General features: G+C 43.9%; 3 protein-coding genes across 3 annotated transcripts in view; 2 read left to right on the top strand and 1 right to left on the bottom strand.

Annotated features, from left to right (window-relative positions):
• FAM111A (FAM111 trypsin like peptidase A) overlaps nt 1-2,327 on the top strand; it is a 5,786-nt gene extending 3,459 nt beyond the window's left edge. Inside the window, exon 2 of the mRNA XM_063094021.1 lies at nt 1-2,327. This exon is cut by the window's left edge and continues 245 nt beyond it. Within this exon, the coding sequence (XP_062950091.1) occupies nt 1-1,516 (1,516 nt within the window). The 3' untranslated portion in view covers nt 1,517-2,327.
• An 18,990-nt stretch (nt 2,328-21,317) lies between these two features.
• Nucleotides 21,318-48,904, top strand: DTX4 (deltex E3 ubiquitin ligase 4). Its single transcript, XM_063094023.1, has 9 exons — nt 21,318-21,528; nt 29,412-30,135; nt 36,232-36,293; nt 36,648-36,809; nt 38,680-38,741; nt 39,753-39,905; nt 43,126-43,287; nt 45,880-45,969; nt 48,671-48,904. Exons 1-9 carry the CDS (start codon nt 21,318-21,320, stop codon nt 48,902-48,904), a joined length of 1,860 nt encoding a protein of 619 aa, XP_062950093.1.
• A 5,595-nt stretch (nt 48,905-54,499) lies between these two features.
• MPEG1 (macrophage expressed 1) lies at nt 54,500-56,623 on the bottom strand. Its single transcript, XM_063092560.1, has one exon. The coding sequence runs from the start codon at nt 56,621-56,623 to the stop codon at nt 54,500-54,502; it is 2,124 nt and encodes a 707-aa protein (XP_062948630.1).
• Between the last annotated feature and the right edge of the window lie 15,308 nt (nt 56,624-71,931).

The raw sequence follows: 71,931 nt of genomic DNA on the forward strand, positions 1-71,931 counted from the left end.
CACTCTTAAGGCTGTAAAAGAAGAGATAAAAACTCAGCAAGGCAAAGAAATGCTGGTGTATGGAGTAGAAGGAATCGAAGGGTATTTAAACCTTGGAATGCCCCTCAGTTGTTTTCCTGAAAGTTGCCACGTGACAGTTACATTTTACCAAAGTAAAGATGAGCAGATAGAAAATAACCAAGTATTTGGCCGGCATGACAAGTCATCTACTGACTGTGTCAAATTTTATATTCACCCAATTGGGAAAAAGAGAAAAAGGATTGTTAAATGTGGAAAACTTCACAAAGAAGGGTACAAACTCTGCGTCTATGCTTTCAAAGGAGAAACCATCAAGGACGCTCTGTGCAAGGATGGCAGATTTCTTTCCTTTCTGGAGAGTGATAACTGGAAACTCATTCACAACCTGATCTCCGTTGTAGAAAGCACCCAGGCAGTGGATGAATTAGAGGGCAAGACCTTTCAGGTTGAAGTTGAGAAAACAATGGGCCCTAGGGCAGTAGCCCCTCAGAATTCAGAGTCAGAGAAAATAAACACCTGTGCGTTGAAAGAACAAATTGTGGACCAGTACCCCCGTTTGCGAATAGAAAGTGAAAAAATCAGAGAAAACTTCAAGAAAGAAATGAAGAAAAGAAAGGGGAATGCATCACTTAAATGTTACGAAACAAAGTTTGGGAAACTGATAAAAAATGCTACTCCAGTTAAAGTCGTAAAACTTCTCTCACATCTCAGTGACTCAGTTGGGTACATATTCTGGGACAACAATGGAGATAGGGGTGCTGCCACCTGCTTTGTTTTTAGAGAATTGTTCATTTTCACTTGTCGGCATGTAATAAGTGACATTGTGGGAAAAGGAATAGAGCCAAGCCAGTGGGCCGGCATAATCGCTCAATGCGTAAGGGTAACATTTAGTTATGAAGAGCTTCCAGAAAAAGAAGAGAATTGCTTTTTCATCGAACCTTGGTTTGAGATATCTGATGTAGATCTTGACTATGCTGTCCTGAAACTGAAGGAAAATGGACAACCAGTACCCATGGGACTATATAATGAAATTACTCCTGCACCATTGAGTGGGTTGATATATATTATTGGCCATCCAGATGGAGAAAGAAAGTCTACTGATCGTTGTGCTATCATCCCTCAGGATGAGCGAGAAAAGAAATGTCTGGAACATGTACAGTCTAGAGAAGCAGAGGGCTTCAGTTTGTCTACGCAATATATACATCTGTACACACATAAAGATTTCCAGAAAAAAATTCACAGCCCTGATGTGATTACCTATGACACCACTTTTTTCTTTGGGGCTTCTGGCTCCCCAGTGTTTGATTCAAGAGGTTTGTTGGTGGCCATGCATACTGCTGGCTGTGCTTATAGGCACCTAGAAGGGATTTCCAGTATCATTGAGTTTGGCTGTACTATGGAATCCATCCTCCTTGATATTAAGGAAAAACATAAAATATGGTATAAAGAGATATGTATATATCAGCAGGATGTAGAAATTGTTAGTGATGAGGATTGAGGACTGGTGAGAATTTAGTCTATTTACTAGCTTTAAGGGAATTGTCTACGGAATTTTTTTTCTATAGGCATTGATGATGGTTTTCTAAATTCCAAAATGGTCAATTTCATCAAAACCCAATAATAATTAATATTATTGACCCACTTCCTATATGCCAGGCATGTTTCTAAGCACAAGAAAAATTAGTTCCAACACCTTGGGAGATGGACCACTACACCTATTTTAAAGTTAGGCAATGATAAGATTAAGTGATAAGTTTTATGACACTAAAAGTCATGTAACTATTGATTTGTTCATCTTCCATGTCATCCCCTAAATTCAGTTGCTTAAGAACAGGACCCTAAACTTGTTCATCCGATTATCTCCAATATCTGACACATGGAAAATGAGTGCTTAGAAAAATGTGTGGTATATACCCAAAGGAATGGAAATCATCATGTTGAAGGGAAACCTGCACTCCCATGTTCATCACAGCTCTATTTACAATAACCAAGAGTTGGAACAACCTAAATCCATCGTTGGATAATGGATAAAGAAAATGTGATATATATATACACAACAGAATACTACTTAGCCATAAAAAATAATGAAATTCTGCCATTTGTAGCAACATGGATGAGGTTGGAGAAAATATGTTTAGTAAAACAAACCAGGCACAGAAAGAGAAATACTGCATGTCTTCACTCAACTCATAAATGGGAACTAAGAAAAGAAGGAAAGAAAGCAGGCAGGCAGGTCACAATAAAATGTTGAACTTTCAGAAGGAGAGAACAGACTTATAGTTATCAGAGGTGAGAAAGCAGGAGGAGGAGGAGGGGGGTTAGGGAGTAACTGGGTAAGGGACACAAAGAGTAATTACGATTTGTAATGATGAACATGCTAATAATATTGATTTGATCATCACATACTGTACGCAAATGCTGATAGTCAACTCTGTACGCTCAAAAGTAAATAAACAACTTTTTTAAAAAAAGAAAAATGTGTGGGTCAATCAGTGGCAAAACGTGGAGCTGCGGATAATGTTAACTGAGGAGCTAAATGCTTTCTTACCAATAATCTCAAACAAAATCTTTTAGAATTTCCAAAATCCTCATATTTCTAAAACTGTCAAAATATATGTGTCCTGAAATTCAGAGGGTAATATCCACTCTTCTCATATTTATATACTATTAGGGATACAAGAGGGATATCTTAAAGGTAATATTACGTTATCCAGATTTTCTTTGTTTTTACCTAAAGTCCTCTTTCTGCTCCAAGATCCCATCCATGTTAGACTTAGTTGTCATGTCTCCTTTGGCTTCTGTTGGCTGTGACAGTTTCTCAGACTTTTCTTGTTTTTGATGACCTCGACAGGAAAAGTACTGCTCAGCTATTTTGTTGCTCTATTGGAATTTGTCTGAGGTTTTTCTCATGGTTAGACTGGGCTATGGGTTTTGGAGAGGAAGATCATAAAAAGTGTTATTTTCACTTTATATCAAGGGTACAACATGATTTATGATATTAGTGTTGACCTTGATCACCTGTCTGAAGTACTGTTTGTCAGGTTTCTCCACTGTAAGGTTACTCCCCCCACTTCCATAGTGTAATCTTGGAGGGAAGTCCTTATGCACAGCCCACATTTAAGGACTGACGGGTTATGTTCTCCGTCCTTATATCTACATAATTTACTTGAAATCATTATGGGATATTTGTCTGTCCTTCCCCATTTATTTATTCAGTAATTTATGAATATCAGTATGGACTCGTGGATACACTTGTACTTTGGGTTATAAATCCACTACTACTTTATTTTCTTGCTCAAAGTGTCCTGGCTTTGGCCACTAGGAGCACTTTAGGTTGGGTCTTGTGTTGCTTTGGCATACCCCCACCAGTGTGTTTTGTTTGTTTTCTGAGCACTTCCTTACGTTCTGCCACTGCAAGATGCTCCAAGCTTCTCACATATTTCCTGATCCAGCTCCAGAATCAGTTATTTTTGCAAGGAGCCCTGGTTACTTTTAATGGAGCATTGATATTAGAAGCCAAGATCTAGGCACTAGGTGTGCTCGTTGCTATTTTTTTATAAATATTTATGTAGGTAGCCATCTGTACCTATAATAAATTAAGGAGTCCTCACTGATGTGTACAACTCCAATCCATTATCACGTGGGTCATTTCAGCCTCCTCCCCTTGCTTCTCTATGAATTCCCACTCCAACAGTGAGAAACATGGCTCCTGTCATCCCCCCGTTCCCCATTTGCTTAATTGTTTAATCCCAGTATGCATGTATAGCAGTCTCAGAATCGTTAACCTGTACCTGGAAGGGAAATAACTTGATCAATTACTGTATAGTGCTTATGTGCAATTTCTTCCGCTTTGAGTTTTACACACTCCATTCATTCCCTAAGTTATTTAGGTCAGCACTTTTTCCCACACCCACTTCAGTGAGGTTGTTTCATACATTTATAATATGGTTATACGTATAATACGGTTAGATTCTCTTGTCACAGTCTGCATTCTTTCCTTTAATCCTTTGATCTCCTAAATGATTTTTTAAATTTGTATACATTACGTTGTAAAGTTCTAAGGGTTTTAACAAGTGCATAATGTCATGTATTTGCCATTACAGTATCATACAGAGCAGTTTTTTTTTTTTTTTTTTAAAGATGACCGGTAAGGGGATCTTAACCCTTGACTTGGTGTTGTCAGCACCACACTCAGCCAGTGAGCGAACCGGCCATCCGTATATGGGATCCGAACCCGGGGCCTTGGTGTTATCAGCACCGCACTCTCCTGAGTGAGCCACAGGCCGGCCCCATACAGAGCACTTTTGTCACCCTAAAAAATCCCTGTGTTTCACCTACTTATCCCTCGCCTCTACCCTGAACCCCTGGAAATCACTGATCTTTTTACTATCTTATGGTTTTGCCTTTTCCAGAATGTCATATAATTGGAGTCATATAGTATGTAGCCTTTTTAGACTGTCTTCTTTCACTTAGAAATATGCAATTAAAGATCTACTGTGTCTTTTTGTGGCTCGATAGCCCTTTTTTTTATTGTTGAATGATATTCCATTGTATGGATATGCCAAAATTTCTTTATTCACTCACCTTTCGAAAGATATCTTAGTTGCTTTCAGGTTTTGGTGATTATGAATAAAACTGCTAAAAACATTTGTGTACAAGATTTTTGTATGAGCATAAGTTTTCAACTCAATTGGGTAGATACCGAAGAGTGCAACTGATAGATTGTATGGTAAGACTGCATGCCACACTGTCTTCCAAAGTGATTGTACCATTTTTCATTCTCACCAGCAGTGAATGAGAGATATCCTATTTCCACCTCCTTACCAGCATTTGGTATTTTCAATTTTTATTTTTATTTTAGGCAAACTAATAGTGTTGGAATGCCAGGAATTCTTGAGGGGATTATGAGATTTATTAATGAAGTTGGGGCTCTCTTGGATGACCTAGGATATGTGTACATAGTTATAGTATCAGCCTGAAATAGGTCAAGAAAATAGACCCACTATCAATATTACAAGAATAAGGTACTTAATCAAGAATTAGGGGTTATATGAATATGTGAGGAACAGGAGAATCTATAAGACTGAAGCTACAGGATGTCAACCTAAAGCATCAGAAGTTTCTGACTGCTGTGGGCATGTCTGAGAAGATGTCATGTCTTGTTAGCATGATAGTGAAAAATTAGTAACTTATAGAGAGGTTGCGAAGTTGCCACATTAGACACAACCTAAAAGTAGGGCTTGTGTAAATATTCCAAACTCCTGTCTGACTGCCATCATCTTCCAAGAAATGACGAATCCCACTTTATTTTCACCTTCCAAGTTTCTTACACATTTTTCTCATAGGCAAATGCTAACCCAGAACATACAGGGGTTCTGGGAAAAACAGTTCTCAGCTTTGTAAGGAAGTGGTGGTGCTGCTAAATTGTCAACATATAACTAGCCTACACACACATACAGCACATGCACACACATGTAATCCTAAATTGTCATTTTTAGATGAGTAATGCTGTGCTTATTGTAATATGAATCTCACAGCATTAACTGGTTACTAATGTCGAGACGTCTGCACATTTGCTATGTCCTACAAATAAATTGTGCTATAAACAAATCCTGTCACCAGATATTTTGGTTCAGCTGAAATAGTCTGCCATGTTTAATATCTGGTGCCATCGTGGAAAAGTATCAAGTAAAAAATCAGGCTAAAATTGGACACATGTATGAATAAAAAAGTTTCTTCCTCTTTCCTTTTGATTTCTCATGCAGCTCACTTATTTTCTTTTCTTTCTTTTTTTTTTTTTTTTTTTGGTATGGGAATTCCAAGTGAGCTCACGAAAGCTTCAGACACAGCCTTTACCTCATTACTCATTTCTACTGTCATTTATTTTTCATAACATTAATTTCTTACTTTATCCCTCTCCATCTTTCACACTGAAACACAAACTCTTGCTTTCTGTCACGCCTCCTTCCTGTTACACACTTTAAGGACAGCCAGAAAGAATTTTGAATTTTAAATTTTTATAACACTATCCCAATACACATCCTGGATATGTCTTCAGCAAATTAATTAAAATACCTAAGACTTGATTTCTTATCTGTAATTTTTAAAAAATCATGGCATGTTTATGGATTAAGTACTGTTTTAAGTACTTTACATATGTTAACTAAGTCTTTACCTCAGCCCTGTAGTAGGTATTTTTATTATCCCCATTTCACTGAAGAGGAAACTGAGGCACAGAGAAGTTAGGGAACCTGACCAAGATTGCACAGCTATTGAGAATAGCCGTATGGAGCTCTGGCAGTCTGGTTTCAGTCTGTGCTCCTAACTCTTCTACACAGCCTCACAAAATGTAAGATGGAAATGATAAAGATTCTTGGAAAGATTAAATAAGGTACTCTCAATTTCTTCTCCCTTTGTCCTTCAGACACTGAAAGTGATGATTTTATGAATTATATTGATTTGAGCTGGATTAGGAGATTTGCTTTAAAGTCTGAGGAAGAACAGATCTCATACTTTTTGAGTCCTGCATGGGGGTGGGAGAAAGGATGAAAAAGAGAAACAGGACGGGAAATTCTAAAGATGGGAAAAAGAACAGTTGCTCTTTGGAACATCTGACCGCTAGTCAAATTCATTGGTCTTTTAGCAACTTTTCTACAGGGCCTCCTTTCTATTTCTTAATTTATATATAGTAAGATGCATTATTTTGGTGTATAGTCCTATAAGTACATGTGCATAGTTTCTTTTTTTGGCATTTATTTATTTATTTATATTGGTTTTGAATTTTCATAAGATACAAAGCTGATTGTCACCCCTCGAGCCCAAGATGTGAAGGCCAGATTCATGCTGGCAGCATGCCCATTACCATAAATTGCGTTTGTACCCCGTGTCCCCCCACCCAATTATCCCCAACCTCCCTCCCCATCCCCCTCTCCTCCAACTCCACTTTGTTTCCCAAAGTATGTTCTCTCCCTCTGCAAGACTGACATACACTAAAATCAACTCAAAATGGATTAAAGACTTAAGTATAAGACCTGAAACTGCAAAATTACTAAGGGAAAATACAGGTGAAACACTTAAGGAACTAGGTCTGGGCACAAACTTTATGAACATGAGCCCAAAAGCAAAAGCAGCAAAAGAAAAAATAAACAAATGGGACTATATCAAACTAAAAAGCTTCTGCACAGCAAAGAAAACAATCAACAGTGAAATGACACCCTACAGAGTGGGAGAAAATTTTTGCTAACTATGCATCCGACAAGGGATTAATATCCACAATATACAAGGAACTCAAGTAATTACACAGTAAAAAAACAAATAACCCAATTAAAAATGGGCAAAGGAGTGAATAGACATTTTTCAAAGGAAGACATAGGTTCTTTTTTATCACCACCACTATCAGGATACAGAACAATTCCTGTGTTACCCCTTTGCAATCTGATCCTTCTCTCTCCCTTAATCCCTGACAACCCCTTGTCCTCTGTCATATAGGTCTTTTCATTCTTAACTTTTTGCAGTATCTTGATTTTCCTTCCAACTCCTAGCTCCTCTTTATTTTGCACCATCCAAATGTCAGAGATCCCTCAGAATCACATCTTCGGTCCTCTTTGCCCCCTTATTCTCCACTTGGCAATTGCAGCCGCTATTTCAGTGGCCCTGTTACCGCTGTCTGGATCATTTCATGATTGCTATTTGTAGCCCTACTCTCTCTCAGGAGCACAAATCTGCAAGCCAAACTGCTGGACACAGTCCCCTCAAAAAAATTTGTTAAAAACCAACTCGTCGTGACCCCCTCCAGTCCCCAACCCAGCTCCACCTCTTTCCTGTTGTCTCTTTTTTTTGTTCACAGCCCTAACATCCAGACTAAAATTCCTGAAAGCATTTTTGATCACTTTCCTAATCTCCCACGTCTACACTGTCAGCAAGTCTTGTGGAATCTGTGGCTTTCCTCAAATGTAACCCCCTTTTCCAGTTTTTTATTTCTTTCCGTTATCTTTCATCTCTTCCATCAGTGATTTTGTCAAGGTAGCTGACATTTACGTAGGCTTGATATTTAGAGTTGTGCTAAAAATATAAACCCAATATTACTCTTGAATTCTGCCATAATCTTAGGAGGTAGACATTGCAGTCATCTCAGTTTTATAGATGGGAAAGTAAGGTATCCTGAGTGTGAGGTCATCTTGAGTGGGCGAGCAGGTTTTGGGTCACAGGTGTCTGGCTTCAAAGCTGGGATGGAGCTACATGGCTCACTCAAGAGCCATTTGGGACCTGGGAAGCTATCCCAGATCATGAGAGACCCTACGCCCAATTCTGTCTTCTGGCTTCCCTGGGACAAAGCATCAGAAGATCCGAAGATCTGAAAAAGCCTGAAATGGGGAAGTTGGTACAGCTGACCAAAGAGTGAAGAGAAAAAAAGACCATCAGTTTCCTTGAAGGCTGGAGCCCATTTCAAAGTTACCACCTTATTTGGATCCTCCACCCTTTTACTCAGCTGGAGCCAACCTTGGCCACTGAGTCACTTTTGCCAGTCCCAAAGAGGTTTCTCTGGAGTTCCAGAGGCCCCTTCATTTCCAAAACCTCTGGCCTCCTGGCTCACTGCAAGAAAAGGTGCAATAATAAGTAAGTGCGGGGGAGGGAGTCTCTGCCACAAGGGATGGGCATTTGAGAGCCCCTGGATTTGAAGTGTCACAAAGGCTGAGCCAGAATGGGGGGAATGTTTCTATTTGGGGGGATATAGGGTAGAATTGGGGGGAGAGAGTTGGACAAAACCTAGTGTAACTCTCAGCAGCCTGTGGCCATCGGGAGCTTGGCTTGCTTGAGGAGGTAGGATATGTGGTCAGAAGCAATCACAGAATCATAATAATAGATCAGGGAGTAAACTGGTACTGAGTGCCAGCCAGAAGATCACAAGCTAAACTGCCATAGAAATTGAGAGAAGTGAAAGCAAGTGGATGAAATGGTGTGGGAAGGCAGAGAGCAGGAGATAGGACTCCCCAGCAACTGCATTGAGGCCTTCACTCCACCAATATTGAGTCAAGTACGGGGCACGTGTTATTGTTGGCAGTAGAGAACAGCTAACATAGTCCCTTGCAATTCCCTTTATTCTGCAGGCATCTACAAGGTTACCATATGACTGGATTTTCTCCCTACACTGTGCATCATTCCCTAAGGAGATGTATTCCTAGACAAAAATTCAAATACATTGTGATCATTGGACTAAGCTATAAAGTATAAAACAGAACAAAATGAATATGATTTCTCAGCCTGAAGATCTTCATTATTTGCAGATTCCATATTTGCAAATTTGCCTAACGCCTAAAATTAATTTGTAATCCCCTCAAATCAATATTTCTTGTGCTTTCTCTCATTTGCAATTATGCACAGAGTAGTTAAAAATTTGAATTGCCTGCTTTACACATTGCCAGTGGAGGTGGAATAAGGCCACACTGTAACTTCATTAGATCTCATCCTGTAAACAACTATCTTTTTCACCATATATTTAGTACCACATTTTTCACATTTTTTTGCTTTTTGGGGGGGGGGTGATTTTGCTGTTCAAATGGCTCCTGTGCATACTGCTGAAGTTCTGTTCAGTGTTCTTAAGCAAAAATACGCTGTGCTGTACCTTACAGAGAAAATATGTGTCAGATAAGCTTTGTTCAGACATGAGGTCTGAACTCACCATTAGCTGTGAGTTCAATTTAATGAATCAACAATGTGTATTAAATAAGGTGCCTTTTAACAGAAACACACATAAAGCAAGGTTATGTATTGACTGGTTGATAACAGAGATCACAAGTGACTTGCATGAGCAATGTGGAGAACAGGTTCCCAAAGACATCCATGTCCTAATTCTTGGAACGTGTGAGTATGTTTGGTTACATGGCAAAGGGGAACTAAGACTCCTAATCAGCTGACTTTAAGATAGGGAGGCTGTTGGGAACTAAGACTCCTAATCAGCTGACTTTAAGATAGGGAGGCTGTTGGGAACTAAGACTCCTAATCAGCTGACTTTAAGATAGGGAGGCTGTTGGGAACTAAGACTCCTAATCAGCTGACTTTAAGATAGGGAGGCTATCCTGGATATCTGAGTGGGCCCAATGTAGTCACAACCACAACAGTCTTTAAAAGTGACAGAAGAGAGAATCAGAGAGAAATTCAGAGGGAGATGTGGCTATGGAAGAAAGGCACAGAGAGATGCAACATTGCTGGATTTAAAGATGGAGGAAGGGGCCACGAACCAAGGATTGAGGGTGGCTTTTAGGAGCTGCGAAAGTTAAGGAAACAGATTCTCTCCAAGAGCCTCCAGGAGAGAGCTCAGGCATGATGATGCTTTGATTTTAGCCCAGTGAAACCTGGGTCAGACTTCTGATCTATATGGGCCTAATCATGGGCCTGGGAAACTAGGGGTGAATGCAGGAGTAGCCCTACTTACCTTCGCTCCCAATGACACACTTAGGGAATTTGTGCTTCCTGTGCTTTCCTCCCATTCCCCTATGTAGGGTTTGGCAGGGTGAGAGGTCTGGATTCTCTATTAAAAAACACTTCCTCCAAGGGACAGAGAAAGAGTCCCACTCACCTCTAAGCTACAACTTCTGCCTGTCACTTCAGGGACTTTGCATCCAGGGACCAGCAGCCAAGACGAGGAGTCACCATCCAGACTCAGGTAATCAACCCTGTTCATCAAGAGGAGGCAGGACTGCTTTGAGGAACGCGTTTGCCATCCAGATCATCCATTTGAGTCCTTCTCGATACCATTGCCCAAATTTGAGAGTCAATAGACAATTGCATCAACCCTAGCCTGAGAAGATCATGGCAGTCAGGGTCTCAGACTTCTCAGAAATGAAGACTTGGATTATGCTACTAGGTAAGAAACCAATAGTAGGAGAAGTGCTAGGTGAGGGTGAGGGAATCTGGAACGGATAGTAGAGGAGGAAGACAAGAGGAATCAGTCGCATCCCCCAAATCAACTGTGGCTGTGAATCATCCCACTAGTTCTCCTCTTATAAGTTTTCTTCAGGAATAGAATACCATTGGAATCTTAGAGGAGCTGTTCTCCAAACATGTATGAAGAAGCGTAGCCAAGTAGCACAAAGGGTGAACTGTGGCGGACATGAGGATATGCTGTACAGATTCTCCCTCAGGAAAGGAACTGTTACCCTACCTGTTGGGAATGCTGACAGCTGTCAGCCCTTTCAGTGATTACCTTAGCTGCTCTAGGTAACACCTGTCCCATGACTGACTGAGGTAGAGGGATAAAGACCACGTTCATTTGATCAAATGTGGGGCATCATTGACTGACCACTTTAGCTCTAGAGTTCCGTGTGAAGGGCAAGGGAGGTGGTCGGCCAAGACTGTGACAGTGTAAAGTTCGGGAGGTTTCCAATGACCACCCTCAGAAAACTGTTATATTTATGGTTATGGTTTATTACAGCAAGAGAATACAGATTAAATTAGCAAAGGGGTAGTATTTATCCAGGTATGCAAAGCTGGCTTAGCATTAAAAAATTCTATTAGTGTAATCCATCACATCAAATGGCTAAAGAAGAAAAATCATGTCACCATATCAACAGATGCAGAAAAAGCATTTGACAAAATTCAACACCCATTTATAAAAACTCTCAGCAAACAAGGAATAAAGGGGAACTTCCTCAAGTTGATGAAGAACATCTACAAAAGTCCTATGGTAACATGATACTTAATGGTAAGAAACTAGACACACTTCTACTAAGATCTGAAATAAGGCAAGAATGTCCACTCTCACCACTACTGTTCAGTATAGTACTGGAAGTACTAGCTAATGCAAAAAAAGAAAAAGAAAAGAAAAGTAAATAAAAAGCTATGCAGATCAGGAAGAAAAAATGTAAAAAACTGTCTTTGTTTGCAGATGACATAATGGTCTACATACATGTAGAAAATCCCAAAGAATCAGCAAAAAAACTCCTGATAAGTGATTGTCTTAGTTTGCTCCTGCTTCCATAACAAAATACCTTAGACTGGATGATTTGTAAATAACAGAAATTTATTTTTCACAGCTCTGGAGGCTGGGAAGTCCAAGATCAAGGTGCCAGCAGATTTGGTGACTGGTGAAGGCTTGCTCTCTGCTTCCACGATGGCCTTTATTAAAGTGTGCTCACATTGTGGAAGGCAGAAGGGCAGAAAGGGCTGGATAGTTCCCTCAAGCCCTTTCATAAGGGCACTAATCCCATGTGCCCTTGTGACTTAATCTCCTTTTAAAGGTCCCACTTCTTAATACTATTACATTGGGTCTTAGGTTTCAACATATCAATTTTGGGAGACACATACATTCAAACCAAAGTAGTGTTTATAGCAAGGTCACGGGACACACAGTTAACATACAAAACTCAATTTCTTTCTTATACATCCGCAGTGAACAATTAGGATTTGAAATGAAAAACAATACCATTTACTTTACACTCCTCCTACCCCCTTACTATTACTTGCTGGGATTTTGATTGAAATTGCATTGAATCTCTAGATCAAGTTGAGAATAACTGACAATTTGATAATATTGAGTCTACCTACACATGTACATAGAATATCTCTTCATTTATTTAGTTATCATTTGATTTTATTCATCAGAACTTTATAGTTTTTCTCATATAGAGCTTGAATATATATTTTTAAATTTATGATCCCTGTTGGCCCTTTCCAGTGGAGTCGTATGGCTAGTGCTACTTCTTCCAGCAAGGACATATGATAATATATGTGCAGTATTGCCAAACAGGAAAGCTTGTCCAAGATTTGGTGTCAGAGTTTTTATTGGGAGCTGGTTATGTAGACCTGGCTGACCTTTGTCTGCAGACTCTCTAGAGGTTGAGCTGAAAATGTATGGCCCAAGATTTCCACCATAAATATTAAATAAAGTAGAATTCAGATAGAAGAAAATTATCAGAGACAGAGAGGGTGATTACGTAATGATAAAAGGTCAATCCACTAAGAAGATACAGCAATCCTAAATGTACAAGCCCAGAACAATGAAGTGACAAAATATGTGAGGCAAATCCTGATATAACTAAAAGGAGAAATAGACAAATTCACAATTACAATTGGAGAATTCAACACCCTTCTCTCAACGTTTATATAACAACTATACAGAAAATCAGCCTAGGTACAGAAGGACTAAACAACATCATAAACCAACAGAATCTAATGAACATTTATAGAACACTCCACCCAACAATAGAATACACATTCCTTTCAAACACACTTAGAACATAAACAAAAATAGATCATATCCTGGGCCTTAAAACAAACCTCAACAAATATGAAAAAGTTGAAATCATATCAGGTATATTCTCTGGCCACAGTGGAATCAAACTAGAAATTAATAACAGAAAGATAACAAGAAAATCTCCAAAAATTTGGAAACTAAATAACACACATCAAAATAATGCATGGATCAGAGAGGGAGTCTCAAGCCAAATTTAAACATACATTGAACAAAATGAAGATAAAAATGAAACATATCAAAATTTGTGAGACACAGCTAAAGCAGTGCTGAGGGGGACATTTATAGCCCTAAATGCTTACATGAGAAAAGAGGGAAAGTCTCAAATCATTAATCTAAGCTTCTACCACAGTGACCTAAAAAAAAGAAAAGCAAAATAGGTAGCTGAACAAAGGAAAGAAAAATAAGAAGCAGAAATAAACAAAAAGCTGTTTTAAAAAAAAGAAATCAATGAAGTTGACAAATCTCTAGCAAAACTGGCAGAGGATGGGGTGGAGTATAAGAGAAAGAATGAAACAAATTACCAATATCAATATCAAGAATGAAGCAGGAATATTACAACAGACCTTGAAGATATCAAAAATATAATAAGGGAACAATATGAACTACTCTACATACATAAATTTGACATTTTATATGAAATGGACCAATTCCTTAAAAAATTCCCTCAAAACTCCTCTGATATGAAATAGATAATTTGAATAGCCTTGTAACTACTAAGAAAATTGAATTCGTAATTAAAAGTCTTCTGAAGAAATATCTCCAGGCCCAGATGATTTTACGTAGAAGAATTCTCCCACATTTTTAGAGAAAAATTAATACCAATTCTATATAGTCTCTTCCAGAAAATAGAAGAGGGTAGAACACTTCCCAATTCATTTTATAAAGTTAGTATTATCCTGGTACCAAATCCACATGTATTAGTCTGTTTCTGTCGCTTATAACAAAATACCTGGAACTGGATAATTTGTAAGGAAGCAATATTTATTGCATACACTTTGGAGGCTGAGAAGTCTGAAGTCCAGGGAGCACATCTGGTGAGGGTCTTCTTAGGTGGTGACTTTACAGCAACACAGGGATCTCATATGGCAGAAAATGGCAGAGCAGAGAGAGAGACTCTCACATGCTCTCCTTTTAAAGCCCTCAGAATCATGTGCCCGAATACCATTATTAATCCATTCACTATGGCACGGTCCTACAATCTAATCAACTCTACAAGGCCCCACCTTTCAATTACCATAATAGGATTTATAACCCTCAACAGTCACAGTGGGGATTAAGCTTCTAATATACGAACTTTGGGAAACACAATTAAGTCGATCCACAGCACCACAAAAAGACAATACAAAAAAAGAAAGAAAAGAAAAAAAACTACAGGCTAAGATCCTTCATAAATATAGGCCCCAAATTCTTAACAAAACATTAACAAATAGAATTCAGCAATATTTTAAAAGAATTATATATCATGACTAAGTAGAGTTTTGTCTTAGTCCATTTTCTGTGGCCGTAAGAGAATACCACAGACTGGGTTATTTATAAAGAAAAGAAATTCATTTCTCACAGTTCTGGAGGCTTAAAAGTCAAAGAGCCTGGCACCAGCATCTGGTCAGAGCCTTCTTGCTGCATCGTATCATGGCAAACAAGCAATCCACTATTGTGATAACTAACCTAATCCTGCAATAATGACATTAATCAACCACCTCTTACTAGTCCCCACCTCTGAACACTGATGTATCGGGGATTACGTTTCCAACACACAAATCTTGAGGGGACACATTCAAACCATAGCAAGTTTATTCCAGGGATGCATATCTGGTTCAATAACTGACAATCAATACAACCCACCATATTAGCCGTCTAAAGAAGAAAAAAATCGCAATCATATAAATTGATACAAAAAAAGCATTTGATAAAACTCAGTGTCTGCTCATGATCAAAACTCTCAAAAAAATAGGAATAGTGAAATGTCATAACTTGATAAAGAAAATTGAGAATAAACTCCTACAGCTAATATCATTGATGAAAGACTAGGTGCTATCTCACTAAGATCAGGAACAAGGCAAGAATGTCCATTCTCACCACTGTATTCAACATAGTACTGGAAATTCTAAGTAATGCACAAAGGCAAGAAAAGGAAAAGATCAGAAGTGAAGAAATAAAATTGCTCCTATTCACAGACGACATGTGAAGTTCCGAAGACTCTACAAAAGAACTCCTAGATCTAGACCTGGACTCGAGCAAGTTCACAAGATACAAGTGAACGTACAAAAACTGTATTGTATTTCTATATACTAGCATTAAGTAAATGGAACCAAAATTAAAAATAGAATGCCATTGACAATCATGCCAAAAAAACCAAAAACTAAAAAAATCTTAGGTGTAAATTTAACTAAACATGTACTGAACTTGCATACCTAAAACTATTTTAAAAAATCAAAGATCGAAATAAATGGAAAAGCACAGTGTGTTCATGGATTGGAAGACTCAACCTAGCAAAAAGATGTCAATCCTCCCTAAATTGATGTATAGCTTCAATGCAATTCTTATCAAAATCCAAGTAAACATTTCTGCACATACAGATAAGATTATTCTAATATTTACAGGGAAATCAAAGGATCTAGAATAGCTAAAACAATTTTGAGAAAGAAGACTAGAGTGGGAATGTACTAGTCTATCCAATTTATAAGAAGACATTATATAGCTTATTAATATATATTATTAATCAACACTGTGCAGTACTGGTGGAGGGATATTTTGTTCAGCGGAACAAAATAGAGAAATCAGAAATAGATCCACACAAATATGCTCAAATGATTTTTGACAAAGATGCAAAAGCAATTCAAAGGAGGGAGGATAACTTCAACAGATCATGCTAGACTAATATATTCATAGGGGAAAAAAAAGGCATTTAACTTAAAACTCATTCCTTACACAATAATTAACTCAAGATGGATCAAAGATTTAAATGTAGATTGCAAAACTATAAAACTTTTAGAAGAAAACATAGAAGAAAATATTCAAATCCTAGGGCTAACCAAAAAGTTCTTCTAATTGAAGAGGAAAACAGAAGCCATAAAAAGAAAATTTGGTAAGGTGGATTTCATCAAAATAGAAATTTTTGCTTTGTGAAACACTACATCAAAAGGGTAAAAAAAAAAAAAAAAAGCTATAGGTTGGGAGTAAATATTTTCAAACCACATATCCACCATGCATTATTATCCAGAATATACACAGAACTCCCAAACTTTACCAGTAAAAGGCATGAAACAAATGTTTCATCAAAGAGGATATAGAGATGGAAAATAATCACGTAGAGAGATGTTCAACATCATCAGCCATTAAGGAAACACAAATTAAAAGCACCATCAGATATCAGTACACACCTACCAGAATAGTTAAACTAAAATTTACTGACAACATTGAATGCTGGTGAGGATGTAGAAACCAGACAAGTACATTGTGATGAAAATATAAAATGGCACAGCCATTCTGGAAAACTGGCAGTTCTTAACAAAAGGAAACATGCAACTACCACATGATCTTGCCATTGTACTACTAAGCATAGGCCACAGAGAAATGGAAACTTTATGTACCCACAAAAACCTGTATGAGAATGTTCATGGCAGCTTTATTCATAATTGCCCAAACTAGAAACAGCTCATATGTCCTTCAGTGAGTGAACAGTAAGACAAACAGTGGTCCATCGATACCATGGAATACTACTTAGCAATAAAAAGGAACAAATTGTCAATATACACAACAACCTGGATGAATCTTTAGAGAATTGTGCTGAGTGGAAAAGCCAGTCCCAAGAGATGAAATTCTCTATGACTCCATTTCCATAATATTCTTGAAATGAGAAAATCATAGATATAGAGAATACATTAGTGATTGCCAGGGGTTAAGGACAGAATCGTAGTGGGGAGGAAAGTGGATGTGACTGTAAAAGGGCAATATGAGAGATCCTTGTGGTGTTGGAAATGTACATGCACACAAAGTGTATACTGTATAATGTATCACATGATGGTATGGTATCAATAAAGGAGCAGAGTTAAAACTATTTTGTATCTTGACTGTGTCAATATCAGTTGTGATATTGTGCTATATAGTTTTATGAGTATAGTTTTATAAGATGTTGAGTTACCATTGGGTAACATGAGTGTGTAATAGTCTGTTTCTGTTGCTTATAACAAAATACCTATAACTGGGTAATTTATAAAGAAAACAGATATTATTGCTTACAGTTTCAGAGGCTGGAAAGTCCAAAGTCCAGGGAACGCATCTGATGAAGGCCTTGGTAGTAACAGTGACACTGGCAGAATAGTGGAACAGAGACAGAGCTCCTCAAGCACTCTCCTTTTAAAGCCCTTAAAACCATGCCCAAGGTCGCCATTACACCATCAAATGGATTAAACCATTCACTATGGCATGGTGCTCACAATCTAATCACCTCTTCAAGGCCCCACCTTTCAACTACCGTAATAAGATGTCCTACTCTTAACAGTTACAGTGGGGATTAAGTTGTGGGGGGACGTTTAATCCAAGACAATGGGAGAAGAAAGTAACTGGAATCTGATTTCTACAGCTGCATGTGAACTTACAATCATTTCAAAATAAAACCATTAATTTAAAAATAGGCAATGCAGCTTCTGCCTGGCTCTTGCTCTTGAGTCATACTTATTTGGAAACAAACTTCTACGTTGTAAGGATACCAATCAGCAACATGGACAGGCCATGCATAAATACTTGGGCTGATAGCCCTAGCTGAGCTCCCAGATGACAGCCAGCATCAAGCACATGTGAGTGAGCAGCCCTAGACATGATTCCAGCCCCCAGCTATCCTTGGAACTGCCTTGAGCTAATGCTACATGGAACAGAGACTAGCTGTCCTAAGAAGCCCTCCCCAAATTGAAGATCTGTGTGAAAAATAAATGCCTGTTGTTGTTTTCAGCCTAGGGTGGTTTATTACATAGTAATAGGTAACTGGAAGGAGTGACTTTTGTCTATGAACATTCCACAGAGAACAGGATGACGTTTCAATGAACCTTGGTGTTAAGCAATGACAACATTTTTTGAAGTATCATCAACTTGTACCTTCGAATGGTTAAAGACTGGCTTCATTTCAACTACTCTCAGTTAGTGAGGTTTTATTATAGCAACCGTATGTCCAAATTACAAATTGGACATGTCATTTGGTTAAAGATTTTTATGCCACTGATGAATATAGCAGGCAATTTGGAAGATATAGTTTGGATACTAAAATGGAATGCCTGAGATTTTCAGGAGTTTATGGTGCAGATTATTTGAAATTAGGATCATCTTGAAACATCTAAGAAATGTATATACACATATAATTATTACTGACATATAATCATAAATTGTGATTTACAAGTGGGTTATTATGAACTACAAATTATCATGGCTTATTAAAATACATATATTTTAGAATTAGAATTGATTATTAGTGTCAAGTCATCTATATATTCTCTTGCTCTTTCAAATAAATGAGGCTATATACAAACCCTCTCATGAGGCCTCAGGCATTTTTATTCTGCTGTGATACTCTGTCATGTTTAACATGGCAGATGAGAGAAGACGAGATACAAAATCAGGGTGGACATTCCTGGGTAACAATTAGTTTCTTCCTGCTTCCAATTCATCAAATAGCCCACCTAACATTTGTCAATAGCCCTCTTATCTGGTTTATGCTTTTTCCATCTGGGAATTCCTGGCTTAGCTGGTAAGGTGCTGTTTTCTCCCTGGTACTACCAGCATCCCCTTGAATCATTACTATTTATTTTTGGATCTGAGCCTACCCAGACTAAGAAAGTTTCCTGAATCTTTATACTCTTAGTCTCATGACTGGAAGTTAAAGTAGCTTAGTAAAATTTTAGGTTACCTTTCCTTCAATTCCACTTTTGTTTCTCTTCCAGAACATTCAATCCTCATTTTCTCTCTTCCCTTTTTTCACACTGAGACACATTTACATTGCCTCCTACCACACCACCTTTGTGTCATATGACAAGTGTTATGGAACAGGCATTTTTTTTTTTTTTTCTGGAGCCAGCCCAACTGAGTTTTGAATACTGGTTTCCCCTCTGTCTGTATAAATAACCTGGGACAAATTGTTTAAATTCCGTAAGCCCTGGTCACTTGTAAAGTGGGAATAATAATTACTCTTGGTAGAATTAATTGAGATATCTATCTTCACCTTGTTTTCCTTTCATTCTTCAAACTCTGAAGTTTGATGATTTAATGAATGGTGTTGATTGATTGGATTGGGAGACTGGCCTTAAGGGAGAGGCTGATTCCGGAGGTCATGATGGGTAAGGGGACTAGAAAGGTCCCTTGAGCCTGTGCTTTTGGAGGTGTGAAGAAGAGCATTTCTGATACTTTTTCTTTTGCTTTATATTTAGGACTCCGTAGGAAGGAAGATAAGGGGAGAGGGATGGAAAAGAAATGGAAAATTCTATCAATGGGAAAAAGAGCAGCTATAAGGAGAGAGAGAAGGGAAATCTTCTAAAACATAGAAAGATCACATATTATTATGAAAAAAGATGATTATTTTAAAAACATTCATAATCCCACTCCCTAACACATAATTGATTTTTATATTTTCATATTCTATCTTGGATCTTGATCGAATTCCTTGTCTTATGTGGTTGCAACTTCAGCGAAACAAAATTTGTGTTCTCTGACCTGATAAATGTGTGATACTGATTTCAATCCTCTGTTTAATCAGAATCCACCCATCTTCGACTATTTTTCACGTTTACTATTGATAACCAAAATCACCAGTTCTAACTTGTGTTTGTTCTAGTGTCTCACAATTTTGGTCATAAAAACTGCAGAATAATTCAACTTAATATGGGTCTTCTTGACTCTAGTAACGTAGAATCGGGTCAGAAAAACATTTACTCTCTACATAGATGATATATAAATACATCATTCGCCACATTCTACATGCCTTTTGACTGGGTCTCATTAGCAGAGGGTGGCGTTGAGCTTAAGTGTGGCCATTGGCCAGCACGTAACGCTTTGGACCAGGAGGGGGCGTATGTGCTCCGGGGCACTAGCCCGAGTAGCCAGGGGGCGTGGCTGTTGCCTCCTTGACGGACAGCTAAGGATGCGGGCGAGGATGAGGTAATAGCAGCCGGCGCGAGGAGGTCGTGGGGGTGTGCACGCTTGTGCGTGCGAATGTGAGTGTGCGAGTGCGTGCGCGAGCCAGAGACACGGCGCGTCTCGGAGCTCGCGCTGCGGGCAATGATCACGCTGCAGTAAAGGAAGAGACAATTCCATTTCTGGGAGGAAGGTTGCAAAGTTGCGACCGGGCGACAGCGGCGGTCCTGGGGCCGTGTCATGGCGGGTCGCTGCTCTACAGCACGGGACTGGGGAAGACCCCGCGGGCTCGGGTTTGCCTTCGCGCCCTGCCCGGGAGGGGCGATTCATTCTGGAAGCAACTGAGCAGAGCCACAGGGAGGGGGAGCTCTCCCTACGGCGGCGACCGCGTTTCGTGCGGCGTAAGGGTGGGGAGGGCGAGGAGAGAGGGGAGGGGAGCGGAGCGTGCCATTCCGAGCGCGGTCGTGCGGCCAGATCCCACCCCAGCGTCTGCAGAGCCCGAGGCGCAACTGGTGCGCGGGCTCGGTCCTCGCCTCGCCGAGGGCCCCAGCTCGCGGCCGCCAGAGCTAGGGCAGCGCGCCTGCTGGGTGGCTTTGCAAGGCGGGGGGCCTGTTTGCAGACAGCTGGGCATTTGCATGAAGCGACTCGACCCCAAGGAACAGCGGCTGCAGCGGCGGACCCCGGCGGCGGCGGCGGCGGCGGCAGCGCGCGGTCTGAGCCAGGCGGCCCCGGTCTCCGGGCCCCGGTGGATGCGCGGCTGCGGAGGAGCTCATGGGCCGGAGCTGAGGCTGCCCGGGGCGTCTGGGCGCGGGGCTGGGGGCGCGGTCGAGGCCCGGAGGCGGCGGCGCAGGAGGAAGCGGAGGAGGCCAGGCGCCCCGGGCCCGGGAGGCACGCAGCGCAGCGCCGCCGCCGCCGCAGCCCCGGGCTCGCCATGCTCCTGGCCTCGGCCGTGGTGGTCTGGGAATGGCTGAACGAGCACGGCCGGTGGCGTCCCTACAGCCCGGCCGTGAGCCACCACATCGAGGCGGTGGTCCGCGCCGGCCCCCGCGCCGGGGGCAGCGTGGTGCTGGGCCAGGTGGACAGCCGTCTCGCGCCCTACATCATCGACCTGCAGTCCATGAACCAGTTTCGCCAAGATACGGGTGAGCCGGCCGCCCTTGCCCCACCTGCGTCCACCTCCCCTGCCTGTCCCGGGACCTCCCTCCTTGAAAGCCCACCTTAGCCCACCAAGTTGGCATCTCCGTGCAGCTTTGTCACCGAGAGGTGATGGTGGGTGGCGCTTCACTCCTTTGGTTCTCTTAGGACACCTCCCGTTGCCCCCCAACTTCCCTGCAAATAAACATCCATGCAAGTAGTATCAGTGTTCTGGTTATGCAAATATAGCACATAAAAACCGCCCCCCCCCCCCCCCCCCCCCGTGCAGCGCTTGGTAGCCCTAGGTCCTTCCGTGTAGAATTCTGGCGTTGCCCTATCCCACAAGCAATCCTAGCCCCTCTCAAAGGCTTCCTGCTTTCGTTCCTTGGCTGCTCACACCTCGTCGGACCCTGCTTTGCCTCAGGCCCCCTTGGGCCTGCCATACACCCCCCTCACCCTCACCCTTCCTGCCTCTGCCCCTACTGTGTGGGATGCCTTCCCACAACTGGGTCCTGGGTGTGGGAACCGGGGCAGAAAGAAGGGATTCCCTGGAGGCTCTAGCTGTAGTCTAGTCTGGAAGGGCAGGATCCTCCCTGGGAGTAGAGACCGGAGTTAGGGGATTCCAGGGAATGAAGCGCCCTGGATGCTGTGGCATTGGCGAATGCCTCTGCTTGTGCACTCCAAGTACAGAAGCAACAGCCCAGAGCACATGCAGAGAGGAGGGGGAGGGACGGAGCTCCGGAATGCCTGGCAGGGAATCCACTCCCTTTGTCCATGGAGGAGGAGGCAGATTCCTAAGGAGAAACTGTCCCCAAGCTTCCTTCTGAAACTGTCGCCTATGACGGACACTCTGATCTTCCAGAATGCTAAACTCCTGTCTTTTCATGAGAATCAAGTTGCTGATATGGCCACCACAACCCCACTTCCCAACTGACCAGCGTTTCCAGGTCAGAGCTAGGAAGAGAGCCTGCAGGGTGGAGGTCAGGGTTGGGGAGGAGGATCTTTGGAAGGAGGAAGGCAGAACTGCTTCTCTGCTTGCCCCAGTGTATGCAGGCGTAATTGATGACCTAGGACAAGTCTCTGTCTCTCTAGTAATCTCTTAAGTGACAGGGGTGGGAGGTGGGGGGTTGTTTCTGGAATTCTGGCTGAGCTTTCCCAAGAGTGTAACCAAGGATCCTGGAGAGGCAGGTGTGTGGTGGGGAGGGAGCAGAGAGGATGTCTAGGAGAGCCCTGCAGCTCAGAGAACAGCTGTTTGAGCAGGCATCTCAGCTTCTTTGGAAAGCCCCCACATCCTGTGTGCTAATTAGGATCGTCATGGGAAAGGACTGTCTTTCCACCCTCATGTTGCATTAACTCCCAATAGCCTCTTTGCCAAAAACTCTGCAGTCACTGGTCAATTGAGTCAAGGTTTCTGGGGAGAGGTTCCGGAAGTGTTAGCATCTGGAGGGGCTTAAACCTTGGTGGAAAGGGAGGGAGGTGGACCTGAGAGAGAATGAGAGGAGGAGAGGATGAGGAGGAATGTGGGAAGATTGAGAAAGAGGATTAAGTGCAGCTGAGAGAGAGGGAGAGAATGTACTTGGACAGAGGTTGTGGAAGTGAGGGTGGAGGTGGCAGATTGGGGAAGAGGGAAGCAGGTGTTAGCTTTTCTATTTCATAGTAAATCTCTGCAGCATATGGAGAACCACCCAGGAGACATAAAATTCCCAGCCCCTCTCTCGTACATTTGGGCAGGGCAAAGGATTAATCTGTGTTTGGGGGTACCTAGGATGGGCATGGTCCCTAGGAGTGGGCATGGTCCCTAGGAGGGGTCATGACCTAAGGACCCTTTTGACAGAAATGAAGCTGTAGAGAAGACTGGGCTGAAGGACAGCCTACCCCTCAAGTCTGATTATTCTTACCTGCCTGGTGATTGGCAGTTTAGTCAAGGCTGGGACCCCTTGGATTTTAGACCTGAGGCAAAGAACTAGCCCTGGATCATAGCCAGGGTGTGTTTTACATCCACACTGTTTTGGTTTTATCCACTCCTTCCTACTGTCAGTCGGTGAACCATACTGAGCACATCTCCTATGCCAGGGCCTGTGCGGGGTGCTGAAGGCATTGGGCTGAATTCCCAGCAATGCTGGGTCTGTCGGGATGCTTGTCAAAGTAGAATAGAATCTCTGGGTTTCTGAACCCCCCTTCTCTCCCTTCTTTACCAACACACACATAGCTCCCCTCAATATAGCTCGTTGATGAGGCCATGACAGGGTAGGAACTTTGAGGTTGGCTCCCAGGCAACCTCAGCCAAGCCTCGGCAATGTTTAATTAAATTACTCGCTGTCCCCAAGCCACAATTTAAAACTGGGAACCAGAAACATCCCCCTAAACAAAAGAGCTGGAAGTCCCCTGCCTAGAGGCGATTCCTCTCTTTTTTTGTTGCTTTCTCTACATGGGGACATTTCCTGACATAGGTGCTTTGTCTTTTGAGAAGTTGCCTGCCTGGCTGTTGAGTGTGTCCCCAGTCTCTCAGGACCTCATCCAGCCTGTCTCCAGGGAGATGACTGGGAGGTTGCAGACACCCATCTGCCCGCCTCTGTTTGCTCTGAGCTCATTTGCACTCTATGCTGGTCTCCTCTAAGTATTTTGAGCTAGAGAATCTGAAAGAAGGGAAGAGAGGGGGTTCGATAGAGAGGATTGGGTCTTGGCCAATCACTTCCAAAAGCCTTGGTTGTGTCCTCTCCACCAACCACCATTTACCTTGACTGGGCAATCCTTTTTCTGTTGTAGGGCGGTGACTGAAGAGCTTTACTTCAGGATCACTTGCCCCTGTATCTTCCAACACACTGGCTTGCTGCCATCTCCAGGGCCCCAGCAGCAGGATGGAAGGCTGAGAGTGGACAGACATGACTCAAGCTCTCATCCCAGATTCACTGCTTACCGTGTGACCTTGAGCAGGTCCCTTAACTGCTCGGGCCTCGTTTTCCTCTGCAGAATGAAGAGCAGCTTTAAGATTTCTTCTTTTTCTTTCTTCCCATCATGCAGATAGGCAGGTGAATGGGTTTGGCCCCTGCACATGGTGTGAAGGAAGGTTCTTTCCAGCACAGAGTTTTCTGTGCAAATTTTGCCTTTTTTATGTCTTTAATGCAGGGAGAAGGATCAGATGGAGAGAGAGTGAGTTTGATTAAAGGATTTGGCAGAAGCTGATTTTTAACCACCCTCAGTCCCAATACCCCTACCCTGTGTGAGCACAGGAGTGGAGGAGAGGCAGGCATCATGATGACCGCATGGTAATTACAGTGCAGAGGATGTACCATGTATCTGCATCGAACCAAACACACTGCACATACTATCTTCTTTAATCCTCACAACAGTTTTATGAAAACCTTATTATTATTCCATGTAATAAGGAAAGAAAACAAGTTGAAAGAGATTAACTTGCTCAGAGTTTTACAGCTAGTCACTGGCAGACCTGAGATTCTGAACGAAGTGCTGCCTGCTCTTCTCCATTAGTGAGCAGTTGTGGAGCAACTTGCTCGTGCAGGCACTGTTCCAGGCATGTGGGCTATAACACTAATAAGACGTCCAAGTTTTTGTCATCCTGGAACATTCTAGTCGGGTGTTGGGTGCTGGTAAGAGAGGCCTGGGACTTCTTGGACACAGTGCATGTTTGTCTTTTTCTTTAGTGTGTGAACATTATCTATCCCTATCCTATTAGAGGCCTTTTCCTTGGGTCACTACACCTTAGGACAAGATGGAATCTCCTCAGATTCTCTAGTTTATGCTCCTGATTCTAGGGAAGTCCAGGACTAGGACATTCCAAATAGGGTAGTCTCTGAAAATAATCACAGAATGAAATCCTGCCATTTGTCTTGTCCCAAAACTTTGGTTCTGAGGTCTGTTTACTGTCCCTAACTACCCCTAGGGCTGAGCTGAACTCAGTAGCTTTCCCTCCCCAAACCAGCATTTCCTCTTTACATCTCCCCCCACCTGTTAATGGTGCCACGTTTTGCCACTTTCCCATGGTCAATGCCTCTTTTGACTCATTTCATCATTCAGAGTCTTATTTGGGTGACTAATATGTACAGGCACTGTATTAGTACATTTCTGTTGCTTATAACAGAATACTTGAAACTGGGTAATTTATAAGAAAGCGAAATTTATTTCTTACGGTTTTGGAGGCTAGAAAGCCCAAAGACCGGGGAACACATCTGTTGAGGGCTTTGTTCTTGGGTGGCGACTCATTCCACAGCAATGCAGGAGGATATCATCACATGCTGAAAATGGCTGAGCAAGAGAGAGCTCGGCTTCTCACTCCCTGTCCTTATAGAGCCATCCTAACCATGCCCATGACCACCATGAAACCATCAATGGATTAATCCATTCACTAGGGCATGGTCCTCACAATCTAATCATCTCGTAAAGGCCTCACCTTTCAATTACCTTAAGAGGATCCCCACCCTCTTAACACTGTCACAGTGAGGATTAAGTTTCTAATATGTGAAACTCTGGGGGACATATTTATCCACAACAGGCACATAGAACATGTGGCCCAACAGTTGAAACTTTAGTGTGCATGATGAAAACTCAGGGTGGTCCTTCATATGCAGATTCCCAGGCCCTGGAGATGCTGACCTAAAGGTCTTGAGGGTATTGCTGATCTGAACCCCAGGAAGTTCTGAAGGAGGTGGTCCTGGGACCTCACTTGGAAAGCATTCGGCTACTCATGGTCAAGTCCTACCCATGTCCTTTCTGTAGGGTCTCTCCAGTCTGTAGCCTCCTTTTTATTTTCCCTGCCAACACCCTTCCACTTACCTGCAACTAGTTAACAGAGCAGCTCTGCTCTTTTCACTTCTGTTTAACAAACTTCCCTGGCTCCTCGCTGCCTACAAATAAAATCTGTCACAGCCTGGTATTTCAGACCTTCTATGCCCTGGCTCTAACATACCTTTGCAGGTTTATCTTGCCTTATATTTTCCTTTACACCTGCCAAACAGAGGACCCTTTTATCTTCATGCATTTCCTCAGAATTTTGGGGGAAGGAACCAGCATTATGAAGAATCAGAGAAGCATGGCAAGGGGAAGAGATTGAAAGCCAGTGTGACGGAGGTGTGGGCAGAGTGCATCAGGGTGTGAGGAGCCGCAGAGGTTCGTAGGTGGTGGGGATTTCATTCCTGACTAAGGGGAATTCATGGAAGAGATTTAAACAGGGAGAGGATGTGGTCAGCTTTCTTCCAAACGTACATTTTGCTGGCATCTTTCTATGGCACATTCTGCTTCCTAAATAGTCATTCACACACATGTCTTCTAACCCTGTTTTAGACTATAAGCTACTTGAGGAATGGTTCAATCTTTGATTCCCCATAGCAGCTAAAGGGTGCTCAGTGACATGTGATAAATGATTAGATGTCCAAGTAGCCAGAAGTCTTCAATCAATCACAGCACAGTTTATGGAGCCCTTGTAACTGCGCACTAGAATGCAAAGAGCTGCACAGTGGTATCCCTACCCCCACTTAGGGCACCATGTAGAAACACTGGTGCACATCAGGCAAAGTCCAGACATGCACCCCACACTGAGGGTGTGGCTGGGGTTGGGAGAACATTTTAAGAAATGAATGGCAAGTGGCATAGGACCTAAATGATGAGGAGAATTTCAGTAGGTAAAAGGGGCAAAGGAGGGCATTCAGTAAAAGAGACCTGGGAAATAGTGGGGGATGGGGTCAGGGAACACCCAGACAATTCATGAGTATAAAAGGGGTGTCTGGTATGAGTAGAGGAAAATACAGGGGATAGAGGAAGATAAACCTAGGAAGGTGTGTTATAAAGCCATGGCATAGTTTTTAGAAGATTGTGAGAACTCTCAGGTATCTCCAGGACTGCTAACACTATTGTTAATAAAAAAAAAAAAAAAAAAAATGCCTTTTAGGCACATTTGTGAGAATTGGTCAAGTATATTGTCCCTGCTGCCCTGGAAAGAATATAAAACAATGCCATTTAAACTCTCTAAACTTAATGTCTTCATCTGTAAAAGGTGTTTCATAGGATTGCCATAAAGATTATATGGGATGGGATATATGAGATGCTTTCTAAGTAATAAAGATTGTGCAAATATTAGTTATGTAGAAACTTTCTCTCTCTCTGTCACACGCACACACACCCCTCCACATCCCCTGAACTAAACTTTCCCCATGACTTCTTCATCCTGCTTAGATATATAATAGAAAATAAATTACAATAATAATCACCAACTTTTGTTGAGCTCTTGCTATGTACCTGTGCTATTTTAGAGTTTTATATTTATTCCTTCTTTTAATCCTCAAATCTACCCTTTGAAGTAGCTACCTGGGACCCAAGCAGATGAGGAAACTGAGGCTTAATCTCACAGCTGGAAGGGACAGAACCTCCCCTTTTGGACCCAAAACCCGTACCCTTTGTTCCCCATCAAGCTGGCTACGTCAGAAGGAAATGGAGATTAGGGAACTATTGCCTCTCTCCTCCTCTCATCCCAGTATCCCCATGTCCCCCAGCAGAGGCCCTGGTGCTGAATAGGGGATTGTTCTGCATCTCTCTCTAGCCTCTGAATGTTGATGTTTTGGGTCATTAAGGGGCTTGGAGATGGGGTTGGGGGTGGGTTATGACCCTAGCAAAGGCCTGAATAGCCATTGTTCCTTTTCTTCCCCCCTTGAATGGGATTCTGTCCCCAATCTTGGTGTCTCCCTCTGGGTTAGAGGAGGGGGTGGGTCAGAGGCCAGAGAAGGGAAGCCTTTTCCCACCACTTTGATGGACAGAGCTTACGCCTTTGGATGCAGAGATTCCAGCACCCTTGGAGCCCTCCCTAGCCTCCCGACCCTGTCTTGAGGCAGGCATCTTTACCCTTGGTGTTCATATCATCAAACGGGCCCTGGTTGGGATGGGCCTAGATTCATTAAGGTTTCGGGTGGGCATTGGAGAAAGGGGCAACAGTTACAGGCTTAGCTCCCTTCCAGTCTCACTGATTCATTTCTGCTATACCATTACCCTGTAATAACCCTAGCCTCTTCCCTGCCCCACAGTGACACTGTCAAAATTAAGACAATCCTACCTTGAGGAGAGTTTGAGTTTCTTGAAAGAAAGATGTTAGAGAATTATAAAATCACTCTCAATACCACTGGGAATATTATTTTTGTTGAAATAAGATTTAACGTTGGGAAATAATGACAGCGTTTTCTCAACCCGATTTCCCTTCTGCATACAGTAACGCTCCTTTTATTTATTTATTTTTTAACCACACCCGTAAATGTACAGAGAGCCAGCTGCTTCACCACCGCCTCTGGGCAGCCTTCCCGGATGGGGGTAGAGTCTTCCCTCTGTCCTCCAGGCTCCTACAGCCTGGTGTTCTTTTCCTCCATAGCCCTTGGTGCAGGGCCATGTAGAGAGACAGGGGAGAAGGAATATGATATTTATGAGCACCTACTGTGTGCCAGGGGCTTTATATGCCATCCTGCAAATTATAGTGTGTGCGTGTAAAATCCAGTATCTGGCATGTACAAATATTTATTTGTTGGATGAATGTGTGAGACATTTAATTTTCACAAAACCCCTGGGAAGGAGTTATTTTCCTGTTTCCCAGGGGAGAAGAGGAGACTGAGGGGGCCTATAGCAGTTGGTAAATGAATGAATTTGGCTGCAAACCAAGGTGCCCTGACCCCCAAGGCACTCTTTCTGCTTCCCCAGCTGCCTCCCATATCCTTCCTGCTGTAACTCATCTGCGTCCACCCTGGTTTGACTGTGGACTCCCTAAAGTCAGGAATGAGACATCTCAACGAGCGTAGTGCCCGGCACACAGTAGGACTAGCTGATGCTTAGCCTGCTAGTGGAGTACAGTGCAATGCAATTCCACGCGGACCCTGACCTCTCCTCTGTCCCACTCTGGCAGGGACCCTCCGCCCGGTTCGTCGCAACTACTATGACCCGTCCTCTGCCCCCGGCAAGGGCGTGGTGTGGGAGTGGGAAAACGACAGCGGTTCCTGGACGCCCTACGACATGGAAGTGGGCATCACCATCCAGCACGCCTACGAGAAGCAGCACCCCTGGGTCGACCTCACTTGCATCGGCTTCAGCTATGTCATCGACTTCAGCACCATGGGCCAGATCAACCGGCAAACCCAGCGCCAGCGCCGCGTGCGCCGGCGCCTGGACCTCGTCTACCCCATGGTCACGGGCGCCCTGCCTCGGGCTCCGTCCTGGCCGGTCAGCCCTGGCTCGGCCGCCTCGCCCCCTGCGCCCCCTTGCTCCTGCCCACAGTGTGTCTTAGTGATGAGCGTCAAGGCGGCCGTGGTCAACGGCAGCCCCGGGCCCCTGCAGCCCCCAGCCACGCGCAAGAACGCGCCCCCCTCTGCAGGGGTCAAGCTGCCCCCCGCACCAGGCCCGGGGGCCAAGCCTCTGGACGGCACGCGCACCGGTCGAGGCCCAGTGAAGACCGCCCCGTCGCAGGGGATCCGACGACAAGCCTCTAGCACGCCGGCTGCGGCAGCTGCGGGCTCCCCTGCCAGCCCCCCAGCAGCCAATGGCAAGACTGGCAGAATGGCCCTGGCCACCTTGAATCGTACCAACCTGCAGCGACTGGCCATCGCCCAGTCCCGGGTGCTGATCGCCTCTGGGTAGGTGTGTTCATGGGTGCCTGACATAGATAGGATACAACTGATCTTCTGGGTCAGACTAAGGAGGGGCCCCGCATCTCCTGTGACTCCTGGCTGCGGGTGGAAGGCAGCTGATGTGGTGTCTGAGGGACGGTTTGACGTTTCGGGTCCAATTCATCTGGATTCTAATGGAGACTTTGCCTCTTCTAAGCCGTGTGATTTGGGGCCAGATCCCTATCATAGAGTCCTCACTTCCTTTTCTGTAAGTGCTGGCAATAATACCCATGTTAGAGTTGCCTGAGGATTAAAGAAGATTGTTCACAGTAGTAATAATAGGCAGCATTAATTGAGCTCCCACTATATTCTAGTATTGGGGCTTTATTACCTCATTTAAACCTTAAAACAACTCCTTGAAGTAGGCATTATTATCCCATGTTACAGATGAAGAAAATAGAGACTCAACTGCTCAAGAGCACATAGCTAATTGTGGCAGAGAATAGGATGCAAACTGGAGTGCAAATTCTGACTCTGCCGTGCTCCTCCCCTACCAAGCATGTAGCACGATGCCTGGCACACAGTAAGTGCCAAATGAGAGCTAGTCTCTTTCCTCTGGTCTCTCTGGAAGCTGGAGGGGTGACTCCAGATTGGAGTAGCAGTTGCTGGGCACTTTCCATGCATGGTCTCAGTTATTCCCGTGACAGCCTGGTGACGTGGTAAATTCTCTTAGTGTTGCTTTTTTTTTTTTTTTTTTTTAAATCACCTTTATCTTCTTGATCATAACATGGAATAGACCCAGGTCCAGTCTGTGCCTTCAGCCTTTGCCTGCCAGGCCTTGGTTTCTTGTCAGCCTCTCACACCTACCCAATCTTCCCTTTCTCCAGAGGGGCCTGGCCCAGCCTGCAGCCCCTAGGCACAGATGGTCAGGATGGCTTTATTGTTGGGCTGAGCACCTGAGTCTGAAAATCCGGGCTTCCCTGAGGGTGTGCTATCAATACTCAGCTTTATGTCTGCACACAGAGGTTCAGTGTTGGGAGGAGAGAGGAAGGAGGGTATCCCACAGAGTGGGAGGAGTACCAGGCTGGGAGCCCACATACTCGGCCCCCACTGCCTCTGCCACCCAGGTAAGCCACAGAATCCTTGCAAGGTCTAGCAGCCTTACCTACCCATGGGGTCATTGTGAAAACCTTCACTAAGGGAGTTCACCCCTAGGCAGTTTACCAGATGCGCTCACTGGCGTTATCCTGCTTTCTTCCTCTGTGATGCAAGTATTAGGCATGGGCGCTTAGCTCAGAATTAACTCACCAAGACGGGCCACATAGCTGGTGTGTTCAGGTGGGGTTTGGAACTCAAGTTTTGGTTTCCTGGTCCACTGTTCTTTGGCTAAAGTCCAGCTCCTCATTGTGTGCAAAGGCAATTTATAAATGGTAAAATGCTTGTCAGATGCTTGGGATTTTCATATGACTTTCTCTGAGCTGGTGGAAGTATTTGGGAGAGGGAAATCACTACCTAAACCATGTCACAGCTCAGTTTCTCCACCCTGTCATACAGCAGCATCTTGAGAGCCTCTAGGAGAATCTCAGGATGATTGCTGCGGGTAGGCTCACATGCTGGATAATAACACAGCCTCCAGAACCTGACTGTCTGGGCTGAACCCAGGGCGCTTACTGTGTCACTTGGGGCAAGTTTTACATTCTCTGCCTTCAGCTTCCTCATCTGTAATATGGGATAGTACTAGTACCTTCCTTCTAGGGTTGTCTTGAGGATGAAATGAGATATTCAGTGTATAGAATTAGCACGATGCAGGACACATAATAAAAGTTCAGTCAGTATTAGCTGCTATTATTGTTATTACTATTATTAGCTGATATATATTGAATATACGCTATGTAGTTGTTGAACTGAATTCGAAGCTGGGCAGGATCTAATACCCCACCTTATTTCTGACGCCCCTGACAAATGCCAAGTGCCCTCCTGCTATCGTTGAGGGTGAAGCACCCAGGTGGCTTTGAATCTCAATGAGGGAGTCGGCAGCACTTTATCTCTCTTCTTTACTCCCTCTGTCCACCAATAGAATTGGAGCTCAGGGATGGTCCAGGCAGCGCAGTTTCAAAACAGCTATAGAAACAAGTTGTTTTTTTCTTTGCTGTGTTTTCCTGACAAGGGAGGCTCCTGCCTGCCCCTCTCTATCCATTTGCTTTTCACCTCTCACCACCTCCTCACCCCACTACCATCTTCTCCTCTGGCCTTTCTTGGCCATTTAATTAGCATGTTTATTCCCTTTGTCTGGCTCTGCCATCGACCTTCTGTCATTGCATGGCCCCTTCCCCCTCCTCTCTCTGCCCATGACCTCTTCCAGCAACTTTCCCACGGAAGAAAGGAAGACTAGGGAGGGTGGGAGAAGTGCGATGAAGGGAAGGGTTTGGGGGGAACAAAAGACCCTGTGAATTATTCAGAGACACAAGCAGGGGGTTTCTAAAGAGAAGAGAGAGGGGGGCTGTGTGGTGGAGGGTGGGAGTCACCCCTCTGGCCCCCTCTAGAGCTGAGGATTCTCTGTCTCCAGCTAGGCTTCAGTTGCCATAGAGACAAGACCCTTGTCCTGCCTGAGGATTCCTGGGTTGGGGCGTAACTTTGAGAAAAACAGTGCTTCTCGCTATAGTGTCTGCAGAGATATTCTCCCTCCCTCAACCCCTTTACCTTGCCACTTTGCCAGCTCTTCTCTTTTTTTCAGTTTTATATTTTAGCGACAGAAATTAAAACTTGGACCCTCCATAACTGGGAAGAGCCAAACAATATGGGGAGAAGGTGTCTTCTGATTGGCCAACAAGGGGTTAGGCTGGACAGCTTTGGTGGAGTACAGTTGCCTGGACGATGTGAGAAGCTTGCCTGGCATTGGGTTGCTGTTTTCTAGAAGGAAGGCTCAAGCATGCATAGCTGGGGCCCCAACAGGGTATGAGTAGCATGGACTACACAGGGCATTCTTCCATGGGGGAGGGGTGATCAGGTGTTGCCAACTCAGCAATCCTAAGTACGACCCAGCACTCAACGCTACACTTTACACTTGATACCCATGTCCTCAAGAATCTGAGAGAAATGGAGTATTAAAGCAGGAAAATCCTTTATTAAGCCCAAGATCCTTTTACAGTTTGGAAATAAGAGCGTAAACAATCACTCGAATTTGCACAGGGCTCCGCTATTTATCAAGTATTTGACCTAGATTCTATATCCTCACAAAGACTCCATGGGGCAGACATTTAGGGTTCCCTGTTTACAGCTGTGGTATCTCAGGTGTGGTCAAGGAAGTGCAGAGAGGCTGGGTGGACCTGCCCAAGGCACAAAGCAGTTCGTTGCTGAGCTGGGCTACAAAGATTTCCTGACCACAGTGCAGGGCTCCTTCCATTACACCCTTCTGTATTTCATAAGCAAATATCTCCCCCTCCTCTCCAGCATCAGCCCCACAGTCTCCATGCATGTCCAGGCCCATGTGCAGGCCTTTTCCTCCCTCCCTGCAGAAATTGCCCCCCTGAGTTGAGTTCTTGGGCTGCCTGGGCAATGTGGCGCTCTGGGGATTGGAGTATTTCCTGGTTGACCAGACTGGGTGTGGAAACCTGCCAATCCAGTTTGTGGGAACAAAGGTGGCTTTTGTCAACCGGATCATAGCCATTTATCAGCTGGAGTGGGGGCCTTGGAGAAGGTGAGGGGGAAGCAGGTTCAGGGCTGGGCAGCGCATGCTGCCCCCTGGTGGGAAGTCAGGGAACAGACCGCAGGAGGCCGGATCTTCCCTCCCAGCCTCTCCAGAAAGGCTTGCAGAGGCCATTGGACCTGGTCATGGACCTGGTCATGGATGGGGATAGGGGACCCAGGGTTTAGGCTGCTATCTGTCTCAGGTACTGGGATGGGAAATTATCAAGAAGTCTCCTTGGCATCATCTCTAACCCAAGATTCTCCCGCAGTTTCACAGAGAAGGAAATTGAGGTTCAGAAAATTTAACTGACTTTGTGAAGAGCTGCTACTGGCAAGGCTGGGACTCAAACACAGTTTCCCTGACTCCCCACCCACCATGGCATGCCTGGGCCTGTGGGGCAGGTCACAGAGTCCAGAAACAAGCCCGTTCCTCTTTTTTTGGCCCGGTGGCCTTTGTTTTGAGTTCAGCTTTCCCCACCCCCCATCTAGGGGGATGATTTATCCCCCACAACTGTTATCCCACATCTGTTATACCACATCTGTTATTTCAATCCTCCTCCCAATTTGGTGCACGTGTCATTGTCCCTGGGAAGGGACAGAGGCTCCAGCAGGCTCAGAATAGCTGGGGAGGCACCTATCTTTCGGGCATGTGGGGGACATACAGACCCCACTGCCAGGCCTCGAGGTCCCATCCAGCTCTCCCCTCTCCTGGTAGTGGGCATATTCCTTACATGAAGCTCTAAGCTGCATATGCTATGAGGATTACATGGACATAAGAGCTTGGCATAGTGAGTGGCACAGTGAGTGGGCTCTAGAGCCAGCTGGCTTGGGTTCACATCCTTAGCTGTGGGCTCTTGGTCAAGCCTGCTTATCCTTTCTGTGCTTCAACTTCCTTGCCTGTAAAATGGGGTTAATAATAATGCTTCTTACACAGGGAATTGGAAAGATCAGCCAGGTTTATATGGTTTGAGCAGCTGGAACCGCCCCTTGTGGGAGGTGAGCGCTGTCAATGTCAGCGACTATAACACACCAAGGGCCATGGGCTGTCATGATCACTGCTGTGTCCCCAGCATCGAGCACTGTGTCTCACATAAAGTGGACTCCATAAGCACTTTTTTTTTTTCCCCCCAAAAGATGACCGGTAAGGGGATCTTAACCCTTGACCTGGTGCTATCAGCACCACACTCTCCCGAGCGAGCCACAGACTGGCCCTCCATAAGCACTTTTTGAATGGACAGATAAACAGATAGACAAATACTCTTTCTCTTCCTTCCGCTTTCCCAGCACTGTCTACCCCCGTGGCAGACGTTCTGGCTTCCTAGGCCACCTGGCTCCAGGAGTCATCCACGGCCAGGTCCAGTTGCCTCTCCAAGCTCAGCTGTGCAAGCCTGGGTGGCAGACGGGATTGCACAAGATCCGGCCCCACATATCCCAGATATTCCTCGTCAGCACTGTGGGAGGCCTCGCCTCTCCCAGGCAGCCACACGGTCTCCTCCCCAGCCTGGCTCGAGTTCCTGGGAAGAAGGTTGTGAAGGGGAGGAGGGAAAAGGAGAAAAAGGATAAGTGACAGCTGTTGGAGCAGTGGTTTCCAAATGTTGGACTGGGGGTTGGCTACATCTGCATTTTCTCAGAAGCTTTGGAAAAATGCAGATTCCTGTGCTCCATGGGTGAGGATTCTCATTCAGGCGTGGGGTCTGTCTTTTTAAAAGCATCTTAGGTAACTCTTTTGTACCCTGGTTTGAACTTGTTTCTTTATTTTTTCATTTCTTCAACAAATTCGATTGAATGCCTACTAGTGCTAGGCTCTAAATAAAACAAAGATATTTTCCCTTGTAGAGCTTAAATTCTAGAAGGGGAGATAGTAAGCAACAACTTATTTTAAAAGATTATAAGCTCCATGAAAAAAAAAAGAAAGAAAAAAAATTGAGTCAGGTGAGAGGGCTTAGAAGTCCCAGGGTGGGATGGAGGGGTAGGCAGCAGTGTTAAATAAGAAGGTTGCAGGCACCTCACTGAGAAGGTAAGATTCAAGCCAAAACTAAAGGAGATTTAGGAGGGAGCTAAGCAGTTGTCTGGTGGAAGAGCATTTCAGGCAGAGTGAACAGCATGTGCAAAGGCTCTGAGGCAGGAGAATCCTGGTATGTAGGAGGAATAACTAGAGCAGAGTAAATGGGCAATTGATATGCAAGGAGGCCAGAGAGATAAGGGAAATCATGCAGGGATGTGTAGACCTTGCCAGGATGTTGACTCTGAGTGATCTGAGGAGTCATATTGAGTTTTGAGGTTCTGAGTGGAGAAGTGACATGGTCTCACTTAGGTTTTGAAGATATCACCTCTAGCCACTGTGTTAAGAGCTTCCTGATCTTTAGTAGTGTTAACTACTGGTGCATTCTGTCCCACTTGTCAAAACCGTAACATATCTGCTCTTTCCTTCTACAGGGTCCCCACCGTCCCAGTGAAGAACTTAAATGGGTCTAGTCCTGTCAATCCTGCCTTGGCAGGTAAGAGAAATCCTGAGATGTACTTGTGCAATGTAGAAAACTCAGAGTAATAGAATAAGTACTGAGCAACTGTAAAAAAGGAGAGAATCTGGATATTAATTAAAGCAACTGGGGATTTTAGGAATTGCATGGGAAGAGCAGGAAGAGTTTGGGGAGAATTGATGGCTAAAAGCAAAGCATGCTATTGCAGTTGAGTGGATGAATAAGTTTCTGGGAAAAGTAGAGGTTAGAGAGAATACATGAATTATGAGTCTGCTGGAAAGCAGGAGGGTTGGTTAAGAGTGAGAGAGGAATTTGGGGATCATTGGGAGCTAATTCTTCAGTCCTTCCTCCCCCATGCCCTGCCCCTTGTAGGAATCACTGGGATCCTGATGAGTGCAGCAGGGCTGCCGGTGTGTCTCACCAGGCCACCAAAGCTGGTCCTACACCCGCCCCCCGTCAGCAAGAGCGAAATAAAATCCATCCCAGGGGTTTCCAACACAAGCCGCAAGACTACCAAAAAACAAGCCAAGAAAGGTACCAGCCTCTTTATCTTACCTGGCTTCCAGCCCTCGCTCCACATCTGCTGCTAAGGGTCATAGCCATGGCTTAACTCTTGTACCTTCGTTTTTGCATCTGCTAAATGGGCCTAACCAGTAGATTTTTATGATTATACCAAAATGGGCCAGATGGAAAAACCTTGATATATATGAATATACAGTACAAAAATACAGAAACATAAAAATATAAAGTGTGGTAAAAATAAAATATGTTAGAGGGAGGCTCACTTTGATGTTGGAACCGAGACAGATTGGATTCAAACACTAACTTTATCATGTTGTATGACTGCATGGAGCCTCTTTCTCATCTTTATAATGGGGTAAAAACACGCACAACCAGTATCCAGGAGGTATGTCCTGGAATACATCCCTGACAGTTGAGAAGTAGCCACTGTCTTGTGTCCTCCTAGAACTTCCAGAAGCTCTGGCCACTTGACCTCTCCTTTAGGAACCCCTTCCTACCTGCCCATGATCCAGCAACTAAAGGGTCAATCCTGTACCTTCCTGGTACCAGGAACCTGGCTGAGCTCTGAGGCTGGCCTTTCTGGTCACTGGCATTGGTTGTTAAATGATTCAACCCCTCTCCCCATCCTGAAGCCCCCATCTTGCGAGCTTCTTATAAAGTTTAAATCGGATTGTGTGTATATTGCACTTAGCTCAGGACCTGGCAAATAATAGGATCCCAATTAGGAGAGGCTTAATTCTCACAAGACAAGCAGGACAGGGGGAGGGAAGAGTCTGCATCCCAGATTTAGGCTGTTTGCATGATCTACTTCCTCAAATCCTTGTCCTACTTCTCCAGTTTATCAAAATTTCCCTGCTTAAATGAACTCAATTGCTTTGCCCATAGTCTGATAGGAAGTGATGGGATTTTACACTTTCCCGCTCTTCCTTTTGTTATTAATAGCACATAGTGGGCTTTGACCTGGCAAAGTGCTAAAGGGCTGTGTGTCCATTAGCTCATTTAATTATCAAAGCAACCCTTTGAGGTCGGTGCTGTTGCTCTTCCCCATTTTATAGGTGAGAAAACAGAAGCTCAGAGAAGTTAAGAGAGTGGCTCACGGTGGCACTGATTGCTTCTCCTCTGTATCTCCGTACAAGGCCATATCACCCTGAAGAAATCCCCAAATCATTGCAGCCTGTCAGGATGCTCCCCAGAGAGCTTCCTTCACCCTTTCCCACTGCCAGGCTGTGTCTGCTGGCTGTGACGGCCAGTCCACAGCCACGGGAGACTGTCCTGAGCTGTGGATCGTAACTTGCTGATGTCCCATAAAAATAATCTCACTTTGATGCCACATTGTCAATGGAGACAGTACTTAGCAAATTGTAAAATGAATGTGGTAATGTTTATGTAATGTGTAACAGTTTATAAAGTGCTTTCATTTCTGTTATCTCATGAGAGAATTTGGGCAAGTCCAGGCTCTTCAATGATAAGGAAGAGAAACCCATTTGGCCTATCTCAGTTAAAAAGTGGTTTTGTCGAGACTGGCTGGTTGCTTAGTTGATTAGAGCATGGTTTTGTAACACTCAGATCAAAGGTTTGGATCCCCATACTGGCCAGCCTCCAAAAAAGAAAAAAAAAAAGAGTGATTTTGTTGAAAGTAAGCAGAGGGATGTCAGGGAAGTGACTGCAAGACATAAAGGCAGCTGTGAACACTGTACCCTCCTCAAAACAAAGATTGCTCTTCTACAACCTGTATTTCTCTCTCAAATTTTTAAATCCAGTTGCTGTTTCAGCTTTGACCTTGGCTAATAAGTCCCCTCTCTGGCATGCCTATTATGGCAAGGCTGTTAGGTCCCTTACCTCTGCCTTGGTGGCCTGCTGATCCTCTGTCCTGTTCCCACAGGCAAAACCCCAGAGGAGGTGCTGAAGAAGTATCTGCAGAAAGTCCGGCACCCACCAGACGAGGTGGGTGTGGGGAAGCAGGGCAGGGTTCACCTTCTCCATCACCCACAAGATTTTCCTCTGCTGTAACTTTCCTCAGGGTGCGGCAGGAGCTGCTTTCTAAGTCCTGACTGGTACAGAGTGGGTCAGAGCTAACACCCGGGGCCCAAGTTCATGGTCCAGAGCTTTAGCTGCTGCTTACCCTGTTCCACCTCCCATGTAGCATAGTGCTGATTGATTCTAAGCTTAAAGTGATAGTCTGAATTTAAAAAACAATTTGCTAAACCATGAGAAGTCACTTTAAAATGGGTTTGAGGTAGACCAGTGGTTCTCAACAGGAGGCAATTTGGCCCCTGAGGGAACATTTGGCCATGTCTGATGACATTTTTAGTTGTCGTGACTGGGGGAGGGAAGAGATACCACTGACATCTACAGAATAGAGAGACCAGGGATGCTGCTAGACACCCTAAAATGCCCAGGACAGCCCGTACACCAAAGAATTATTCTTCCCAAAATGTCAAAAGTGTTGGAGTTAAGAAACCCTGCCCCTATGGTACACTTCAAATTCAATTCCTTTACGAAAGTTCAGCTTAAGTAAAGCTCATCAGTGGGTCTATCAACAAGCATTTGTTTCCTCTGCAAGCCATTGTAGGACACAAAGAAAGGACAGTGCATCATCACAGTCCTCAAGGAGATTATAATTTAGTTGATGAGCCCACGTTAACATGTACCACTACCAGGAATTATGGAGGTGCTTGAAAAAGTTCGTGGAAAAATGGAATTAAAAGGTAATACAAATATTTCCACAAAGTTTTTGAAGATCCCCACATTATTTCAAGAACTTCTTTGTTGTGTAAAGCAAGACCAACTATGTTTAGATTCCTAAAAGCACATAACACCCTGATTTGTGGGCTTTCTAGAAGAGGAACAGTAACAGCTGATCTGACCTCTGAGATTACGCGACCATGGAGATGGTCTGGCCTCCAGGCTGGGTGAGAGCTGATGGCCTTTCTGCTCTGCCCCCTCTCACCCCAGGACTGCACCATCTGTATGGAGCGCCTCACGGCCCCCTCTGGCTACAAGGGCTCACAGCCAACAGTGAAGCCTGAGGTGGTGGGAAAGCTGTCTAGGTGTGGCCACATCTACCACATCTACTGCCTGGTTGCCATGTACAACAACGGGAACAAGGTTAGTGCCAGCCTGTGGGCCATAGAGGAGCAAAAGCATGAGGGCCTCGCCCAGGTGATCTGGGGAGTCTTAGAGGTACTGCTGCAGGATAAAAACCCTTCTTTATCTTCCCTTTGGACCGCTGTATTAGTCTGTTTCTGTTGCATATAATGGGGGGGGGCAGAGAGAGAGAGAGAGACTCTCCTCTTTTTTTAAAGCCCTCAGAACCACGCCCCTGACCACCATTTTTAATCCATTCACTACTGCATGGTCCTACAATCCAATCACCTCTTCAAGGCTCCACCTTTCAATTACCATAATAGGATTTCCCACCCTCTTAACATTGTCACAGTGGGGACCAAGTTTCTTATACATAAAACTTGGGGGACACAATTCAAGCTTCGGTGAGTTGCAGGGGAATATAATTCAATCCACTACAGCCATGCTAACCAACTCCCCCAGTCTCTACTTTGGGTATGGTGGTCTGAGGGGGGTGGGTTTTCATCCATGAAGGTTCTGAAGGGAGTGGCCCATTGTCATAGCCCATTGCTGGGTGAAGTGGGCCCCATCAACGAAGTAGAAGGAAGTTCTTATCACAGTGCTGGGTCCATCGTGTGTGTTCATTCATACCAGTGGAATGGGTTCCCCAATCACCCCTTCTCCAGGGCTAGTAATTTCAGTTATAATTCATTTTCTTCAGACAACTTCAAGACATTCTGATTGTCCCTTCAAAGGCATTAGAAAACTGTTTCCAAAGTATACCTGGTAATCCCTGCCCTAGAGTCCCACTGTCAGAGGACAGGAAGGCTGTTTGTGATGCTGGTCTTGTTGGTTAGCTGACAATGGGATGGTGTTCCCCCGGTAGAGCTGGTTTCCAGGAATCTGGGAGTCTCCTTAGGTGATAATGCTCACCTTGCAATGTCTGAGCTTTTTCTAAATCACAGACTTTTCTCATGTTCTTTCTTGTGCCCAGAATAACCTTCACTCCCCATCTCTGTGAGTTTGAATCCCAGTCATTTCTCCAGGCCCAGCTTGGACTGCATCTGAGTCTGAGGTTTCCCTGATACCTCTTAACCTCTTACTCATCCAAAACAAGTCAGGGTTTCAGGGGCTGCTCTGTACATCTCTTAATGTGGGAAACAGTAGAAGCAAGAGGCAGCAGACCCAAGCATGAATCCTGGTTTATTAGCTGAGTGACCTTGGACCAGATTTTTCCACCTCTCTGAGATTTTATTTTCTATCTGGAAAATGGAGATAAAACAGTACCTACTTTATAGGGTGTTATTACTATTATTTTGCAGATTGGTATTCCCTTTGTGTTATGGCTATAATTTATCCCCTTCATCTTTATGTAGCCTATTCGGTTTAAGTTCCCAAAGTGCCTACCCAGGACTCCTTCCCAGTGCCCCAGAGTCATGTTCACGGCGGTACTCAATCACTGATGGAGAATGCAAGTCTGGATCCCGCGTTCACTCCCCAATCTGGGCTAAAAAGTTTCTTTGGGATCTTGCAGTTAGAGGTTATTTTGGGTTTAAAGGGGCTTCTTAACACATTCATTCCCTTTTTGTTGACTACATTCAAGAAAAATCTAGTAACTCTTTGCATTTATTCCTCTGGTGTTTGAAAAATGTTTCTCAAGACACCATCCTTTATTCTCTTTAGCACAAATACTTTGAAGTGTGTCTTTTTATTTTATCAAACACTTGGGAGAAAAGTGCCCAGAGAGAATGGAGTGATTCACTCAAGGTCATGAAGCAATGAAAACCAGAACAGAGAGGGGGACCCTGGTTTCAGAGAGTGATTACTCTGAATATGAGCTATTTCTTTAAATGAGTAGAGCTTGAATGAGAGTGTCCCTAAATAGCTCAGCAGAGGATCCCCGTCTTCCTGAAGAGATGAGATGTCCTGGAGAGCTTTGGTCCCAGCTGTGTGACAGCACATTTTACACACATTGCTCCTTGCCTGTGCATGCCTTCCTCCTCACCCACTCTTTTTGTGAGCCTGGAATAGGATTTGTTCTTTGGATCCTCCTCCAGGTTCCTTCCTGCCCCTCCAGGCAGCACTTCACCACGTCCTGCTGTGAAGCAATGACCCCACACATCACTGCATCCAGAGCCCCCTCTTCCCACTATCAGAGCCACGGAGGTGTGGTGCAAAGCCCGTGGCTTTAGACAAACCCACTGGAGTCCTAGCCTGGACTGGCAGCAAGTGCTTTAATCTTGCCGTCCCTCAGTTCCTTTCTCTACAAAAGGGGGCTGAGTTCTTCCAAGTCACTGTCAGAGAGTGAGGACTAAATGAAACAAGAGATACAAACTCTATTGTTAAATTTATAATGCTATAACTAATGACATCATTCCCTCTTCTACTTATTTATGCAAAACTTATTTCCATCCTTCTGTGCAAAACTTATTCTCCATCCTTCTCAGCCAATTTATAACTATTCTTAAAGAACCATTTTCTTGAAGTTATCTTTATTTACTCCAACACACAGTACCCAGTTTCTCTTATCATAACAGTGGTTTCCAAACCTGTGTGAGCATCAGTCTCTCCACAGAAATCATAAAAATACTGATAACATTTAGAAATGCAACATGCTAAACACTTCCAATGAATTGTCTAATTTGATCCTCCCAACAACCCAGTGAGACAGATACTATTATTTTCCTTGTTCTATAAGGAAACCGAGACTCAGAGAGGTTAATTAATTTTTCAAGGGTCACTCAGCAGCTGGATGGCAGAACCGAGAATCAAATCCAAGCAGTTTGACTTCTGAGTTCATACTCTGAACCATTGCACTTTGCAGCCTTCCATTTCTGATTCTGTGGGGTGCAGGTGTCTTTATTTTTAACTAGCTCCCCCAGATGATTCTGATTCTCTGCAGTTGGGAGATTGCTGCTTTCAAGTGCTTGCTGTCTGTTCCATCTGTATGGAACTTAGAGGTTAAATAACGATTGCCTGTGTATGCTCCCTGCCCTGGTGAGCTGGTCTCCTCACAGACAAGGGCTTCTCTTACATGTTCCTTAGCATGGAGCATGGGCTGTTGGTGGAATTTACCTCCTGTTATTTTGGAGAAAACAGAAATAGACTAGGTAGCTGGGCACGGGTGTGACTAAGGTCTATTACTCATTTGTGCACCTTTTGTCTCCCTGGCCCTTTATCTCTAGTACCCTTTGGGGTTGGGGGGCGGAACTTATTATCAAAACTGTTTCCCAATCTGGTTCTTCCGGCTTTGTCTCCTAAGGATGGGAGTTTGCAGTGTCCAACTTGCAAGACCATTTATGGGGTGAAGACTGGCACACAGCCTCCAGGGAAGATGGAGTACCATCTCATCCCTCACTCCTTGCCTGGCCACCCAGACTGCAAAACCATCCGGATCATCTACAGCATCCCCCCTGGCATTCAGGTGAGCCTACCCCAGCTGTTGCATTTGGGTGTTTGCAGGTAAAATGCTATACTGTGAAAAATCTCTTTTCCACCCTTGTCCCCCATCTACTTGGCCTCCCCCCCACCCACTTTCCCCTTCACCACCACTATTTTTACCTTCTTGCATATCCTTCCATGGTTCTTTGTGCATTTGCAATAGCGATTGCATTCCCCCCTCCCACTTTTACACAAAGAGTGACATTTTAGGCACATTGCTCTACACTCTGCATTTTTCAGTTAATGGTGTAGTCTATAGATCTTTCCTTGTCAATATACAGAAGGTGTCTTCATTTTTTCTTTGTGTGCGTAATAATACATTTTATAAATGTACCATAATTTGCATTCAACAGTCTCTGTTTGATAGGTGTATGGTTTCCAATCCTTTACTACAACGAATAATGCTGTAATGAATAACCTTGTATACATATGAGGTTATCTATAGAATAATTTTCTAGAAGTGGCTTTTCTTTGTTAAGTGGTATTTGCATTTGTAATTTGATAGTGATTATTGGCTTTGATTTTTGTGGCCATTTCTTTCCTCTTCTGATTCTTGGAAAGACTGTCCTAAGGACCAAATTCGAACAATATTTCCAACAGTAAATACAAATGTGGGCCTTCCTTCACACAATGAAGCTTTTTCTAAATGTCCTAAGGCACTTACTGGATTCATTTCTTTAGCAAATATTTATTAGTTCACCCTGTTTTCCTCCCTTCTGCTTGTCTTCTTCCACTTTGTCTTTTATTTAATAAATGTTTGAGTGTGGATATGGTCCAGGCACAGTCTAGGTGCTGGAGAAACAATGAGCAAAACAGACACAGTCCTTGCTCCTGAAGTTCTCATTTCAGTGGGGCAAGGAAGACAATCAAGTCAACAAATAAATAAACAAGGTACTTCCAAATAATGATAAGCGGAAATAAAAGAGGAAGTGTGGAGGAAATAAAGCAGGAAGGCGTGATAGCTTGTGAAAGAACTGAATAAAACATGGTTCTTCCTGGAGAGACTTACCAGTCAGGGAAAGAAAAAGATACATCACTAATTAAACTATAGCACAAAAAAAAGGTGTGTGTCACTGATAAAAGCCGCGAGAGGCAGTGTAGCCAAAGTGGAAACACAAGGCTTCGAACTCTGGTGGACCTGGGTTCCAATTCCTGGCTGGGACTTTACTGTCTGGTGACTTTGGATAGCTACTTGACCTCTCCCAGCTTTGCTTCTTCTCCTCTCCAGCCAGGAATGTAACATGCAGAGGTTCTGCGAGGATGGGAGATAACATTTGTATATGCCTATCGGGGCACTGGGCACAGTACTAAGGTGCTCAATACCTGGTCACCGTCATTATTTGAGTATCCTACATGTCGTGGTAGGGAAGAGAGCTTGTGTTTGTCTGTCTGGGAGGGTCAGAGGAGACTTTCTGGTGGAGGGCATCCTCTAGTTGAGCCTTGAAAGACAGGAAGAAATGGAGGAATGCATTTTTAGTTGGAGGACATAACAGGATGGTAGAGGAGAGAAAGTCACGTGTCAAAGGGTGATAAGGAAGAGTTTAATTTAGGGCCTGAGACTGGTAAAGGGGGTGGAGGGAGGGAGCACGACGGAGATGTGGAAGACTAGGCAGTGAGGGAGGTTGCAGCTGGGTCACAGAGGGCTTTGAATGCTAGGGTGGGGGCTGTGGACCTTACTTATCAGGCTGTGGGAAGCCCCTGAAGGTGGTGAGGCATGTGGTTAGGATTATGGAATGTCACGTGATTGGGATTATGCTTAGGAAGGCCAGTCTGGCAAAAGAGTGGGGGATGACTTGAGGAAAGGAGACCGGTTAGGAGACCACTGCGACAGCCAGGCTCCAGCAGTGGGGCCTGAGCAGTGGGATGGCTGGGGTAAGGGAGAGTGAGATATGGTTGGATGGGGGGTCAGGTGAGACTGCTGGAATGATTCCGAGGCAGCCAGTCAGGGCGATAGGGACATGAATAAAAATACAGGAGTCAGGAGAAATAGCTGATGGACTCGGTGGGAAGTAGAACAGACAGAAGGGGGCAAAAATCAGGCTGGGGTGACCGTATCGGAGAAGGCTGTTTTTTCCAGTCTCTGGGATTAAAGATCAGAGAGCCTGCACTAGGGTGTAGAGGTGGCCGCATGCTGCCTCTGCAGATGCTCAGTTCTCCCAGGAAAGTCCCAGCTCCTGTCAGGGGAAATGTATCTCTCCACGCTCACTACAGCCACTTCGTAGGCTCACCCCAGAGGGGCAGTAGCAGGACACTCAGGGACCACACAGGCTTGGGCTTCTGTGAGGAGACACCTTCAAGCTCTGCCTTCACTGTAGAGGACGATTCCCTAGGGGAGGAACTCTGGGCTGGGCTGCGGCAGAGTCGTGACTGCTCTGCTGAGCCTGGGCTCCGGGAGTGCACAGCCTTGCTGGGGCAGCGCCAGGCAGACGTCCGAGCTGCCTACACAACCGGCAGTGTCAACAGGAGAGGTTAGAATTGGCCTTTCAGTCAGGCATTATTTGAATTTATCACAGCCTGTATCCCCTCTCATCGGTAATATCTTGAAAAGTGTCCTTTGCATTCTTTCTGCTTTCAGGGACCAGAACATCCAAATCCTGGGAAGAGTTTCAGCGCCCGCGGCTTTCCACGACACTGTTACCTTCCGGACAGCGAGAAGGGGAGAAAAGTAAGAGCAGGGTTTTCAGAGTAGGGCCAAGGGATTTACTTCTATGTTAGGGCTGGAAGTTTGCTTCCTGCAACACACAGACCACAGAGAACCGGGTTTCTTTTAACTCTAGATGCACATGGTAATAAGGTCATAGGTGAGGGTAGATACGATTGGAATTTTTTTTTTTTTTTTTTTTTTGCAGGTGGGTAAACGTGGAGCTTTTGGTTTTTTCCTCTCCAGGATGTTATTGGCAATAATTCATCTATTTTAGGATCCTTTGTGTAGAGCCCTGCTGCTTAAAGGCTGATCCTGGGACCAGCACCAGTGGGAACACCTAGGAGCTTGATAGATATACAGAACTAGAGCCTACTTCATTTTAACAAGATCCCCAGCTGATCTGACAACACAGCAAAACTTGAGAAGCGCTGCTCTGGGGCAGGGATCTTAATTTGTGGGAGATTATTTTCTCTTTATGTACTTTTGTATTCTTTGACTTTTTCCCAAAAGGGCAAAGGGAACAATCACTGGGTTTCTGGATTCCTAGTGATTCATGATCAGGCTTCCGTTTTTTCTAAAAACTCTAAAATTACAATTACATTTTTATTTTTGTTTTTCTGTGCATGAGGCTGAAAATCATTGGATTTTCAAAATCTTTTCTGATCTTAACAGGGATAAGGACCATTGCTGGGGGAAATATTGGACAAGAGGTGTGTTTTAGTCAACTTTCTCTCCAAGTCTCAGCAGCTATTTCAACAAATGTTTATTTTTCATGTACTTTGCATGTCAATGGCTGTGGCTGTGTTGTTGCTGTGGGTCAGTGTCTTAATCTGTTCAGGTTGCTATAACAAAATACCATAGATTGGGTAGCTTATAAGCAACAGAAATTTATCTCTTACTGTTCTGGAGGCTGGGGAGTTCACAATCAAGGTGCTGGCAGATTTGGTGTCTGGTGAGGGCCCGCTTCCTGGTTCACGGGCAGTGCCTTCTCACTACGTCCTCATATGGTGGAATGGACAAGGGCTTTCTCTCGAGCCCCCTTTAAGAGGGCACTAATCCCATTCACTAGGGTTCTGCCCCATGATCCAATCACCTCTCAAAGGCTCTACCTCCTAATATGATCACCTTGAGGGTAAGGACTTCAACCTATGAATTTAAAGGGGACATAAACATTCAGACCATAGCAGTCAGCTTCAGTCTGCTCCATGTGTCTTCCCATTCTGGAACCTAGGTTGAAGGAGCAGTACTTCTGTGGTCCATGCCCTTCTTAAGCAGGCAGAGGACCAACAGAGAATCCAAATGGAAATGTGTAATTCCATTTTGAGCCCCTGGATGCTTGTTACTTCTATGCACATTTCACAGCCCCCATCAAGTCATGGGGTATAGCCAGTTAAGTGGGGTGGGTAATGAACTGCCTATAAGGAGGCACCTCAGGTCTCCTGGCAAAATGTATGGATATATTCTCCACTGACACGGAGGAAGCAGATAGTTTGGAGCAATGAGAGAGTAGAGCACATCATAAAGATGTGCCAGTGCACAGTCTCCAGATTAGGAGTCAGGACCAGCCCTGAGACCTGTTTGCCTTGAACAGCCAGATTTCTGTGCTTGGACTGGATTTACATCCCAACTGTTGGCTCAATGTGTCCACTGTGAAGGCCTGTTGTTAAAACTAGAATCCTCTTGCCAAGAGTCACTCTTTGTCCAGGCCTCACCGTGTACATGAATGACATACCCAGGCTGTACACGTTAACCATCCTGGACTCTTGCTCTTATCCACTGTATCCCCTCAGTCATTTATGCCAGCACTGCCTTCCAAACCACTGAACTCCTTTTCTAATCCTGGCACTGCCAGCCTAGTTAATTCCTCTTCCTCCAGCCCATACCATGTTTACAGGAGTTCAGTTTTGAAACCAAGATGTTCTTATAGGATGCCGTCTTCAGCTGGACAGTGCTCTGATAAGGCCTGGAACAGGGCATTAGGCATTAGTCCTGCTCAACAACGTTTTTTTATTTTTATTATTATTATTTTTTAATTGAGCTGAATTAGGATTTTCTTCAAGCTTCAATGCATTCTCTGGGCCTCGGTTTCCTCACCTAAAATAAAATAAGAACAATAATAGCACCTACCGTACCTGGATCCAGGTGTGGTTATGAGGACCAGATGAACAAATAAATGTGAAATAGCCTGGAAGAGGTCAAATTGCTTCAAGATGTCACTAGAGAAGAATTCCACAACTTTAGCTGTGGGTAAATTAAAACCACATCAGTGGTGATGGTGGTGAAGGGCAGAGCTTCAGAAGTTCGCAGATCATAAGTGCCTTCAACTCCTAGATCCTATCTTTCAAACTGCAGCTATTGTGTTGCTAGCTAACATCTATTGAGTAGTGCGTTCCAAGCACAAGTATGAAAATGCTTTTCACATAGTGCCCCATAAGATGTTCACAATCTCTAGAGACAGATTATACCTTGGCCATTTCGTAAATAAGAAATTAAAGAGAGGTGCTATAACTTGTCCGAGGTCACACAGGGATTCAGTGACAAAGTAAGACTCCACCTGTAGCTTCCTGATTCCAAGTCCAAATCTCTTTCTCTTCCACTGTTCTGCTTAGGGGATCATGACGCAGGAAGTGGTGGGACCCTTGGGAGTATGCTCTACCATCCAAGGGACAGTCTTTGACAACCACTGAAAGTCTGCCTTTGGTCTCCCGCCATTGTTCCCTAGGTTCTGAAGCTGCTGCTTGTGGCCTGGGACCGTCGCCTCATTTTTGCCGTTGGTACCTCCAGCACCACGGGCGAGTCAGATACTGTCATCTGGAATGAGGTCCACCACAAGACAGAATTTGGCTCTAATCTCACTGGCCATGGCTACCCAGATGCCAATTACCTGGATAACGTGCTGGCTGAACTGGCTGCCCAGGGCATCTCAGAGGACAGCACTGCCCAGGAGAAGGACTGAGGCGGGAGGGGCTCTGAGGTGGGAGGTGTCATGGGGACTGCAGGGCAGGAAGTGGGAGAGTCAAGGTGGAAGTTGGCGCAGTGCCCTCATGACTCGACTCCGTCATCTCCCCTCCTGTCCTGTCTCCATCCCCCATTCCTCCCAGGCACAGGGGGGAGCTAGACTGAATAAGGTGACCTCATTCATAAACCTCATCTGACACGAAGGGGACATGGGATGAGGGCCATCCTGGGTCTGTTCCCATGGAGTTTCGGTGCTGGGTAGGCAGGATGCCCCTCCCCCTGCTCACCCCCGCATAGGGCATGGTCAGCACACTTGGGGTATGGACAGTGCATGGGCGCTCCATACCCTCGGCCTTGTGAAGCCTGAGGTTCCTTGCCTCCACTGGCTTCTTGCTGCTTCCACTCTGCTTTGAGAGCGGAGTTTCCGCTTTTCTCTCCTCCACTGGAGGCAGGGAGCTGTCACTGTGCAAGATTGGGGGGCAAAGGGGTGAACCGCTAAACTGCTGTGACGTCAGAAGTCGGACGCTTCATTGCAGGGTGAGGAAGCACTTCTCGCTGAGAGGGTCAGAGAAGCAAAAGTCCCTGGGAGCATGTTCAGCTCTCGTCATAGTCCTTGGCTTCTCTGGACCCTCCTTTCCGCCTCACACCTTTGACCTGTCCAAAGAGGCATCTGGTTCTCTTGTGTGGGTGGATGGACTCTGGGATTCCTCTCTGGGGTGGCATCCCATGATGCTGTTTCCAAGCCCCTCTCTGATCAGCCCAGAGCCTGCATCCCATGAGCATCTCAATGTCCTCAGGGAGAGGAGCCCGTAGCCTCCCCAGTCATCCCAGACCAGCTCAAAGATTCCATGAGTTTCATCAAGTCACTGTGAGAAGAGCCCATGCTGGGCTCTGTGCCATCTGTGTATGTGTGTGTGTTTCGGGGGGGTGGGGGGGGCGTGTGCACATCACTGACCAGGTTGGTGGAGAGTCCCATGATGTCCCTGCACTCTGTTCCACAAGATGACCGACAGGGATCAAACAGCCAGGCTGTGGTCCCTCGACTTTCCTCACCCTTTGCCAACCCACCCCATAGTAAACTTAACCCCTGATGGAGACAGCTGTGCTTGGGGAGAGGTGAGGAAGTGAGGGCTGGACTGGTCCCTTTGTATATTTCTTTTCAAGATTGAATCAGAGCCGATCTCATATGAGGGCTTCAATCCATCTCCCTGCACATTTGCTGATCAGAGCCCAGAGGAGGTGCTGGGCCCCTCACCTAGTGCAGGTCGACTCAGAGCATGCAAGGAGGCTCTTCACCTCGTTCCTGACAGGGCTGGGACTGCATTATGATCTGGCCCAACCTGCATCTGCATCATGTCCCAAGACCTTGTCCGTCTCCTCCCCAACATTCCTCTTGCCTTTGGCTCCCATTAAGGAATGGATTGGGGGTCAGGGAGAGATGGGGGGCATCAGGAATGGAAACCTAATTCTCCCCTTTGAAAGTGGGTTCTTTGAACTACGTGTTTGGGGGAAGTTCCTCTAGATACTAATTTGAATTTATATACCTCAAGTTTTGGGGGTTTGATGTGTATATATCTATATATATGCATATATATTTCATAATATTTGGAAGGTTTTTGATAATAGAAAAATCGAAACAAAAGAACCTTCAAAAATGGTACTTAAGTCAGAACCAGAGGCCAAGCTTTCATGAGCTCCGCAGCTGTTTGTGGCCAGTGGCTTCACCTGAGTGTCACCCAGTTCCTTGGGACCTGCTGGTGCTGACCCTTTCCTCACTTTGCAGATGGCTACAGGGATGGTAATAGGCTCCACCAGAGGGGGCTCTGATAGAAGGAATTGTTCCTGCCATCTTAGTCTCAGTCTCTCCCATCACCTGGCTGTCATTTTATCTCACCAGCAGACCAGGAGACTGGTCCTTAGTCCACTGCACTGCAGGGCAATTTCCTGCCACAGTCGGGAAGGAAATTTCTGACCTAAATGGAAGAGACATCCCTGTGGTGTTTAGTGACATGGCATTTCCCTTGCCAGGTTACCACAGACCAGTGGTCACTGGAGAGCCTCATCGTAGGCTTGGTACCCTCTCTGAGGGCCTTCAGCGCCCTTGTCAAGTATCTGTTGGGCTTCTTGGCCACAGGGATGAGGAAATAGACTGAGGGTCCATGGGTAGAAAAACACAACGAGGCAGTAGGAGGTGGGGAAGAAAAGAAAGCACGCTTTCATGACTGGAAATGGGCAGCGGGGAGAGACTGGTTTCCCCGCATCAAGCAGAAGGTGTAGGTGGGGAAGGGACCTACGAGGATGCATAAGGGAGTCAGAATACAGTGGCAATACCACTTGGAGAGTTAGTCTTCATACCCTCAGGCCTTTCCCCCTAGGATTTTGACTGTGCCTAGGCCCTGTTTCTTTTCCTCTCTGCAGATGCTCAGTCAGGGCTACCTCATCTTCATGCCGCTTCTTGTGGGACTTTCTGGGCAGAAAGGATATTGAGTTTCCTTTCTCACACGGGGCTAGGCAAGGTAAGGAGCATTTCTTTTCTCTTTCTCTTGTGGCAACCTGGAAAGGCACAGTCTCGGTTTCAGCAAGAACCATGCCAGCCGAGCCGTGTGTGTCCACTACTTTGGCACTGGGCGTCTTCCCACCCGAAGCCCTGCTGTGCCCCCTGCCCGAGCAGGGGATTCCATGCCTTTCCTTTCATGGTCTTGCCACCAGCAGCCTCTCCCTTCCTGAGTCTCCAGAGATGAAAGATGGGATTGGAGACAAACCTTGTCAGCCTGCTCATCCCTCAAGAGGTTAACTGTGTCTATGGGGTTGTGTGTGCCTTTGTGTCTCCATTCTCCTCCCCTTTCTGTAAAATATGGACTTCTCTGTGGGTTTATACTTTGTCAGAAGTACTCGTCCAGGCATGGCACTGTCGCGTGCGTGGGAGGACTGAGGGAAGGCCCATGTGGTACAGGAAGAGTCCTGCTCCCTTTCCTTTTCTGTGGTCACAGGCATTTTAGTGTGCGTGTAGGGGGGTGTTCTGGGAGGGGACAGGCGAACGTCCTAATGTAAATTGTCTGTAGCTGACGTGTTTTGAAGTCCTTGGTGTTGCTCTGTGAGAGGACATCGCCACCTGGTGCTCATGCGGTGTATGTGCAGAACAATAAATGGCAAATGAACAACCACAAATTGTTAACCTTCTGCTTTTTGTAGTTTAAAGCACCTGTTTGTGAGGTATTTGGGTTACCTCCCTGAGTCTATAAGCGACCACAAGACCTTCCACTGGATGGGAGGGAAAAGTCCCTTTTCTCTATTTTTTATTGCCACTTCTTTTCCACCCCCCACGTTTGACCTGATTTTACTTCTTGTTCCCGGAAGAAACAGACCACATGGCAGAGGAAATAAGCAAAAGAACTTAGGAACTTACAGGAGAAAAACCATCCTTAAAGTCACAGATATTTACTTCTTAAAGGTCTGTCTCTATTTCCGATAGCCCCCAGAGTGCAGTTTTCTTAGAAGCCAGGGTTGGTCTTTGCACAGACCCCAGCCTCAGATCACCAGGTAGGAAAACAGAGACTGTGAGCCTCCAGTTCCCTGCCACCTCTGAATTCTGACTTTGTAAAATGACTTGAACGTAAAACTGCAAAGTCCCACATCCTGATTTCATACAGATGAACGGTCAGACACAGTGTTCCTTGAAACGTATTTTAATGCATTAGTTATGTGCGATGTTGTTAGTGGAAACAGAAATTTGTGAAGAACTTTTCACTTTAATGGGAAGTTAGTGCATTAAAAGTCTGAGAGCCTTTGGCTATACTTTGCCTTTCTGACTTCAAAGAATTCACAGAAAACTCGGTATTTGCCGAAAAGTGGTTAGCTTGGCTGAAACCTAGAAAACACCCAGAACCCACAAAACAGAGGTTTAGGAGAACATTTAAATGCTTAAGAGGGAGGGTTAAGTGAAGAGGTTGTGGAAATAAGTGTTCCCCGTTGTGCAGTCAAGAGAGCAGGGTTCAGATTCTGTTATTTGCATCTCAGTTGTAAATGAGTGAGTATCTTCATCCTCATCTTCTCACAGGCTGGTATGCTTCTTAGACGAAAGGCCTATTCTAAGCCCAAGCTCCTGATTGTGAACATTAACAAGGAGAGAACAAATTACCCTTCATAGAAGATAACTCACTAATGACATTGGACTTGGTGAATAAGTATATATATTTTTTAAATGTCGTGGAAGTAATTACAATTAATGAGACTGGTATTCAACTTGAGCAAAGCCCCAGATATTGCCAGGTGACAATTGTGTATACTGTTAGATGCCCCTGAATCTGAAATAAATGTGTCACAAGTGTTGCTGATGCCTTTTTCAGTTCACTTAAAAACATGGTTTGGACCATGTCAGCCCCCTTTCTGCTGGAAAAAGAAAAAAACAAAAGGTGCATAATTGGTGCTTTCTACTCTGTTTTGGTTTTAGGGAGAAAATAAGACTCAGATGTGGGTTTGCTTTGACTTCTTGCTTTTCTCCTCCCCAGAAAAATGCAGACTTCTTGTTGGAATGTGAGGGCTGTCTGTGTGTGTGTGTTATGTCTCTGTGTGTGCGTGTACATGTGATGGGAGGACAGGAAAGGTAAGGACCACCCACAGAAGAGAGAGATGTACTCTGGTAATACAGGACATGAGCCTGCAATGCTTGATCTGTCCAAATCTCTGACTCCTTTTGATGCCTCATTCATAATGAGCTAAGAGGAAGAAATCAAGCAGTTGGTTGTGGATAAAAATTCCAATTTCTCCTGAGCACCACAATATTTTCCAGTTTTTACCTTTTTTTACTTATGCCTTGTCTGCAAACCATCCCCCCCCCCACCGACCTCCTAATAGAAATTTATAAGTTAAAATATTTACTGAGAACTTAATGACACTGGTCAGAAGTCCAAGAGTGGTCTGGTCTAAATAAGTATCAATTGTGGAGCAGTTGGAGAAAGTGGAATGGGTGTAGGCAACATCTTTTTTTGCAGATGCTGTTGAGATGACCCAGAGGACATGACACAGTCCATCAACATGGAATCCTCAAAGCTAAACAGCTGTGGCCACACAGGAATTCCTGTGTCTTTTCAGGGCTCTGAAGCATGAAATCCAGGCAGCTTTTTAAAAAACAAAATAGAAGGAGGATGGTGCTTAAAGGCAGAAATTCTTACAGCTCACAAATTGGAAACCACTGCAGACTTCAGATTAAATGCATAGTTTCCAAATTCAAATATCAACATTCTTTCTCCTCTTTTTTTGCATAGATGCATTCAGATGAAGACGTTACTGATGCACATGGGGAAAAGACACCCCCTTTATGTTTTAGTCCCCAGGATGGCTTTTTCTTAAACAGTCACAGCTGCTCTTTCCCCCACCCCCAACCTTGTTCACGTAGCTCCATTAATTTCCTGGCCCAGAGACCTAAACAGAAAAACATAAAATTATACCTGCTTTTTGTTGCACTTGCCACTTCAGTAATTAGGAAGGCAGAAGTGGAGAGGAAAGCAGTGAAAGGCATGCTTGAGGCTCTGGTCAGCGATAAGAGAAAGCCTTTCCTGGAAAGATTTAATTAAGCTGGACTCTGCTCCTGCTCTCAGTCAGAGGTGTCTCCAGTTGCTGCCATGCATGGAACCAAACTCTGCCTCTCATCTTCCATTGACTGGTATTCCTTCTTCTTGTATTTCCGGGTGCCGTAGATGGCCAGGGTGATGACCACAGCCAGGAGAGTGGTGACCCCCACTGCGACCCCAGCTGCTGCCCCTCCTGACAGGCTACCACCGTCCCCACGGACGACCTTCATGGCCCTGCGCAGCTCTGACGGCTCTCCTAGCCTCCACTGGTGGGTCTGAGAGTCTTTGATCCAGGATCTTGCATTCTCAGTATTGGTCACTATGACTGTGTTGGTGGCAGCCTGACTCATGAGGGGTGGCTGAGTGTAGGGCGGGAGCCTGGCAGAGGGTAGGGCTCCTCCTGTAAAGAGCCCAGCCTTGACACAGTAGGACACTTGACATCCATCGCTGATGAGGGCTAGGTGTTGGCTGAAGCCCCCAGGACATTTTTTCAGAGAAGGTGCCCCTATGTCTCTGGATATGGCAGAATCTGCCAAGGGGTTTCCAACTGTGCAGCTGAAGAACCCACCAAAAGGGACTGAAAACTTGTATCCTAACTCATAATCCAGAGAAGCGCATACTCTGAGGCTTTCAAAGAGTTTCAGTGGGAAGTAGCCAGCTGGACAAGACTGTGCATTTGTCAAGGGGTTTATGCTCTTACTGCTGAAGAGGCCACCAAAAAGCAGTCCTGAGTTTTCAGGTTGTTGGCCACTGGCTACACACCAAAAAGCCTTAAATTCAGCCTTTGCCACCCGGAACACATCTTCGCACACTGTCTTGCAGAAGATGAAGAATTTGCAGTTCCGTGTACACTCCAGGTGGTTGTAACCCTCTTCGTGGATCTGGGATTGCAGGTGGACCGGGGAGTAGCCAGAGGGGCAGGAGAAATTGCCAGTGAGTGGATTTTTCTGCTCCAAGTTTTGGCAGAGGACAAACTTATTCTCTGAGAGCTGGGTGCATTCCTGATAAACCCCACCGAAGGAGAAGTTGGTCATTTTCCCCTCACAGGAGCCATCGTCAGTATTAGCCTGAAAATTGAAGTTGGGAGAATTGAGATCTGTGCACCCAGGGTAGGTGTTGAACGAGTAATAGTGTTTCACAGCAGCTTCCACTGTCTTCGACAGCTTCTTCACCAAGGGGCCTGGCAAGTCTGGCAGCATGTTGGGGTTGATGAAGAAATGCAGGGGCAGGCCAACACGGTCCACGGCCACCAGGTTGTTGGCAATGCCCTGCTGCCAGGCCTGGAGGGTGATGCCTGGGTAAAAAGGTACCCCGCCAATGCTCTGCATCCTGGAGTTGGTTCGGTTTGAGAGGTAGCTCTTTATAAAGGCATCCTGTGAAATGTAGTTCTCCTCGAATTTGAAGTTCACGATGTTTTGGAAGGTAACTCCAGCAGCTGCAGTCACGGCACTATGGCTACTCTGGCTATTCTGGAGGAAGGAGGCTCTAAGGTGGTCCTCCTGAATAAGAGCAGCTCCAGCATCCACACTGGTGATGACGTGGGTGCCATAATTGAGGACCAGGAGCTCTGCCAGGTAGGTGGCCATCCTCGTCTGGTTGTTTTCTAGACAGTCAGAGATATCCATGATCTCCTTTCTAAACCCCCACCTCAGTTTTGAAGCTGAGTTGATTTTGACTGTGTAGACCAGGTTTCTCACCTGAACTCGGGTCGTTATAGCTTGATCCTTCACTTGAAGGGTCTTCATCCTTTGGAACTCAGGGGAGAATTTGCCATTGACTTTGGAAAAAGAGAGCTCTGTGTTGATGGAGTAGGAGGTGCTACTCTGGTAATTCATCCAGGATTCCAGGATTTCTGAGTTCATCTCCAGGTTGCTCTGTTTCTGGGGAATGGTGAAGATTTCATCAGGGATGATGTACTGTCCATCCTCTGTGGTCCTGCAGTTGGTATAAGTCAAGTCCATCACCCATCCCATGTCCACATTCCGCAGATTATCCCAGCCCCCTCCAGGTAGGACTTCCAGGACTGGTAGTTTCAAGGCATTCTTGCATTTATGAAATCCAACCTCATCTGTTTCCCCCACAGATAAGTCTATGTTAGCCCATGCTGCCACTGTGCAGAAAAGGATGGCAGTCCTGAAGCTGCTCATGGCTCAGACAGCCCCAGCCACACACCAGCCCTAAGCAGCAGCCAGTGAGCTTGGTGCAAATTGAACGAGTGGGAAAGAGAGAAGTTGCTGAACGGAAACTTCATGTTCTCCTAAAGCCACCAGTTCCTCTTTAGGCTGATTTAATTGCAAAATGGGGAAATGAGAGTGAGTTGGAATACAAATGTTCAACAGAACTTTGAAAAAATTATGCTGTCCTAGATATACAAACACAGCCCTATACTCTTAACAGTTGACTCACCCGAACTGTTCCCCACCCCCAGGTTGGTTACTCTACAGCAGTGGTAGGCCCTCTTTGGAGTGTTACCCTGCCCCTACCGCTTCCTCCAGCAGAAAATTTTGATTTTGCTTTCTGTTCACTTTCTTGGACTTGATGTTTTAAATTTTCCCTGCTATCCTCTCCTGGGACTCTAATGCCAGTTTCCTTTTACTGGAAATGCAGAGGTAAATGGCAACGTCACCCCTGCTGTGACACCCTGCCTCCACCACCTCTAATTCAGGCTAGCTGTAGGTCAAGGCCAAGCCCTGGGTGTTCCATATTCCTGAGGGTGGAGGCTGTTCCCACAGAAGAAAAGAGTGAAAACATCAGACTCACATCCTGTGGGGTTTCAATGTTGTAAACCGTCATAGTCCAGGCTTTGGAGATGGCATTATCTGGAGCAGAGCTGAAGGGGCCTGCAGAAGATTTCACCTGCTGTATGCCGGGAAGACTCCCGCACTTTCCTAAGCACTCATGGAGAGGGCGAGGGGCTCCACTGCGTTATTGTTTCCTATCAGATAGAAATGCTCAAGGAAAGACAAAGCCCACACTAAAATCTAGATTTTGATTTATCAGAAGTAGACAGTGGCCAAGGGAAATATGTGTATGTGTACACACATTTATGTATGCTCTGTGTGCGTAGTTGGCAATAAGTTGATACCTGCTGTTATACCTTTTCACTCCATTGGTAAGGGTATGTAATCAGTATAGGTGCATAAAAAAGAATATGCCTCTTCATGACTCCTTTTTTCAAAGCCATAATTCATTTGTTATATTATTAAGAGAACATAATTTATGAATTTCCTTTGCATGATGATGCCAGGTGCATTAGGCCTTGTGATTTAGAATGATGTTCCCAGTCCCATTGATCTAGTACTAGCATTCATCAAAGCACATCTCTGCTAATTATTTGTGACAGTTAAGGTGTGTTTTAGTACATATAATTATAGAGAGTCCACAGGAGTTAATGAAGCTCCCAGTGGCACCCTCATGGCTCCCCAAATCATACCATGAACAAGATGCAGGGCTGAGACTGAAAAAGGTATGTTTCAATTCACAGCTATCACTCCAATATCACCAGTTTACATCCTGGAAAAAAGTTCCTGGGAGTCAGATTACCTCAGACTGTCACAAATGCAGCTGAGAAGTGTTTTTAGAAAGAATGGGGCTAGTTGCCCAACTTCACAGGCCGAGCTTCACTAGTTGTTATTAATACCTGCATGGTGTTCTGTAAATCCAGAAATACCACATTCTGGGGTCTATTATGCCACAGTTATCACGTGTCAGGGAACTGACACCATCAACCCAAGAGAGATTAATTTATGAACCAGTGTTCATTCTGTACTTGGCTAAAGAACCAAACCTCTGCACAGGATTTCCTGGATAATTTCTACATCAGTTATTTATAAATTTATACCTCAGAAGAGTGATCCCAGAATTAGAAAAATTAGAGTCGAATGCCCTTGAGTACTTCCAATAAGCCTGTCAAAACACTTGTATCTGTACACTTCTCCTCAAACTGTTTCAGGGATGGTTCATCAGAATCAATAAACTGTCACTTACATTGTTTTGAAGACAGGATGACAGTTTCTCACTCTTTGTTTTCTCTTTTTTAGATCCTGTTGAAACCTCACTCTCCTGAAATGAGAATACAAGCAAGGTGAATACAGACAATTCCATATTCAGGTATCCCTATATCTCTAAACATACAGTCATTGTCTTTTCTTTCTTCCTTTTTTTTTTCTTTTTGCTACAGCCTTCGTCTTCATTATTATCATAGAAAAAAATTGGAAATAACTAAAAAGCCAAGAGTGAAATTATATTGCATCCAACTGGAGAGATAATTGATAGTCATCACAATTATTTCAAACAGTTTTAATAACATGAGAAATTCTATGCCATGATGTTGTGAAAAAGCATGAACTATATTCAGCATAACCCCAACTATGTACAAATGCATATAGCTAGAGGGATTTACACCAACCCGTTGACAGTAATTATATCTGGTTGGTAGGTTACATGAATTATTTTAATTGTTTCCTCTTCCTTTTCTGTGTTTTTTGAGTTTTCAACAATGAGCATGTCTTTACCCATTTGACAAATTTTTATTGAGAACCGATTAAGTATCAAACAACATTGGGAAATACTCAGGAAAATAACCAAGAAATGTACATTTAAAAAACAAATTATTTCTGGAATTTTCGTATGTCTGAAATGATCCAAAGCCTGTGGACTCTGTGATTACTGTGCTCAAGGAAGTTCTCTTTTCAATTCATGAGAAAACAATGAAAGGAGAAGTGCAAGTGATGGGAATTTCTGCTCCACATAAATTTGCAAGCCTGGAGCAGGAAGAGCCTGCTCATAATGGTCAGGTGCGAGGAAGTGGAGGCAAGAATGTGACCTGCACATTTCACCCACACCTTTCCTGTTTTACTCTGTTCACCAGCAATTTCCTCTGCTTTTCCTTGTACTGAAATGCATATTCGAATGCATAAACTCTCCAGATGGCCACCCTAGAGGAGTATGGGCCTGTGGCTAAACACTGAACTTTGGTCTCCCATAAAAGGTATGCATCTGGGTTGCTGATGAACTATTTCACTTCCTCCAAAAAGAGACAAGAGGGAAGTCCCATGTCTGCTTTCTTTCTCAATTTGAGCACGTGCAAACTTCTGACCCCATCTCATGCAGAACCAAACCATGATTCATGCCTGAAAGTCAGTTCTGTGTGGGCTTTTAAGTGGTGCAGTTGTTTCCTACTTCTGCCTTTCACCTGAGGTCCAAAATGGGGGTCCAAAAATGTTTGCTGGGACCATCCCCTTTCTTATTTTCAGCAGGAGTCAAGGAGAACCATCTGAAAACTGACAGTCAAATAATTGCTACATGAATCAGTGAAGTGTGGCTTTTACAGACTCTGAAGTAAACTTTGTTCTGGATAGTGTAGGAAGTATCAGTGAACAAAGGGACAATATTTCTTTTTTCAACAGTTGATTCCTGACCTGATGTTCTGAGAGTTGCTTTGCTAGTCCCTTGTCCTCAGAGGCTGCTTTTTTCACCAGGATTGTTCATGTATTGACCACAAAAATAAGAACCATAGTGTGTTGGGCTAGGGCCCAAAGACCTTCCAAACACATTGTGCAGACTGGGTCACAAACCCCTCATATGCAGCTCATGAGCTAGGTAATTAGAAAAGATCCTGGGAGCTTTAAGTAAAAATTATTAGGCTTTATTCAGATGAAAGCTCAGATAGCTAGCAGCAGCTGCCCTGGTGGCCTCCCCAGGCATCCCGATGACACTGTGGATCAGAGCCATTTGTCCTTTATACTTTGCGAGTCAGATAACCAAGGAACACCTGGGTGTGCATGAACATATTTACATTAAACAGACTGGGTTGTGCTGGCAAGATTCCGAACATCTGAGGGATCCTGACCATTTATATTTCTATTTTCCTTACATAGTGGTTTCATGATTCCTTTTAATCTGTGGGGTAAATACAAGGTCCATGTGAAATTCTGCATATTCCCATTAAGAGCTAGGCCAGAATTTGGCAGTCTAAGCCATTTGATTTCTTTTTTTTTATTGGCACTCTTTTCCTTTCTCTCTTTCTCCCACTTTCCCTGATCCTTTTTCTCCTCATCAGCTATTCCCTGTCCACTTTCTTTTCTCTTTGCCATTCAGAAATTTAGGTTTGAAGGACACCATCTGTGACTTAAGGTGGTACTCCCACTGTACTAAGGAAGCAGGAATCCCTGATGTGTCAAAGACTTAGGCTTTAGGCTGTCACTCTGCTATTCTAGGTGATGGCAGGCATCACTAGTAGATCAGACTGCTGATTTCCACTGAGCTCTGCCTTGACATCATTCTCAGCACAGTTCTCTAGGACATTCCAATGAATGCCTATTTTATCAATCCATTAAAAATATATTTATTAAGCATCTGTTATTGGTAAGGCATTCACGGTAGGTGCCAGGCATGTGAGGGGTCTGGTGACCCAGCCTGGCATCTGAGGGGTCTGTGACCCAGTCTGTACAATGGGTTTGAAGGATTTCTCTGTGAGCCCCCCTAGACCTAGCAAGACAATTGGCTACATGGGCAGGATTCCAAAAATAGCTCTAGCAATACATGGAAGAACCACCTTACCTGACTTGCTTGTTTTCACTTTAACCTATTCATGGGTATATCAAGCAGAAACAAGACTGATGGTTATTTTTACTTTGCTTCAGCTCAAAGGCCATCTGTAGATCCCATGGTAAAAGATGGAAAGGCTGAATGTTAGATTGGTTTTGTGTTACCCAGTAATGAAACAAGTATAGAAATATGAAATCTGCTAGCGGTTAACCCAGATAGACCCAATGCCACTCAGTCTCTTCTTCTGCTCAAATCTTTCTCAAAGAGGAAGTCACATGACAGGAAAGATGTGGAGACTGAGAAATGAGGACATAGGAGAAATTTGACTGGGTTGTCAGTCCTGTTGTTCTTAAAGCTCTATATGTGTAACTATTTTCAGCTGAAGGAGAATGCAAAAGATACTTCTCATATTAGGCTGATGTCATTAGGATGGGGAATGGGGTTTGCTGACTGCTCAATGCTTGCGAAGCTTAGCATGGAGTCACCAGACTCCTCACATGCCTGGCTGGGTCACCAGACCCCTCACAGGCAGGTCCACAAGCTAGGTAATTGGGAAAGATCATGGGAGCCAATGGCAGTTGACACGAGCTCAGTCCTCAGCTTCCTCAGCAGCAGCAGCTTACAGATCCAGCAGCAGCAGCAGTGGTGGCCTCTCAGGGCATCCTGGGAGCCCTGGCTGTAACAGCCTCCAGCAGCAGTAGTGGCTTTCCCATGCCCCCCCCCCCCGGGCATCCCAGGGGCAGGGAACACTGTGGATCAGAGCCATTCATCCTTTATACTCAAGTCTGATAACCCAGGACACCTGGGTGAGAGTCAGACAATGTAGGAACACCTAGGTGCCCATGCACATCTACATCAGACAATAGACAAGGAAGACCTGGGCGCATGTGCATATTTACATCAAATGCTAGCTAGCAACATTCTGAACATCTGAGGGGCCCTGACTATTTATATTTCATTTTCCCTACATTCAATCACAGAATTATGTGGAGTTGGCAGCTTTGGGTCCTCCATCGAAATATTCCTGTTGTCTCTTCTATTTTCTGGTAATTTAAATATGAGGTTACGAGCATGGGCTGGGTTGTGGATTTGTTCAGTCCCCAGACTTTGTTTTGCTTTTCATAGTTACTCAAATATCTCAACTGCTAGACTGATAAATATAGATGTGAAATAGAAGTTTCAGAATTAAAATGTAGGCAACATCCTGGCTCCATACATGACATTGGGAAAGTTCTGGAGTGTCCCTAAGACTTCACCTTCTCAACTATGAAACACAAACAATAGCATCTACCTCTACATAGCAGATAAAACTGTTAATAGGACTGTCTTCAATCATCCACGTAAAGATCTACATGGAGCAGCTAGGAGCTAAATGTGTATCGGCTTTCAGTGTTGCTGTGCTTGCTATGAAATCTTCAGATTGACTCTGTAGTTCAATCCTTTCAGGATGCAAATGGGAGAAAGGGCATGTTAGAGGATCTCAAGAGCTTGAATTTCCCCTGATCATCTACTTGACAGCATGTGAAGCCATACAGACTGAGAGGGACCACCTGAATATTTCATAGTGATATCCTAAACGAAGGCAAGCATCTCAGTAAGGAAAACTCTGGTTTCAATGCCATCTGAATTCCAACACAAGTAAATCAGATGTGATTGGTTACTTTATCAAAATATTTATCCTAGGAGTCCTTTAGAATGGGGTGGAAAAACTTTTTCTATAAATGACCAGCTAGTAGATATTTTAGGCTTTGCAACAAAATGGTCTCTGTGGTAACTATTTAACTCCACCATTGTAGTGCAGAAGTCGATGATACATAACTGTACGGGCATGACTGTTGAAAGAAAGTGAGCTACGAGGCCGGGTGCTGTTCAAGCTTTATTAAAGGAAAAGAATCTGCTGGGCTGTGCTCAAAGTGGGGAACAGCCCGGGGCTGCCCTGAAAATGGGGGACAGCACCAGGTGTTTGCAGATCTATTATCTGTGTTCTAATAAATCTTTATTTACACAAATAGATGGGAGCTGGATTTGGCCTGGGGTCTGTAGCTTACTGACCTGCAATTTAGAATGACAGAATTATAGAATCTTGTGATTGGAAAGGATGTGCCCTCCCATCCAATGCTTGGGTCTCCTTCAACACAGTGCTACAAAGTGGTCATCAGACATCTTCTTGGATGCCTCCAGAGCCTTGTGGCTCTCTACCTCCTGTCTGTGGACAATTCTGACTCTTAAAAAACCCTCGCTTCAACTGAGCCCAAATTGTCCATTTGATGAGAACACTCTTGTGCTGTGGTCATCTTGCTTCCTCTTAATTCTCCTAAACGGGTGCATAAGCAGGGTGGAGCAGAAGTTGGAAAGGAAGTAGGACCTATTACAGAACCTGGCCTGCCCCAATTGTAATAACACTTCCATCATTCTGAGACTCAGGAGAAGGAAATTAGGGGAAGAATTAGAGAAGAGGAACAAGTCCACATAATGCAAATAAAAGATGCAAGGCATTTATTTAAAATTCCTAGTTATTAGAGAGCCAAATTGGAACTTTACTAATGAGGATACATGTCTTCACTCTGGGTTTTCCCTGATACTAGGTAGGTCTTTCTGTCCTTATCTCCTGATCCTCCCTTGGAGCTAGGTTTTTTAATTTCTACTTTGTGAAATTAGGGCATCATGGGGTAGAAAAAGCAGCACAGGGCTAGGGATCTGGAGACTTGTATTCTAGTCCTCATTCTGCTGGTGACTTTAGACAAGTTGCTTCTCCTCTCTGAGTGTCTGTTTCCTCATCTGGAAAATAAGGAACGTTCACTGAGGTCCTTTCCAGTGTCTGCATGACACATAGTCCACGACTCTGCAATGCAATAACAAGAACCTGCTTCAACTAAAAACTTTGTGATGTTTTACTAAAAAAAAAATTATTTAGGAATATTCTGTTACATACAGGTCATAGTATGCAAATTTTCCTGTTTGTTGTTTTTGCTGATTCTTCCCCTTGGTGACTTGTTTTGCATGGTTTGTGATTTATGAGTCTTGAGCTCCTTTCCCACTGGGGTTTATTTGCTGTCAGAGGCCAGTTTGCTCTGGTTTGTGGAGTTGGCATTCCAAGCGAGTTTTAGCTTTGCCTCTGCTGAGTCCTTATACTCATTACTAAACCAGTGTTTATGCTAATTTTTTTGGTTTGGGATCAGTGGGAACAAAGACCTGACACTTGTGTGGACACAGGTCTTCTTGACTCCCAAGACAGTTCCAGCACCCCTTGAACATTGTACACAGGTCCAGTGGCCTGGACTCCCTCCCACAGCCCTTAAAGCTCCAGCACTCTGCTATTAGGTCTTCATCTGCCTCAGAAAGCCCCTTAGACACAGGACTTCAGTTCTCACTGACTGCTCTGATTTTGAGTTCTCTCCTTCTGGTACTCAAACTTTTCCTTTCTTGGTTTTGAGCTTGAATCCTTGTGTTTGAAGAAATGTATCTGAGCCTGAGTGTGAGGGTTTCATGCATCAGCTCAACTAGCCAAATTCTCTTCTGTTATGGCTATTTTGTTATGGTTAACTTTTTTATAGAAATAACAGGTGGCTACACATATATTGTGGTATCAGGGCTTTGGGAAACAAACTTTCCTGCCATCGCACCCCACCCCCTAATAAAATAACATTTTTACTGAAGTCTGAAACCGTTTGTCCAGACGTAACAACTTTTTTCCCCATAGGGAAAGCTTAGGCTTCAGATGTATAATTTGCCTTTTTTTCTCCCTGAACCTCCAGGAAAAAGACAGAGAACTGCTATTCTCACCAAGTGACAAGAATGAACCTTCCTTGAGGACAGGGAGAGGGAAAGAGAGCTGCTGGTTACCGCATAATCATGATGGAGAGAGGGAAAGAAGAAAGCTGACATGCTGGGGTGGAGAAAGTTCTGGAGACTAACTTTACTGGTAGTAGGTTGTTAACAAGAGCCGGATCTTACCCCTATCCTCTTTACTTTTCATGGTATGTGTGATAATACAGGTGAATTCTTCATGGAGAGAAGTGCTTAGGACATGGGGAGTCAGGGCAACTCAGTTTGAATCCTAGCTCTGCCACTCTCCTGCAAATTGTGTCCTTACTTCAGGCTTTAATTTCCTCATTCACAAAATTAGAGGTTTGAATTAAATTTGTGAATTATACACATTATTTCAGCAGTGGCAACTTTATTTTCAAATACAAGCTTACATGGAAACTAATACACAATTATAAAACATGTAAAGGAGGAGCTGCCTCTGTTGAACTGAGGGCAGGGCCCCAAAGCCCAGTGGCTTAGCTTCCTTCTTACCTCTCAGAGGAGAGCTGTGCATACCCCTGGGATCCTTGGAACACAGTTTGAAAACTGCCAGTCTATATATTCTCTCCTATTTTCTTCCAGCTGTATATTATAATTATAACATGAAGGAGGAACGTTTTCCTAACTATAAAATTCAGAGGACAGAGCTGAAGTGGCAGGATTTCCCTGAAAACAGGAAGTCAGAGCTGCCAAGGGTAAAGCAAGGATTTTCAGACCATACTGCATTCTTCCTTCTAGAACTTTTCACCTCCTTTTGCAAAAGTTGTCAACAAGCCTGGGCCAGCTGTTGCGTGATAAATGAAAGATTGCTGGGCTGGAAAGGAGTTCTTTTATCAGCCAGCTGTGGGACATTAGCAAAGTATTTCACCACTGAGAACTTTGGTTTTTTATCTGTAAACAGAAAAGGGGACAGACTAGTCATTAGGTGGTCACTTATAGGTCTAAAAATGTTCTGAGATATAGTCACATTAATTAATTAATTAGTTAAGTTTACTACCCCTAAAATTTGGTGAGCAAATATTATGTGTCAGGCACCACTTGCTTTGCCATGAGATTGTAGTCTAATGGGAAGACAGACCTTGAACAAGATGCATTAAATGAAAGGGAAGTACAGGCTGCTAAGGGAATATCAGCTTGACCCTGTTCTGGGGGGTCAGGATGGTCCTCCAAGACAGAGACAGAAAGATGCAGAAACAGAGAGACAGAAGATGAAAGAGATGAGAGAGAGAGAGAGAGAGAGAGAGAGAAATGGACAGAGAGAGACAGAGACAAAGAGACAGAGATAGAGACACAGAGGGACAGAGACAGAGAGTGACAACACACGCACAGACAGAGATAGGGAGACAGAGACAGAAACTGAAAGAGATTGAGGGAGAATGTTGGGGAGGACATGTAGGATGACTAGATATTAGGGAGATGAGTGTAGTAGTTTTCCACAGCTTTCTCAACAAATTACCATAAATTTAGTGGCTTAAAACAACACAGATTTGTTCCTCTAGTGTTCTAGAGGTCATCTGAAATCAAAGTGTCTTCAGGGCTGTGTTCCTGTGGAGGCCTCAGAGGAGCCTCTTGTTTTTCAGCTTCTAGAGGCCAACTATATTCTTGGCTGTGGTTCCTTCTTCCTATGACTGTGACCTTGTGCCTCTCTCAGCACGTATCCCATTGCGGACTCTTTTATATTATTTAAGGCAGCACATTCACAGGTTCTGGGGATTAAGTGAGGCCAAAGGCCAACATACATGGGCCCTTTGGTGCCTTCAGAGGGGTGGATGGCAGGATTTCCTGTGATTCTTTATAGATAGCAGGGATGATACTTGACACTGAGAATAAATACGAAAAGTTGCCTGAAATATCCTCTAAGACCGGACAACTCATTGTTTATTGAGCCTAGACTGTATCCCTGACTATCATTGTGTGTGGTTCTCCATTTTAAATAATAATCACCTTCTCCTGGCATATTCTCTCTCTTCAGCAAACTGTCAGTGACAGCAACAGTGCAATGATACTGAAATCTCAGCACATTGAAAAGTGGTGAGCGGCATGTGTGTTTAACTACTGTTTTACTAATTTATTCCAGGCAGGCAGCAGAATGTGTTGGTTTCTTGAAGGTAAAGTATTTATCAGAGTGTTTTTCAAATTCTCTTGAACTGACATTGACCAATCAGTAAAAGGAAAAGGGCCTTCATTTGCTCCATCATAATTTGATTTTATGCATTTTTTAAATTTTATTTTTATGCAATATGTGCTTGAAAATGCAAGGACTTAGCATTTTTAAGCAGTTATTGCAAACCAGGTTTGCTAGTCTCCATTGGGAGTTATCCTCATGAGTTCTCAGGGTTTTAGCAGTTCATCTTTTTCTGCATTTTTAGTTGTTTTTGTTATAGAAAGAGAGCTGTGTTTCTGTTAGAACTATCATGAACAGAGGTACCAAGGCCATATTCCTGATAACAAAGGGGCAGTTCCACATTACTATGGATGAATTGCCACAAATTAGGTTATGTTGCTATTCTGTGGTTTCTTTTGATGAATTATTTTTCTTCTTATCTTAATTGAATCCAACTAATCAACACATAGAGAGATTCAAAATACACTTTACACATATTAAAAGGTACATTCATTTTATAGTTCACAAAATTGCTCTTGCATACATTATTTAGTGCGGCCCTTACTCAAACTTGTACAGGTAATTTATATAATAGAAGAATAGCTGTTAATATTTCCATTATACAAATGAAGACACTGGGACATCTACTTTATCTTAAAAAATACATAGTCTGAGTAAGAAACCAGAGCACAATTCTTTTAACTTCTAGGTTAATTGGCTTTCTAAAGTGGCATTTATAAATTCTATTTCTCCAGTAGCAGTAAATTGAGTTTTTCTGACATCTGTGACCAAAAAACCATGACTAATTCACTTTCTAATTCACCATCCTTATGGGCAAAGCAAACTCTTGGTCATTTTCATTTCTACTTTGTCTCAAAATGTTTAAGCATGCAGTTTACAAAGGTAGGTAAAATATATAAGATAATGAATTAAAAGAATGAATTAAAAAAGGGGAGATGCAGAGTAGAGTGGGAGATAAAAATGAAAGTACATGCCAGTGGCTTAAATTTTTGCTTAAGAAGGACCACAAATTTTACTCAGATATTCTCAGCAGCTGATTCAGAAAAAGTCCATGTTTCCATATTCAGTAATACAATTCAGAGCATTGACAGGATGAGCACAGAAAAATTATTGAGAAGAAAGCAGTTGTCAGAGAGTGGATTTCCTTTAGAGTCCTCCAGTACAAACAATTCTTTGTGGATTCTGATACAACAGTGTCTACTAAAAAACTCTTTTCTTATCTGGATTAATCCAGAGGTAGGCTTTAAAAAATCCCTCCCCTTATGATGCCTGTGCCCGCCTTTCCCCCCTCCCTCCACACCTTGATATATTGATATTTAAGACTATTTTTCTTTGCTAGAGTCTGCAGCACAGCTGGTTATTCTTTTAGGTGAACATAGAGGCAGATGTTATAATTATGATAGAGCCTCTTTTCTATCATTAACTTTGGAAAGTGTTAATTCATTATTAATTCAATTCTGTTTTTGTTTTAACATTTTGGTTTCTTCCTTGCTTCCTGGTCATTTAGGAATAAAACCGTTTATAAAATTGTTCTATTAAAAAACCTATTTTTGAATAGTGCTATTTTAAATAAGGCTTATCGCTCCTCGTATATAAATTAGGTGATGATCTTATTGAATAAATCCTAACTAGTTAGCAGAAGTAAGCCAGTTCTCCTTTCTCTTTGTGTGCTTGAATCATGCCTGACTCAAGAAAATATTTAGGCAGCTGTTGACAGAATTTGCAGAAGAATTTTCTTCTTTGTCTCTAATTCACGCCAAGCATACGTGTGAGAATGTGTTTTTTTTTTCAATTACAGGCCTCAGTGTCATGTAGATATAAATTTAGGATTTTCTTCACTTTTTAACACATTAATATGCCTGTGTATATGTTACTGAACCTCCTTCCTGAGCCTTATGTATCTCATCTTAGATAAAAATGATTAGAATTCCTATCTCATGTTGTGGGAGTGAGAACTAAAAGAAATAGTGTAGATAAAGAGCCCTTCTGTACTATGTAGCACATTGTATGAAAATAAGGACAATAAACAGCCCAGTCTAAATGTCATTTCAAGGATTGAAAGAATATATATAAAGAGCCCATAAGGGTCCTTAGGCAAGGGCCAAGGGCAGCCCGTCTACCCAGATGCAAGCAAGAAACAGCACACCTGGGGTCCTAGGCAGGAGCCGAGGGCAGCGTCCCCCGCTGGGAAACACCACTTCCTTGTGGGTGGTCCACCACAGCCATCACCACAGCCATGGCTGCTGCAAAAGCAGCTTGATGCCACAGCAGTAGCCACAGCAACTGTGCAGGTGGCCCACCAGACACTCGACCACAGTGACACAAGGAGTGTCACCAGCAAAGACTGGAGAAAAAAGAGGACGTGTCTCTTCTCCAAGCCAACTCCAGCACAAGAGAAGCAACCGCTCTACCATGCCCTTGCTTTATTTCTGATTTTAGTAATTTCTGTCTTCTCTGTTTTTTTCCTGGTCTGTCTAGATAAAGGTTTGCAAATTTTATTGATCTTTTTAAAGAATCAAAAAAAAAAAAAAAAAAAAAGACTGTTGAGCAGTCTACAAAGCATCATTGATGAAAATATTTATTTATTTATTTATTTATTATTTTTATTTTTATTTTTTTTTAAATTTTATTTTGTCGATATACATTGTAGCTGATTAATGCTCCCCATCACCAAAACCTCACTCCCTTCTCCCTCCCCCCCTCCCCCCCAACCATGTGCTTTCTGTTTGTTTGTTGTATCAACTTCAAATAATTGTGGTTGTTATATCTTCTTCCCCCCCCCCCGGTTTGTGTGTGTATGTGTGTATGTGTGTGTGAATTTATATATTAATTTTTAGCTCCCTCCAATAAGTGAGAACATGTGGTATTTCTCTTTCTGTGCCTGACTTGTTTCACTTAATATAATTCTCTCGAGGTCCATCCATGTTGTTGCAAATGGCAGTATTTCATTCGTTTTTATAGCTGAGTAGTATTCCATTGTGTAGATGTACCACATTTTCCGTATCCACTCATCTGATGATGGGCATTTGGGCTGGTTCCAACTCTTGGCTATTGTAAAGAGTGCTGCGATGAACATTGGGGAACAGGTATACCTTCGACTTGATGATTTCCATTCCTCTGGGTATATTCCCAACAGTGGGATGGCTGGGTCGTATGGTAGATCTATTTGCAATTGTTTAAGGAACCTCCATACCATTTTCCATAGAGGCTGCACCATTTTGCAGTCCCACCAACAATGTATGAGAGTTCCTTTTTCTCCGCAGCCTCGCCAGCATTTATCGTTCATAGTCTTTTGGATTTTAGCCATCCTAACTGGGGTTAGATGGTATCTCAATGTGGTTTTGATTTGCATTTCCCGGATGCTGAGTGATGTTGAGCATTTTTTCATATGTCTGTTGGCCATTTGGATATCTTCCTTAGAGAAATGCCTACTTAGCTCTTTTGCCCATTTTTTAATTGGGTTGCTTGTTTTCTTCTTGTAAAGTTGTTTGAGTTCCTTATATATTCTGGATATTAATCCTTTGTCAGATATATATTTTGCAAATATTTTCTCCCACTCTGTTGGTTGTCTTTTAACTCTTTTAATTGTTTCTTTTGCTGTGCAGAAGCTTTTTAGTTTGATATAATCCCATTTGTTTATTTTTCCTTTGGTTGCCCGTGCTTTTGGGGTCGTATTCATGAAGTCTGTGCCCAGTCCTATTTCCTGAAGTGTTTCCCCTATGTTTTCTTTAAGAAGTTTTATTGTCTCAGGGTGTATATTTAAATCCTTAATCCATTTTGAGTTGATTTTAGTATACGGTGAGAGGTATGGATCTAGTTTCATTCTCCTGCATATGGATATCCAGTTATCCCAGCACCATTTGCTGAAGAGGCAGTCCCTTCTGCAGTGAATAGGCTTGGTGCCTTTGTCAAAGATCAGATGGCAGTAAGTGTGTGGGTTGATTTCTGGATTCTCTATTCTATTCCATTGGTCAGTGTGTCTGTTTTTATGCCAGTACCATACCGTTTTGGTTATTATAGCTTTGTAGTATAGCTTAAAGTCAGGTAGTGTTATGCCTCCAGCTTTATTTTTTTTGCTGAGCATTGCTTTGGCTATCGGTGGTCTTTTATTGTTCCATATAAATGTCTGAATAGTTTTTTCCATTTCTGAGAAAAATGTCTTTGGAATTTTGATGGGGATTGCATTGAATTTGTATATCACTTTGGGTAGTATGGACATTTTCACTATGTTGATTCTTCCAATCCAAGAGCATGGAATATCTTTCCATCTTCTTGTATCCTCTCTAATTTCTCTCAGCAGTGGTTTGTAGTTCTCATTATAGAGATTTTTCACCTCCTTGGTTAACTCAATTCCTAAGTATTTTATTTTTTTGGTGGCTATTGTAAATGGGCAGGCTTTCTTGATTTCTCCTTCTGCATGTTCACTATTGGAGAAAAGAAATGCTACTGATTTTTGTGTGTTGATTTTGTATCCTGCTACTGTGCTGAAATCATTTATCAATTCCAAGAGTTTTTTTGTAGAGGTTTTAGGCTGTTCGATATATAGGATCATGTCATCTGCAAACAGGGACAGTTTGACTTCATCTTTTCCAATCTGGATGCCCTTTATTTCCTTCTCTTCTCTGATTGCTCTGGCTAGTACTTCCAACACTATGTTGAATAGGAGTGGTGAGAGTGGGCATCCTTGTCTAGTGCCTGTTCTTAAAGGAAAAGCTTTCAGCTTTTCCCCATTCAGGATGATATTGGCAGTGGGTTTGTCATATATGGCTTTAATTATGTTGAGATACTTTCCCTCTATACCTAACTTATAGAGGGTCTTTGTCATGAATGAGTGCTGAACTTTATCAAATGCTTTTTCAGCATCTATAGAGATGATCATATGGTCCTTGTGTTTGAGTTTATTAATATGGTGTATCACATTTATTGATTTGCGTATGTTGAACCAACCTTGCATCCCTGGGATGAATCCCACTT

The sequence above is a fragment of the Cynocephalus volans genome, chromosome 4, assembly GCF_027409185.1.
Source record: "Cynocephalus volans isolate mCynVol1 chromosome 4, mCynVol1.pri, whole genome shotgun sequence".
Lineage (NCBI taxonomy): Eukaryota > Metazoa > Chordata > Mammalia > Dermoptera > Cynocephalidae > Cynocephalus > Cynocephalus volans.

Bases quoted from the DNA above. Each gene is read 5' to 3' on its own strand.
- DTX4 (XM_063094023.1), top strand. From the start codon at position 21,318: ATGCTCCTGGCCTCGGCCGTGGTGGTCTGGGAATGGCTGAACGAGCAC. The intron at 21,529-29,411 runs GTGAGCCGGCCG...CCACTCTGGCAG, and splicing joins CCAGTTTCGCCAAGATACGG to GGACCCTCCGCCCGGTTCGT. The intron at 36,294-36,647 runs GTAAGAGAAATC...TGCCCCTTGTAG, and splicing joins TGTCAATCCTGCCTTGGCAG to GAATCACTGGGATCCTGATG.
- MPEG1 (XM_063092560.1), bottom strand. From the start codon at position 56,623: ATGAGCAGCTTCAGGACTGCCATCCTTTTCTGCACAGTGGCAGCATGG.